Source organism: Elephas maximus, chromosome 25, assembly GCF_024166365.1.
Source record: "Elephas maximus indicus isolate mEleMax1 chromosome 25, mEleMax1 primary haplotype, whole genome shotgun sequence".
In the NCBI taxonomy this organism is placed as follows: Eukaryota; Metazoa; Chordata; class Mammalia; order Proboscidea; family Elephantidae; genus Elephas; species Elephas maximus.
In genome coordinates this window covers 20,056,500-20,121,290 of record NC_064843.1, presented here as the reverse complement: position 1 = coordinate 20,121,290, position 64,791 = coordinate 20,056,500, and the positions used below count along the sequence as shown (strand labels likewise).

General features: G+C 47.8%; 1 protein-coding gene across 1 annotated transcript; it reads right to left on the bottom strand.

Moving 5' to 3' along the window:
* Positions 1-4,187: 4,187 nt before the first annotated feature.
* PTGIS (prostaglandin I2 synthase) lies at positions 4,188-56,379 on the bottom strand. The gene is made up of 10 exons (XM_049868925.1): positions 56,225-56,379; positions 40,538-40,661; positions 38,723-38,901; positions 36,109-36,252; positions 30,561-30,712; positions 25,437-25,618; positions 17,944-18,112; positions 16,733-16,914; positions 14,736-14,887; positions 4,188-11,069 (listed from the first exon to the last, which is right to left on the bottom strand). The coding sequence occupies exons 1-10, from the start codon at positions 56,296-56,298 to the stop codon at positions 10,925-10,927; spliced, it is 1,503 nt and encodes a 500-aa protein (XP_049724882.1). The 5' UTR covers positions 56,299-56,379; the 3' UTR covers positions 4,188-10,924.
* Between the last annotated feature and the right edge of the window lie 8,412 nt (positions 56,380-64,791).

The following is a 64,791-nucleotide window of genomic DNA, read 5'->3' as shown; positions in this document are numbered from 1 at the left end:
TCTAAACTGTGCTGGCAAGAGATGCGACCATTTGAAGTCAGATTTTTTTTTTTTGGACTCCATAATACCAGCCATCATTTATTTATAATCTCACTGAATATCCTACTCAGGTTTCTCAGCAAATGTGGGCAGTGAGAAAGGCTAATTAATCCTCCCTTCCTCTCTCCCATGGACCCCTGGATAGGAGTAATTGCTTCATGAGGAGGGTTATCAGGGTACCCACAGGCTCAAGAGAAATCATTGACATCTCTGAGCAGATGTCACTCAGAGTTACAAATGCTCTTGGCTGTGGCCTTGCCCAAAGCTCCAGCAGCCCTGGGATTTCCCATCAGCTTGGACTCTAGTCTTCTCTCCCATCCCTCTTTTGTCATACCTAACAATATTAGTCACAATCATCAGCAAAATAGGGATAATGATAAAATCCACCCGACGGGGTTGCTGGAGGAATGGGAATAATGAGATAATGCATACAGAGAACTTAGCACCATTCCTAACGCTAGTAAAAAAAAAAAAAACGCTAGTAGATACTCATTAATGGAACAGTTATAGTAATGCTAACAGCCGTGGTAACAGCAGCTAACATTCACTGAGCACGTGGTAGGTACCAGGCACTGTCCGAAATTCTTCACATGTGCTGACCTCATTTAAGTTTCTTGCTCACCCCCTCATCCTTGGGCTGATTTTTCTAATATAAACAAGACTTGTGAGCTGTTGGATGATTTTTGAGCGACCGGGTGTCTGATTCTAGTTCTTGTTCTATTCTCTACTAGCTTGATTACCTTTATCAAGCACTGGGATTCCCAGCTCAAGCTCCTGGTAAACGGTTGAGTCTGGTTTTCTGACCATTCCAAACATTTATCCATCTCTCTTTCCATTTATCTTCCCATCACCTACCCATCAACTCAACCACCCAATTAACCTTCCATATACTTGGCCACCCAGCTGTTCAATTACAAACCCATCCATCCATCTGTCCACTCATCCATCTACCCATGCATTCACCCATTCATTCATCTATCATTTTCATTCATTCACACATTCCATCCTCTAGCCATCTTTCCATCCATCTATTCATCCATCCACCTATTCATATACCATCTGTCTTTCCACCCACCCATCTATCTATTCATCTACCCACCCATCCATCTACCCATCTACCCAATCACTTACCCATCTACTCACTCAATAACCCATGCATCGATCTACTTACATCCATCCAGTCAATTACTCATCCACCCCAACCATCCACTCATACATGTACCCACTAACCCAGCCATCCCCACCCATCCACCCATCTCCCACTTTTGGAGTGCCTACTGCATGTAAGGCTCTGTGCTGAGCTGTAGGATGGTCTCTTGGGCTCCCTCCCTGGGAGGAAATGTGGGTGCCCAAAAGGGTCCTCACAGAGGGAGATAGGTGAGTCTGAGTGCAGTTCAGTGAGTCCCTTTTGTGGCCTGGACTTTGCCAAAGCCATTGATTCTCAGGGTCTGTGGCCAAGCAATGATGAAATGCAGGGCGGGGATGGACTGAGGCATGGGCTTCCAGCAGAGCAATTAGAGGTAAACTAATATCTCTTCCCCCCAGAGGAGCCTGGGAACTCCAAGATGTGATGGAAAAGGAGCAAGTCAGCAAAAGGAGGAAATCAAAGCCACAGAGATCAAGAGCTAATTAACTGACTCTCCTAAGATAATATTTCATTAAAATCCAGCTCTTCTGCCCTTTGGAGGCTGATATCTCTCCTATCTCCTCTTCATTGCCCTTGTCCACTCCTTCTTGATCTCATTTGCCTCCTTTCTGACCTCATACCCTAGTTTTATCCCTTCTCTAATCCAACCTCCCCCCAGCTACCAGGGTAGACTTTTAAAGGGACAAATATGACCATGTCACATCCCTGCTTATAATCCTTCATGAATCCTCATTGCCCAGGATAAAGAACAAGCTCCCCAAATGAGGCAAAGGCTATTCGTTCCTTTAGCACACATGTATTTCCTGAGGACCTACTAGGTGCCAGGCCTGGGATCGCAGCAGTGGTAAGGCAGACGCACCCCTGTCCTCCTGAAGCTCACATGCAAATGGGAGATACAGACAAGGACATTTAAAAATTAGCTAATACTGATAATTGCTATGAAGGAAATAAGCAAAAGCATAAGAAGCGAGTATAACAGAGTGGGAGTATGGACTTCAGATCAAGATGTGAGAGAACTTGCTGAGGCGGTGATGATGCAGGTGAGGCATAAGCCAGAAGGAATCAGCAAACTATGGAAGAGTGTGTGGAAGGGCATTTTGAGCTGAAGGTAGAAAGGAAAGCAGATACAAAGGCCCTGGGCAAGAGTGAGGTAGAGGGTTGAAAGAGATGGAATATGGTAGGTGTGGCCAGGGTTCAGAAGAGATTTAAACCTAGGCAGAGCTCATGTTCTTAACTGCTATGCTATATGGCTTCTGAGTAGAGTATAAACAGTCAGGATAGTTATTATCTCATTTAACACAAAATCCAGAAGTAGGTCATAACAGGATTGATCAAGGCAGCAACTCAGAGGCCTCAGGATTTTTAGTCAATTTCTCTAAGATTGTGTCCTTATGATCACAAGATGGCTGCCATGGTTGTGTTCTCACATGACAACTCCACAAGAGGAAGAAAGGAGAAATATCCCCTCCCACATTTCTTTTCACCATGGAAAAAACTTTTGCCGGAAGCTCTCCACATACTTCTGCAATCACCTCATTGGCCAGTACTGGATCACATGACCACCATCAGCCCAAATGCTGACAAGGGGTGCCTGATACCCATGTTTAGTTTGGTTCCATCTTAATTTGCATTTGGAAGTTGGGCTCATCTTCTCTAAGCACATGGCTGCCTAACGGGAACAACATAGGGTTCTTTTCGAGAGGAGGTTAGGGGTTTGGTTCTTGGCCAGGCAACCAGCATGTTGGCCGCAATGGACAGCCCTCAAGAAACTTGAAGTACCGTCACAACCTCTCCATCCAGATGATGCAGGTGCTCCAAGCATCACTTTCCTATGTTTGCATACAGTGGGGGACACCTGCCTTGGCTTTCCCAGGCCACTCTGGTCCCAGCTTTCTCTGAGAGCCTAGGGAAGGTCCCAGGATAACAGCACACCGCCAGCTCTCCCCCATTCACCCTCTCCCCTCCTGCAGACCCACAGCACCGGATCACATCTCACATGGCCATGATTTCCAGGCTCCAGTCCACTAAAGGTGTTTTGAGTTCTCCCTGGCCCATCATACCAAAAAACCAAAGCCAAACCCACTGCTGTTGAGTCAATTCCAACTCATAGTGACCCCGTACTGAGAAAAATAAGGATGATGGAATGAGTGTTTAATGAAGTGAAAATGATTCCATTTAAAGGGAGGTTGTTGTTTACTTTCCTACTTAAACCCTCTAATTGGTTCCAGAGGCATTTAGAATAAAGACCAGATTCCCCACTGTGGCTGAAGAGGGGTGCTCCAGAAGTGTCTCCCACAGGCCTCTTACCTGGCCCAACCTCTCTGGTTTGCTCACTGTTTCTCAAACACGTCAAGCCCTTTGCCTCTTTCAAGTCTTTGTATTTGCTGTTTCCTGGCCCTGGAATGTTCTTGCTCCTAGATCTTTTCAAGGTTCATTTGTCACCTCCCTAGAGAAAGACCCTCCCTGACCATCGCCATTTCAACTAGTCTCCCCTTACCACCACATTATGTCTCCCTGTTTGTTTTGCTTTATAGCCCTTCTCGGTCCCTGACATGGTACTTATGGTGATTTGCCCCTGTTAGATTGTCTCTGCTGCTTGAATATAAAATCTGTGAGGGCAGAGGCCTCCCCTGGACTATTGTAGTCTCCGCCTTCCTGGTCTCCCTGCTCCCTGCGCCCCCAACACACAATCACAGTCCATTCTATACACACACACACAGAGCCAGAAGGATCCTGCTGGAATATCAGCCAGCTCATGTTCCTCCTCCGTCAGAAGCCTCCATGGCTCCTAGCCACACTGGCCTCCTTCCTGGTCCTGGAACATGCCAGGACCTCACTGCTTCAGGGCCTTTGCATTTGTCATTCCATCTCTCTGGAACATTTTTCCCTCAGGTACCCACACACTTTGCTCCTCTCACTTCCTTCAGGTCTCTGTTCAAAGGTCACCTTCTAGGGAGGCCTTCCCTGCCCACCGTCTTTTACATTGCATGTCCCCATCTCCCTTCCCTCCTTTATTCTTCTCTGTAGCACTTACCACCGTTCGATATGCTTTGTATGTTACTTCTTTATCTAGTTTATTGCTCTTTCCCCACTAGAATGTCAGCTTCACAAGAACTGGGTTTTTTTTTCATCTATTCTGTTCACTGCTGGATCTCCACGGCCTAGACAGGGCCTGGTGCATGAAAATTGCTCAATATTGAAAATTTTAATACACATAGTGGCTTTGACTCACATACTATACCATTTCCCCATTTAAAGTGCACAATTCATTGGTGTTTAGGGTATTCACAGAGTTGTGCCACCACCACCACAATCAATTTTAGAACATTTTCAACACCCCCAAAAGAAACCTCTTACCCATTATTAGTGACTCCCTAAGTCATCTCCCCCAGCCCCTGGAAAACACTAATTTACTTCCTGTCTCTATAGATTTGCTATTCTGGACATTTTATACCAATGGAATCACATAATATGCGGACTTTTGTGGTTGGCTTCTTCCACTTAGTGTAATGTTTGCAAGGTTCATCCATGTTGTAGCCTGCATCAGGACTTCATTCCTTTTTATTGCTGAATAGTACTCCACTGCGTGGATATACCACATTTTATTTATCTATTCATCACTTGATGGACATTTGGGATATTTCCACTTTAGGGCTATCGAATTTTGACTTTTATATGAGTGGTTGTTAATTCTGATATAGAACCTACCTTTCTATTTGGTTGTTGCTATTGTTGCGTGCTGTTGATTCCAACTCATAGCGACCCTATATGACAGAGAATTGCCTCATAGGGTTTCCTAGGCTGTAATCTTTACAGAAGTGAGCCCTGGTGGCGCAGTGGTTAAAGTGCTTGGCTGCTAACCAAAAGGTCTCCCCATTTCAGGGGAGGGAGATGTGGCAATCTGCTTCTGTAAAAGATGTATAGCTTTAGAGATCCTATGGGGGCAGTTCTACTCTGTCCTATAGTCATTGAGTTGGAATCGACTCAACGACATTGGGTTTGGTTTTGAAATCTTTACGGGAGCAGATCACTGAGTCCTTTCTCCCACAGAGCCAATGAGTGGGTTCAAACCACTGACCTTTTGGTTAGCAGCCCACTGACCTTTTGGTTAGCAGCAACCCCTTAACCATTGTGCCACCAGGGCTCTTTTTTTCTGCTTTAAGGGTATTAAAATATCCTTTCATGTACTGACAGTGAGAGCAAATGACAGATGGATTTCTTAATATCCTTACCTGGTGTCTTAGGCTGGGCTCTTTAGAGAAGCAAAACCAGTGAAGTGTGTGTGTATATATATACACATGGAGAGAGAGAGAGAGAGGTGTTTATCTCAAGGAGATGGCTCACAGCGTTATGGAGCTGGCGAATCCTAAAGTCCATGGGTCAGGTGTCAGCTGGAGGCTTCTCCTGACTCATGTGGTTGCAGGGGCTGATGAGCCCAAAATAGGCAGGTCAGACGCAGGCCGCTGGCTCAAGTCCCAAGGACCAGAGGTCAGATGATGGTGAGCTGGAAACAGGATCCAGAGGAAGCAAGAGAACTGTGCCAGAATATCCATTAATGGTCATTGTTGTTAGGTGCTGTCGAGTCTCTTCCGATTCATAGCGACCCTACGTACAACAGAACGAAAGACTGCCCGGTCCTGCGCCATCCTCACAATTATTGCTATGCTTGAGCCCATTGTTGCAGCCACTGTGTCAATCCATCTCATTAAGGGTCTTCCTCTTTTTTGCTGACCCTCCACTTTACCAAGCATGACGTCCTTCTCCAGGAACTGGTCCCTCCTGATAACGTCCAAGGTACGTGAGAAGAACTCTTTCCATCCTTGCTTCTAAGGAGCATTCTGGCTGTACTTCTTCCAAGATGGATTTGTTCATTCTTCTGGCAGTCCATGGTATGTATATTCAATATTCTTTGCCAACACCATAATTCAAAAATATCAATTCTTTTTCGGTTTTCCTTACTCATTGTCCAGCTTTGTTAATGGTACAAGGGTATGAAAGGCCAAAATCATGGGGCTGCGGACCTCTAATACCCAGGATATAAAGTCAATGGCTCAGGGAGGCCAAATGCTGTCCTCTGGCCCTGCCGTGTGGCTTAGACTATGACCAGTAAACTGAAGCATGTAATGCCTCACTTCTCAAGCTGAGGAACGCACCCTACAGCAGCACACACTTGTCTTCTTGGAGAAAGTACATTTCCCAGCCTCCTATGCAGCAAGGAGTGCCATGTAGCTAAGCTCTGACCAATGGGATGGAAGCAGAGTGAGCTGTTCCCTTCCTTGCCCCTTCTTCCTTCCTGCTGCCTGGAATGTGGACAAAATGGCTGGAATTCAAGCAACCCTACTGGACCCTGAGGTGGAAACTACAGGTTATGGGTGGTGGAGGAACCACAAGGAAGGGGCCTGATTATGAAGATGTCACATTGTCTCTGGTCTCCTATATCCGTATGAGAAAGAAACATCTGCTGTGCTTAAGTCACTGTTTGTTTGAGATGTCTGTCACTTCATGTCCAGTGTGTGCCTCTATGTCCCCCCTCACGGATGAGGAAACTGATATGAAGGACATTTGCCCCAGGGCATTATTTATACTCAAAGATTTGAGAAAAAAACCAATTCTCCCTATTTTATTTTTCCCAGTGTTAATTTAATCCATGGAATCCCTTCTTTTTTATTTTAAAATGGATTCACACATCATGATAAAGGATGGAGAATGTCTCAGAGATCTTTTCTGCTGGCCTTACTTTGGGTTCAGACCTCTCCTTCTCCAAAGTCCTCTATAGGCACCCAGTAACCCCTCTGCCATCAGGACAATCATTGACGGAAGGATCCAGAACACAGTCTCAAGAGGCAGAGAGGGCTGCACCTGAATCCCACCGTTACCACTGATCAGCCACGTGACCTTGGACAAGCCACTTTACCTCTCTGACCCTCGGTTTCTTCCTCTAAAAAAAAATGGGGATAATAATATATTCCTCAGAGAGTGGCTGGAAGGTAGCAGGTGCTCTGCTCTTCTCTGTCCCCCTCTCTTCCCATTCCGGACACAAGCAAGTCTCTCCATCTAAATCACACTCAGAGGCAGTTCCACAAACAAGGATGCTTTAATATATTTCAGCACATTGCCACTCAGCAATGTTACATAAAATAGAACTCTTTATTAAAACAGCAAGGTGTAGCAATCACTCAGGGAACACTGTGTTTGTGAAAAATAACATCAAAACCAATGACTTTGGGCAAGACATTCCACCGCTCTGAGCCTGTTTCTGAGTGCGGAGAGGGTGAGGCCAGACATCATGGGCTCCCCGTGGGCAGGGGACCCCCAATGGTAGGAGATGACCCTGGGTGGCTCACAGACCAAGTAGAGCGGGTGGCTGACTGACCTGTGAGCCACTTACTCCTTTTCTGGCCCATTCCACCCCTCTGATGGCTGAGGAGGAAAGTCTCTGAGTGGTGCTGGTATGGCTTCAGTGCAGTGCTTACACTTGCTGATCTCACTTGTAACAGAGCAGAGAGAGGCTGAGGCTCTGAGCCTTGGCTGCACCAGCATGGAGCCCCCTCCCCAGCACGTTTATTTCTCACAGTCACTTTCTATTTCTGGCGTGAGTGATACATGTTATCCCTTACCAGCAGTGGTGGAAAAAAAGTTCCCTTTTTAAAGAAATTTATTTTAAGTTTAAAAAGTGAGTCTGTTTAAAGGGAAATATTTGGTAAACAACAATACAAAACATAGCAAAAATAATGAGAATGGAAAGGAAATACTTCATAAGGTCAACCTCAGAGTATTTCTAGCAGATGTCCAGCAATTCTGGGCCTCTAAAGCAAGGTATGAAGGACAATGACGTCCAGGTACCTTCCTCACTAACCTGTCATCTCTGCCCCTTTTCTCCTTAGCTTATGATAAAAGCAAGAGAGCAGGAGAAGAGAGGCAGAGGGAGGGAGGGGAAGAAAGAGAGGGAAGGAAGAAGGGAGGCAGGGAGGGAGGAAGGAAAGAGAGAAAAAGAAAAGAAAAAGAAAGATTAAAACAAGGAGGGTTTAGATCCTTGTCTCCCAAACTGTACATCAATATCTTGGGTACCACGTCTTCCTAATGATACGGCTCTGAGGAGACTCACCTTTAAAGGGCACTGAGCCCTCTTTTGAATGCAGATGAAAATCTCATTTCAGTGAGAGCCCAGCCCTGATTTGAAAGGTGAAAGTTCACGAAGAGCTCTTCCCAGCTCGCCAGGGTTGCAGCCCTGCAGACACATCTTCCTGCAGTGATTTCCCCACCCTTCTTCCTTCCTTTCTGAGCCAGAGATGAGGCAGTGGAGGGTTGCCATGGAAATCGGCTCCAGCCTCCCACACAAGGCTGCCAGTCCTGATTTCCTGCAGAGTTAAGAAGCAGGCGGCGGCAGCGGGGGTCACCCAGGCGTGAAGATGGGTTTCCCTGGGGATATCCCGCCTCCTGCCAATCACAGTGTCAGTCTGGGAATCCTGAGGGTGCCTGGAGGCTGGGGCCAGGGAAGGCCCTAAGCCCTGGCGCTGCTCCCAGAAGAGACTAGCCTCTGGATCGTTTGGAGGTCTGTCCTTGCCTGTCAGCTAAAGCTAGAGGGACCTAGTTGTGCGTCTGTCTCATGCAATGCATGCATGCATGGGTGCCTCTGGCTGCATCAGCTCTCCAGGGCCAAACTGAACTGCCCAACTGCCACCCCCTTGAGCCCAAGGAACAAAGAGCTGTCCCTTTAGTATTTGCTTCTGGGGCAATAAGTCTGCCTACCGAGTTCTACCAGCTATGAGCTGCGTGACCCCAGGCAAGTCACTTCACCTGTTTCCTCATCTGGAAAGCAGGCCTCATCATCTTCTCTTAAGATGCTTAAGAAGTAGAGATACAAGGCCTACTGTGCCTGCCACAGGCATTTAGGTGGCACGCAATAAACAAAACCCATAGCCGTCGAGTCGATTCTGCCTCATAGTGACCCTGTAGGTCAGAGTAGAACACCCCTATAGAGTATCCAAGCAGCGCCTCGTGGATATGAACTGCCGACCTTTTGGTAAACAGCCGTAGCACTTAACCGCTATGTCACCAGGGTTTCCCACAATCAACAGGAACTAATATTAATAATGCTATTCACCATCATAATAAAGGTTTCCAGGCCATCTTTCTTCTTCCTTTGCTTTTTTCCCTAAAGCTGAAGCAAGGACAAGTTCTCATCTCTGGGCACACCCAGAATGGGATGGGCAATTGCTCTGAGGACCAGGTCGCTGGTTCTCACTCATTAACATCACTTCTCAGAACTAGAACCAGAGCCTCAAATCAAATGCCTCTAAGGGCAAGGAGGTACTTTAAATGGAGAAGCCAACCAAGTCCAAAGCCTGGTAAAGCAGAGGGCACAGGCCCGATCAAAGCAGACAGCTGCTACTCAGCTCTGGCCGAACAGTGCCATTGGGATGAGGGCCCAGTGTGGCTAGATCTCCCAAGTTTTCAAGAGAAGCTGGGCATTCTGAATCAACTCTCCTAGAGACTAAATGTATTTTTTTTTTAAGTGTAGGCCAAACAAGTCATCTGTGCAGGCTGATCTGGCCCAACAGGTAGAGCTGCTGAGGCAGAAGGCGAGAAACCAACACGTCCTCCTTCCTTGACTTGACCAGTCTCAGGACCCCTGCCTGGTTCCTTCCAAACATCCCTCAGGGTTGTGTCTTCCGCAGTTTCCCTATCTGAGATAAAGCACTGGAAAAGCCCATCCCATCTTGAACATGCAAGCGGTGCTGGTTCAGTGGTAGAATTCTCGCCTTCCATGCAGAAGACCCTGGTTCAATTCCCAGCTGATGCACCTCAAAGGCAGCCATTATCCATCTGTCAGTGGAGGCTTTCATATTGCTATGATCCTGAGTAGGTTTCAGACTAAGACAGACCAAGAAGAAAGGCCTGGCAATCTACTTCTGAAAGATCAGCCAAAGAGAACTCAATGGATCACAACAGTCCGGTCTTGTTATGCATTGGGTCACCATAAATCGGGCGCCAACTCGACAGCAGCTCACAACGACAACATCTTGAGCCCCTAACTCCAGAACAGAGAGTGCTACTCCTGGGACACCCTTGTCCCGAGGGTGTCCACGTTCTGCACCCAGGATGCAACAGCCCCTGGAAAATCCTCCTGCATTTTCTCAAGCATCAGTCTGAATGGAGAGGCAAGGGCAGTGCCCAGCGGATGCAGCCTCCAGGCAAGCAGATACTCTAAGGGGACTCCTTTGGCTTTAGCTCTTTTAATAATAATTTGGGAGTGGAAATGATTTCAAGGGACACACTGCTAGGTCCCAACTGGTGTTTTATGGACAGTATCTATTCTGATTGGCTGAGGTCTAGGCCACACCAGTTGTTAAGTACTTGGAAGGTCACCCTCTGGGAGCTGAGGGCACAGCAGGGAGGACTCCTAGCTCCACCTTGTCTGTAACTAGCTTTTGTGGCCATCCGAAGATGAGAGCAGCGAGGTTTGCTGGGAGCAGAAAGAGCCTGATGTTGGAACTAAAACTCAACAGCAGAAAATCCACAGAGCTTTCCATGTCTTCTCTTTCTTTGCCTTTTCTCAGTTCCCCTCTTTCCCCTCCCCTGGACATAGCCTAACAAAAAAAAGCAGGCCTGTGATAATGCTGGCACTGTCAGGTGTTCACAGCTCTGCACCCAGGCAAAATGCGGTCACAGAAAGTTGGCAGGGTGGGTGCAGGCTGGGTGGAAGCGAGCGCACAGAGGCCCTATCTATTCTGGACCTCATGGCCGAAAGCGGTACCGGATGGGCACGTCGTGTTCCGGCTGCATCAGACCGAAGCCATATCTGCTGAGGTCAAACTCAGGGATCTCCACATCTGGATTGGTCAGCTCCAGGTCAAAGTGCACCAACATCAGGAACACAAATCTGCAGAGAGATGGCATTGACGGTGTCAAAGGGAGGGACAGGTTGGGGGCTGACCAGGAATAAGGCAGGAAAGCTGTGCTTTCTTCTGGAGTCTGACTCCAACTTGCACTTTGGAGAAAGCAGGAGAGTGAGAAAGGACTCTCCCCAGATCCCAGGTCCCCTGTGGAGAGACAGGCCCTTGGACTATCAGGCTCCTGGGCTCTGAGCAGAAGTGACCCGTGTCAATTCCAGGCCAAAGCAATGAAGATCTAGTGTGTGACTCTCAGTGGTCCCTGGTTTGCACTCGACTATGCCAAGAAATTTAGAAGACAGCTACCTGGCCAACCGACTGGAAGAGATCCATATTTGTACCCATTCCAAAGAAAGGTGATCCAACAGAATGCGGCAATTATCAAACAATAACATCAATAACACACACAGACAAGTAAAATTTTGCTGACGATCATTCAAAAGTGGTTGCAGCAGTACATCGACAGGGAACTGTCAGAAATTGAAGCTGGATTCAGAAGAAGACATGGAACAAGGAATATCATTGATGATGTCAGATGGATCCTGGCTGAAAGTAGAGAATACCAGAAAGATGTTTACCTGTGTTTTATTGACTACGCAAAGGCATTCAACTGTGTGGATTTTAACAAATTACAGATAACATTGTGAAAAATGGCAATTCCAGAACACTTAATTGTGTTCATGCAGAACCTGTACATAGACCAAGAGGTAGTCGTTAGAACAGAACAAGGGGATATTGTGTGGTTTAAGGTCAGGAAAGGTGTGCGTCAGGGTTGTATCTTTTCACCATACTTATTCAATCTGTATGCTGAACGAATAATCCGAGAAGCTGGACTATGTGAAGAAGAACATGGCATCAGGCTTGGAGGAAGACTCATTAACAACCTGCGTTACACAGATGACACAACCTTGCTTGATGAAAGTGAAGAGGACTTGAAGCACTTACTGATGAAAATCAAAGACTACAGCCTTCAGTATGGACTGCACCTCAACATAAAGAAAACAGAAATCCTCACAACTGGACCAACAAGCAACATCATGATAAACAGAAAAAAGATTGAAGTTGTCAAGGCTTTAATTTTACTTGGATCCACAATCAACGCCCATGGAAGCAGTAGTCAAGGAATCAGACAATATATTGCCTTGGGCAAATCTGCTGCAAAAGACCTTTTTCAAGTGTTGAAAAACATAGATGTCACTTTGAGGACTAAGGTATGCCTGACCTAAGCTGTGGTATTTTCAATCGCCTCGTCTGCATGCAAAAGCTGGACAATGAATAAGGAAGACTGAAGAATTGATGCCTTTGAATGATGAAGCTGGTGAAGAATATTGGATATACCACAGACTGCCAGAAGACTGAACAGGCCTGTGTTGGAGGAAGTACAGCCAGGATGCTCCTCAGAAGCGAGAATGACGAGACTTCATCTCAGGTACTTTGGACATGTTATCAGGAGGGACCAGTTCCTGGAGAAGAGCACCATGCTTGGTAAAGTAGCGGGTCAGTGAAAAAGAGGAAGACCCTCAATGAGATGGATTGACACAGTGGCTGCAACAATGGGCTCAAGCACAGCAACGATTGTGAGGATGGCGCAGGACCAGGCAGTGTTTTGTTCTGTTGTACGTAGGGATGCTATGAGTCGGAACCGACTTAACGGCACCTAACAACATTAACTTAAAGGTTGGCAGTGTAAACCCACCCAGCGGTGCCGTGGAAGGAAGGCCTGGTGATCTGCTTTTGTAAAGATTACAGCCAAGAAAACTGTATGCAGCAGTTGTACTCTGTAACACACAAGGTTGCATGAGTCGGAATCAACTCAATGGCAACGAGTTCGGTTTTGTGATTTTGGAGGGACTCCATTTTTTTTTTTTTTTCCATAGCTTTCTCCTCTCACGCCATGGCAACTACGGAAGCCTCGTGTAGAGACAGAACCAAACGATGGAAACAGCTGGCCCTGATTCACTGCGTGGAAGAGAGTCCCCTAAACGCAGAGCCAACTCTGTGTGAGTAAGAAATAAGTCTCTGCTGTTCTAAGCCCCCGAGACATGGAAATTGTTTGTACAGCAGCCTAGCCTAGCTTATCCTGATTAATACAGCCACTCTTCCTGACTCCTCCTGCCCACACATGTCCCTCCTTTTCCCAAAACTCCTGGAGCCCTTCCTGTCTGTCTTGACCAGGGCTGCTGCTCACCCATAAAGTGCCTTTGTGAAATTAGAAACAGGCCCCTCTCCCTCAAGATGTTTCCCTGACATTTGAGGGAAAATTGTCATAATCTACCAATTTTGCAAGAAGACGCACTCTTTACTGCCATCTTCTGGGAAGTGGTCACAATAAGTATACAAGGCTACCTTGTCTATAGGGTGCCCTGGTGGCACACCAGTTAAGCGCTGGGCTGCTAACTGAAAGGTTGTCGGTTTGAACCTACCCAGAGGCTCCCCAGGAGAAAGATCTGGCGATCTACTTCCATAAAGACTACAGCCAAGAAAACCCTATGGGGCAGTTCTACCCTGTCACGGGGTCACTCAGAGTCAGAATAGACTCAGTGGCACCCAATAACAACAACAATTCTGACTATCATGTAACCAGTACCCCCTTAAATGTGGTGTCAGCCCTGCCTGGTGTTAACTGGTTCCTGGATACCTGCTTTATCTTACTACTGCCTGTGGTTAGTAAGGATCAGGACTGGATTTTTTTCCACTCTATGTCCCACTACTAGCCTCCCACCATCACCCAGGTGCCTAATACAAGTCTAAGAATACAGCAGGATTCATTAGTCTTACCAAATGAGCGAGGAAGAGGGAAGACGAGGTTAGGGGAGCAGGGCGGGGCGGTGCCACTAAGGAGTGAGTGTGTGACCCCTCGTCAAGTTCCTTTCTCTCTCTGGGTCTGGTCAAGGGAGAAAGGTTAGCATGGATCCCTAGAGATGAATTTATATGGGCGGGGAGGTTCTGACCCCACACCTGAGTTTGAATCCTGGCACCCTCACTTACGAGGTGCATGACCACAGCAAATGATATGACCTCGTGAGACACAGTTTAGACTGATACGGACCTAGCAGGGTCACCATGACAATGAAGTGAGATAAAAACAACACAATAAGCTAATTTATCCAAACACACACTATGCACCAGACACTGCGCTAAGCATTCAGCGTTGATTATTGCTCTCATCCTGTCCGAAAACCTTATGCGGTAGAAGCTACAGTCTATTCCACCGTGTAGCCCTTCAAATAGCCAGCGGGCACAATCCAGCTGGGGCAGCTCCCACAGAGGCTCTGAGCGCTCCGCAGCAGCTGCAGATATGGACAGCCACAGTCGGCTGGACAGAATGTCCAGTGTCGGGTATTCTGGGCTTTGGTATTTGGACACCAGGCTTGGAGAGAACTGGTTGCCAGATCTGGTTATTTCAGAAGAAGTCAGAACTCTGGCTTTTTACCTGATTCTTCTGATTTTGAAAAGTTAACATGCGTTTTTTTAACATCGTGTGGGTCAAGTTAAATAGATTTGTGGGCAGGAAATGGCTCGCAGGCTGTCTGTGGGGGCCTCCCCTCTAAGCCATTGCCCTGGCAGAGCCCCGAGTTCTCAGGAGAGGAAGCATGGGCCAAACAGATGGAGCAGCAGCTTCCCTCCCCTAGTCCCACCCTGCCACCCATGCTCACTGTTTGATGCTGTTGATGGCATAACTCCTCCCGAGGCACTGGTTGTGGCCCGCGCCCCACGGCATGTTGTAATTCTTCAGCCGTTTCCCATCCTTGTAGAAGTCTTTCTTCTCTGATCCGTCAGCGTTCAGGAATCGGTCGTACTTAAATTTCTGAAACGGAAAGAAGGTCTATTTCTGACATCTACCCCCATAATAAGCATGCACAAAGAAACATCTCTGAGGAGGTTCATTACGGTCTTGTTTGTAAGAGGGAAAAACTGGAAGTCATGTAAATGTCAATTGATAGAGGCTTGGTTAAAAAATTACAGCAGTCATTTAAAAGAGTGAGGTTGGTCTGAGGCTGGTTGTTGAGTGAAAAAGAGCAAGTTTCATAATAGTATGTATTATATGATCCTATACACACACCAGGAGCCTTGATGATACAGTGGTTAAGAGCTAGCCTGCTAATTAAAAAGTCAGCAGTTCAAATCCACCAGACGTTCCTCAGAACCTATGGGCAGCTCTACTCTATCCTGTAGGGTCGCTATGAATCGGAATTGACTCAATGACAACAGGTTTTGTTTGTTTGATTTTTGTTATACACACACCTAGAGGCCTGGTGGTGCAGTGGTTAAGAGCTCGGCTGCTAACCAAAAGGTCAGCAGTTGGAATCCAGCAGCTGCTCCTTGGAAACCCTATGGGGCAGTTCTACTCTGTCCTATAGGGTCACTATGAGTCAGAATTGACTCGACGGCAATGGGTATGCACAGTATGAATACACCTATCTACTTATGTGTGTGTGAGTGTGTTGTGCATACATTTGTAAAGGTATAAAAATAATTTAAAGGACATGTTACAAACTACTGTAAGAACTTTGGAACTGCAGAGCGAGGGAATAATTATTTTTTCACTTTTTAAATACATTGTTGTTGTTAAGTATTGTCGAGCTGCTTCTGACTCATAGTGGCCCCATGTACAACAGAACAAAACACTGCCAGTCTTTTGCCATCCTCACAATCATTGCTATGTTTGAGCCCACAGTTGCAGCCTCAACAATATACATTAATATATTTGTATATATTATACAAAAATATACATTTCTATTTTACGGCAAGTATATATTTTTATATATTACTTTTTTAATTTAAATTATTTTTGTAATTAATAAAAAAGAAATTAAAATTATTTTCAAAAAGAGAATGCCAATTTCCTTTGTTTACGCTGTACGGTAGACAGGGCTTGGCACAGAGTAGGTGCTGAATAAAAATTGGGTGGAAGGATAGGCAGATGGAGCAGTAGATAGATAATTGGATGGAAAAGTGAGTGGGTGGGTGGGTGGGTGGGTGGATGGGTGGGTGGATGGATGGGTGGGTGGATGGATGGGTGGATGGGTGGGTGGATGGATGGATGGACGGATGGGTGGATGGATAGATGGATGGGTAGACGGGTGGATGAATGGATGAGTGGATGGGTAGGTGGCTGAGTGGGCAGATGGATCGATAGATGGACGAATGGGTGGATAGATGGATGGGTGGGTAGATGGGTTGGTGGATGGATAAACAGATGAGCAGATGGATGGGTAAGTGGGTGGAGAGGTGGATGGGTGAGTGCATAGCACAGGGCCTGGCGGTAAGCACTCAAATATATTATCAATTGTGTAAGTGTGCCACATCTTAAAACCCAGGCAGAGGTAGTGTTGAGAAGCTCAGATGGTAACATTCTGGGAAAAAAAAGACAATCACTCAGTAATAACATTCACAGATCACTTACAGAGCACTCAGAGTGTGCCAGGCACTGGGAAGGCCTTTTTTTATATGATTTCATTGAATTGTCATGACAACAGAGGCATATGCTATTACGGCACCCATTTCACAGGTAAGGAAACAGAGGCACAGAGAGGTGAAGCAACTTGTGCAAGGTCACAGAGTGAACAAAAAGCAGAGGCCAGCTGCCACTCAGATCTGGCTGATCCGAATGCCACAGATTTTCCCAGGGAAAAGGTGCCCTGACATTTACCTCTGGGTCTGTGTAGATTTCTGAGTCCCTCTGGGGACTCAGGAAGGGGAAGAGGAGGAGGCGGTCACCACGTCGCAGGGAGAATTCCCGCCCATCTGCCATGGGTATGGCCATGTCCACCACGACCTCTCGTGTGATGAAGGGTGCGGCCGTGAGCCGGAGGCTCTCACTCAGCACACTGTCTGCATGGGTGCAGGTGCAAGGAAAGGTCAGTAGGCTACCCACTCATTCGTTCAAATGCCGTCCCCAACCCTCATCTTACAGAGGAAGGTGTAGAGGCTCTGAGATGGTGTGTGACTTGCCCGTGGTCACACAGCAAAGTTGAAAAAGTCCAAACGATGAGATGTGATCACTATGGCCCCTCAGAGACCTTGGATATAAGAGGATTCCAGTTCTGATCCCAAGAGACGTTGTGGGGGAAGGCAGGAGCCAGGGAGCTATCAGAGAGGGCTTAGAAGAGGATGGGGCTGTCAATATCGGCTGTTTCCATCTGCCCACCATTCAGTCCCCCTTCCTGGAAACGACCCTTTGGTTTTCCTCTGGGGACCACCCTGCCCCCCCCTCAGGGGTTTGGCCACTGTTAATTCAACTCCCAACTCCTGTAACTGGGCTGTGATTAGACAAGCATAGCATCCCGATCCTCTGGGCCCCATGGCTGGTTCAAGATGGGGATAGAATCCAAACAGAGTCAGTGAGGCACATTCCTGGGACTTTTGGTAGAAATGTTGCAAGAGCTGCAAGAAAGACAAATCCTCACAGAGCTGAAAGCATGTCAGCCTAGAGCTACTGGCAGCCATCCTGGCAGCCTAACACCTAGAGCCAACACAGTGGAAAATGAGACTGAGAGATGGAGAGAGACTGAGTCCTGATGACGTTGTTCAAGCACTTGGATCCGTCTGTGCCTGAAGTCAGATACCACTCGACTTTTGGTACGTGCCCCAAATAAACTCCCTTGTCTGCTTAAGCCAGTTGAAGTTAGGTTTTCTGTCACTTGCAACCAAAATGTCCCACTGAAACCATGAGTCTTGGCCAAGCAGCTGAGACTGGGGCATGGAGATGTCAGGTCTAAGAAGATAGGAGGCCCAGGAAGGCCCTAGGTCAGAGGGCACAGATAGACGCTGGAGGATGGGAGCCATGCTGGGGAGGGCTTTGGGGGCCAGGCCATGAGGACTCAGTCTCTGGGGCCACCTTGAAGGGTCTGGCCATCTCACCGAGCACAGACATGCTGTCTAAAACCTTCTGTGGAAGGGTGGTCATCTGTGAGACAGGCTCCTCCACCTGACAGAGGGCACGCTCGAGCTCTCCACGGACAGCAGTCAGGGCCTCGGGATGCTTGAGGAGGAAAAGCAGAAGCCAGAAGGCAGCGGGACCCATATTTCCCTGCAACGAGAAGGAACCCCTGTTACATTACCAAGACGTCAGCCCTGGATCGTGAGCCACCTGGGCTACGTCATGGCCAAGGCACAAGGGTCAGGAAGCCTGGGTTCCCATGCTGGTCAAACATCTAGTGATGATCAATATCTACTCTCAGCCTCAGGACATGGCCAAAATCTGCTCTGTGTCCTTGGCCTAGCCCAATGACCTTGAGTAATATCACTGATTCTGAGGTCACATAATTTTCATAATAAATCAACAAAAAAGAAAACGTCTGTAATAGGAATAAGGCATGACCAAACGAAAACCAAACCCATTACCATCAAGTCGATTTTGTCTCATAGCAACCCTGTAGGACAGAGCAGAATTGCCCCACAGGGTTTCCAAGGAGTGCCTGGTGGATTTGAACTGCCAACCTCTTGGTTAGCAACCGTAGCACTTAACCACTATGCCACCAGGTTTTCCAAATTCTATATCGTTATAAACAAAATAGAGGAGCCCTGGTGGCGTAGTGGTTAAGAGCTATGGCTGCTAACAAAAAGGTCAGCAGTTCAAATCCACCAGGAGCTCCTTGGAAACCCTGTGGGGCAGTTCTATTCTGTCCTGTAGGGTCACTATGGGTCGGAATCAATGGGTAACAGGCTTATTAATAAAAGTATAATTGGGGGAAAAATTATTGTTAATATCCCAGGATGGCTGTATCCTTGGCCCCAATTCTTCACCATTCTATGTATCCATGCCCCTTACCACGTGACTTTGCCGTTCCTCCCATTAAAGAGGCACAGTGTACTTCCCCCGCCCCTTGACAGTGGGCTCAGCCATGTGACTTGCTTTAGCCAACAGAATGAGATGGAGTTGATACAAGGGCAATTCTATGCTGAGGCCTTAAGAGCCCTTGTGTGTTTCCACTTGGGCACTTCTGCCATTAAAATGGGAAAGACATGCCCAGCCAGTCCACTGGCCCCAAGAGGAGGATGAGAGACACAGAAAGCAGAGCTGAGCAGCCCAGCTGAGCCCCGTCTAGATCAGCTGATTTCCAGCCAACCCACAAATGTGTGAGCTAAATAAATGCTAAGTCGTGTAGTATTGATTTTTTCTGTGGTTGTTACACAATAGTTAATTGTTACAATACCTAAATATTTGTTTTCAAATATAGTTAATCATTTTCAAGGTCATTTTAGATGCAAAATTCCCTTACATGCCTCATATGCTAAAATTCTATCAATCATTTGAAGAATAAGTTGTGTGTGTGAATATGTGTGTATGTACAAAGCAAAACATGGCAATAATCAAGGACGACTGTGAAGGCTGTTAATTCCTTGAACAAAAAATATTTAATACTTTTCAATAGGAAAATAATTAGGAGAAAATGGATGGAATTTCTTTCTCCAAGCCTTCAGCCTTAGCTGAACATTAACACTCAGCATCTGGCCAAAATGTGTACATGGTGCCCTTGAATGAGCTCCAGACATGGGTGGTGTCTTAGTGTCTTTGTTGTTAGCTGCCGACGGATCTGTGTCCTAGAGCTGCCATAACAAAATACCTCAAAATGGCTGACTTTAAAGAACTGAAATTTTCTCACAGTTCTGGAGACTGGAAGTCCAAATGTAGGACTATACTCTCTCTCTGTCAACTCTAGGAAACAATCCTTTCTGTCTCTTTCAGCTTCTGTAGCCCTGGGCATTTCTTGGCATTCCTTGGCCTACAGATGGATGGATGCTCACATGGTGTCTTTCACGTATGTGTTAACTCTCTCTCTCCAAGTCTGTTCTGCCCTTTCATAAGACACCACTCAGAAGGGATGAGGAGTAGGCCCCACCTACTCTGGTATGACTTAACTGATAACGTCTGCAAAGGAAGACCCTACCTCCCCAAACAAGGTCACACTCACAGGTACAGGTGTTAGGACTTCATATCTTTTGGGTGAGATGCAATTCAATCCATAACAGGTGGAATACCAATTAACCTCAGTTTGAGAGAAAATTTTTGTCTACCATAATAATGGAATACTAAACAGTCATTAAATGTCATGGTGACCCAGTAATTCCATTGCAGACATACTCTCATGTGGGTAAAGGAACATTCACACAAGGGCGTTTATTGCAGTGCTGGAGGAACAGCAAAGACTGGAAACAGCCTCAATGTCTACCAATAGGCTAATCAATAAAATCAATGATGATTCATCCACAAGCTAATGGATTCAGGCAGTCGTTAAAAAAAAAGCTGGCTATGGGAAAATTGGCATAACCAAGGATAATGTTACACAGCTTGACTGTTGTAACTGATATCACTAAGCTGTACAACAGTGGAAAAAAGGGGGGGGGGGCAAAATGACAATGTTATATTAATTTTACAACAAAAACAGCAAGAAAAAAAAGGCTGTAGCTGTTGATCACTACTTACGTACAAATAAACACTTCATGGGATTAGTTTTCTTGGTTTAAAGGTTTAACGTCATGGTTTCATGGGCCTGCCCAATAAATTGGCCTAATACTGCTTTAAGAGCTTCTGTTCTACCTCCTAGTTTAGCATGCAGTGCCTGGGGTCTTAAAAACCTGCAGCCATCCAAGATACAACAATTGGTCTCTATTCACCTGGAACAACAGAGGAAGAAGGAGACCAGGAATCTGCGAAGTAAAGGGTCTGCAGGTCTGACTGCTCCCGGGTTTTAGAACAAACGGAGGAGGGAACTCAGGTCCTCTCTGAGATTTTCTCTAGTACCTCAGGCCCAGCCAAGACAGCAAGGTCAATCGCTGTCCATCACGTAAACAGCCAAGGGGACATGGGCAATAAATGATTCATTGCTGGGTTAACTCAGCGCCGAGCCACTTTATTCTTGCCTGGAGGGTCAGATGGGGGTCACTACTCATTAATTACAAAGCTAGAGTGGAACCCGTGGGCGCCTGGTTAGCTCTGCTTTAGAGAAGAAGCTGTGGCCAGTTAAGGAGAGGACAAAGATCGCCTTCTGTGGTGTATGAGTGTACATATGTGTGCACACATATGTGTGTAAGATCACACAGCCATCTGAGATCCTGAATTAGCTGTCCTGGAAGTGAAGATTTTTCTCCTATGGGGCCTTGCCTCAGTTTACCGAGGACATTTCTGGTCTAACCTCATTCCCTTCTACTGCAGCCCAAATCCATCCTCCCTTCTACTTTAGTGATAGGAGCTGACCTCTGGGGGCAGTCGCTGGGTTAGACTCCATGAGTCCCTGGCATCACCTTGTTGCCTCCTCACTGCACTGAGGCTGCCCAGTCAGTCAGTAGGGATGGGGGAAGCCTGTAGCTTCACCTGCCCGCTATCCATGCCCTCTCCTTTGGGTAGCAGCATCCCTTTTTCCTTCAGAGAACTATTTCCACTTAGCTTGTAGTCAATGTGGATCGTATGGGGGTTGATCCACCCCCTCATGTGGACATGTGACTCAGCCTGGCCACTCAATCAGTGATCCACTCAGAGGGGACACATGACAGAAGACTGGCTAATCGGTCCCAGTTATCTACTCAGCAACTGGCAGGGCTGGTCACTCCCGGCTCCCCAAACGCTTTTGGAGCGGGCCTCTGAGGTGTCGTCCCACCCAGTTCTCCTCCCACCGCCCAGGCTGCCCGACTCAGTCTCCTCTCCCGGCTTCTCCTCATCTTCCTGACCCTAATAACTGGACATCTGAGGCCCAGGGCTTGGTCCCCTTCTCCATCCACACCGACCCCAGGGATCTCTTCCAGTTCAGTGACTTTAAATACCATCTCTACACTGACAACTCCCACAAACCTGTCCCCAGCTGGACCTCAACCCTGAACTCCAGATTTTTATCTCCAGGTGCTCTGCCCACCTCCACACCCCCTCTCAAACTCGGCACACCCAAACCAAACTCCCAACCGTCTCCCCCAAACTTGCTCCTTCTGCTGTTTTCCTCATCTCTACCAATGGCAACTTCATCCTTCCCCTGGCTCAAGTCAAACTCTTGGAGTCCTCCTTGATCAGACCCTCTCTGAACGTCCCATCCAACAGCAAATCCTGTTGGCTGTACCTTGAAATATGTTCAGAATCCAACCACCTCACCCCTTGTCCAGCTGGCATCCTCTCTCACCTGCTTGTTGCAGTGGTCTCTCTCTGGTCTACCTGCCGCCGCTCTCCCCCACTACTGTCTATTCTCAGCACTTAAGTACCCCTAAAGCAGAAGGCAGGCCATGTTTCTCCTCTGCTCAGAATAAAAGCCAAAGTCCTCACCACAGCCTACGGGGCCCATCACCCTCCTCCCCACCCCCGGGCCTTTGCAGTTGCCATTCCCTTTGCCTGGATGCCCTCATTCTATATAACTATGTGGCTCACTCCCTCACTTCCCTTCAAGTCTCTTCTTAGAAGTCACCTTCTCAGTGGGTCTTCCAGGACCACCCTATTTAAGGTGCTCCCTCCCCTCCACTGTTCCCTTTCCCTGCTTTTTTTCTTCAGAGAACTTATTGCCACTGATACATTTTATATGCTTGCTTATTGCCACTGTCTGTCTTCTCCCACCAGAATGTCAGCTCCATAAGGACAGCGGTTTGTGTCTGTTCTGTTCCCTGCTCTGTCATAGCCTCTAGAACGTGCCTGGCACACAGCAGGTTGTTGAACCTGTTTACTGAGAACAGGGACAGGCATTTTACATGTATCATTTCCTTTCATCCTCACAACAACCCTTGAGGAAAGTGCTACCATCTCCATTTTACAGATGAAGACACCAAGGCCCAGAGAGCCTAAGTGATTTGCCAGGAAGTGGCAGTCCGGATAGAAAACCAGGGAGGCTGGTCACACAGCCTGTGCCCAAAACCACTGAGCTATACAGCCTATTGGCCCTGCTCTCAAGACGTAGGCTCTTGAAGGGTCTTTCCACCTGCCTGAATTTGGATGTTGCCAATGACTCAAGCTCAGAGGACGCCCTGTGCCCGACTTCTGCCCAGTTCTCCTGGCCCCGCCAAAGGCTGTTCTGTGGATTTTCTGCCACTCCAGCCTCCAGGCCAGCATCCAGTTCTGCTGATGGAGGACATTTCCACAAGGGGTTCTGGGGACACTTCGAAGTTCCAAGTCATCTCTGCCTGTAAATATGCTATAGGCACTAATGGGGGGCCAGCTGCTGATTAAACACAGCCCCCACCCCTCACCAACCTCTACTGCAGGGACAGTTAATGGCTCTAAGAGAAAACTAAAAATAAGTCATGAGTTGCTGGAAGAGGAGTTATTCAGAAAGTCAGCCTGTGCAACTGTCACTGCTGAGGTGGGGCTAAGAGAAGGAGGGGACTCGGGGGTCAGGGGCGAGGGCAGGACCAGGCCTGCAGACTGGAAGCATCCTCAGCATCTCCTTCCTCACACCCCAGTATCTGGTCCGTTACCAAGCCACTGGCTCTGCCTTCCCCATGCATCCCGAATCTGTCCACGTCTCACAGCTCCCCCGGCCGCTGCCTGTCCTGTCACCATCGTCATCACCTGGACCACTGCAGGGGCCTCCCCACTGGTGTCCCTACTTCTGCCCTCGCTCCCCTGTAGCAGCCAGGGGGATCCTGTTAGAATCAGAGTCTGTCCTTCTGCTCCCGACACTCAGGGCTGCCACCTCCCCAGAGAAAAAGCCCAAGTCCTTACTTGAACCCACAAAACCGCCCATGGTCTCCTCCCTCAGTCATACTTCCCCTCAGTCACTCTGCTGCAGCCACACTTGACTCCTGTTTCCTAAACACCTGGCGTGACCGAACCCCAGGACCTTGGCATGTGCTGCTCCCCCTGCCTGGAATGCTCTATCCCCAACTCTTGCTCAAATCCCCACATCTAGCTCTATCATCCAGGGCTCAGCTCAAATGTCCCCTCCTCAGTGAGGCCTCCCTCACCATCCTGGCCAGAGTGGACCCCAGGGTCTCCCTACCCATGCCCCCATCTCATGTCTTGCATAATTGCACCTAAAATCACTGTGTATGTTTCCTTGACCATCTGCCCCATTCCCCACTAAAATGTAAACAACACCGGAGCAGGGTCTCTGTGCTCTATGGAAAGTACTCGATGGAACTTTTAAAGATTCTGCAAAATAACCAGTCCGTCCACTTTAAAAATGCCAAGGTCGTGAAAAACAAAGAGCGGCACAGAGAATTCCAGATGAAAGAAAATTAAGGATGCAAGATGACTAAAGGCAACGTGTGAGCCTGGACTGGATCCTGGACCAAGATGAGCCAGAAAGGACATGATTGGGACAACTGGAAAAAGTGGAATGTGGACTGGATATTAGAAAACGAGCCCGTATCTGGGTGAAATGTCCTGAACTTGATCATCATGGTGTGGTCATGTAAGAGAATGGTCTAGCTCCTAGGGGGTTCATGCTGCGGAAATTAGGGCTAAAAAGTCATAATGTCTATAACATATTCCACATGGTTCAACAAAATAATACAGTAAGAGACAGATACAGCAAACATGGTAAAATGTTAACAAAAGCAGTAAAAAGGGCAAGGGTATAGGAGTTCCTGAGACTACACCTACTCCTCACTTACCCACTATCTCATCACCAATATTGTGCATTTATAACAATTGTAAAAAACCTACTATCCGACTATTTTGTGCATTAACAACGTACGTCTGGCAGTAACAAACGCCGAGGCGTAAGGCAAGAGTAACATTGGCTGTGAAGGTTAAGGTTATGTGTCCAGTTGGCTGGGCCATGATTCTCAGTGGTTTGGGCATTATGTAATGATGTAATTTGGCAGTTGGATAATGATGTAGTCACCCGCCATTTTATGATCTGATGTGGTCACCCTCCATTTTCAAATAACGTCAATTTTTGCATAACAACCTGGTTTTGGAACTTAACGATGTCAGTAAGTGTGGAGGCGGTGTATTCACATGAATTTTCTGTAACTTTGACATTTTTCCAAATTAAATTTGTTTTTCATTTTATTAAAGGAATGATCCTGTCTATGATGCTGTTTGACAGTTAAGAAGTCAGGGAGCCAGGTGTGTACACACATACCCACACTTGCACACACTTACAGATGCATACCTGCATGCATGCACACATGCAAATGCACACACACGCACACATCCATGTGCACTCACGACACAAACCTGCATGTGTACACATACATGCTTACAAATGTATATCCACGTGCACGTACACACTTAAACGCACACATAACATTCACATGCATACCTGCATATACGTGCATACACACATCCATGTGCACTCATAATGCAGACCTGCATGCACACACACATGCACACCCACACACCTGCCCAATCACACACAGATATACTTGCACACATACCCACGTGCTCTTCCACATCCACACCTGCACACACCCACTCACATGCCCATACCCACCTGTGTGGCCCAGAGCTGCAGCACCAGGGCCCGTGCCTGCATCTCCTCTGACACACCCATCTCCTCCAGGTGTAGCAGGTAACTTTCCAGCCAGGTGCTCCGGTGGGCCCGGGTAGCAAGTCTGGCAGGGGACAGCAGCTTCCACAGGCGACCTTTGGCCTTGCTCACATGGTCCTTATCCCCTGCAGGGATAGAGCACAGAGAGCGGGGGGTGCCGATCCGCCCACAGCCCAGGGCCACCCTGCCCTGGCCCCCCATGAAGCCAAGTCTTCTGGGTACCACTCCATGGGGAGTACTCCCTTGGGCATGAAGCTGCAGGGACAGACCCCACCTGCTGGGTGGCCCCAGTGGGGGGCACTTTCAACAGACTTGCTTATTGTCTGTCTCATCCCCACCGGGAAGGGGCAAGTGGCCTTGTCTCCTGGGAGCCAGGAGCCTTGTCTGTGTTATTCACCTCTGTGTGCCCAGCACCTGGTCCATAGTGGGTGCTCAATAAATATTTGTTACATAAATGATGTTTCTTTACATAGCAGGAGAAAGAACACTAAACATCGAGCAGCATCCCTCCTTGCTAGTATCTGATCCCAGAGCAACACCAGCCCACATGCACGCGGAGACCCGCAGGGCGGGGCTCAGCACAGCATTGCTGGACATCAGAAACAACCTACTCAGCCATCGCAGGGACAGGGTGATCTGGGGTCTGAAACTCAAATACCTCCAGGGAAGATAGGTGAAGTCAAGGAGAGAGGAGGGCCAGGAAGAGGCTACTCAGCTCCACTGAGAGGACCCCCTCCCCAGGCACAACAGAGAAACCCGGCCCAGCACAGCTCAAGGGCCTGAGCTTTGAAAAAGATCTTCTGAAGTTTTTTAATGTTTGCATCTAATTAAGAAATTTTTAAACACTCTGTAGGCCACAAAAACATCTCTGCAGATCAACGTTGGCCACGCACGGATCACCAGTTCACAATCACCACTGAATGAATTATGGTTTCCATACGCTCTGGAAATCCAGGCGGCAGTGAGAAAAATAAGAAGGCTCTTTATGGGCAGACGTAGACAGCCCACAGGGGCAGACTGCCGAGAGAATAAAGCAAAAGAGAATAAAAAAAGGCTGTGTGCAGAAGGATACCATTTAACATTATTTCAAAGCTACAAGACAATGGTATACGTATGGATGGATGTGTGTGCTCAAGTCCACCCAGTGGTGCCTCAAAAGAAAGGCCTGGCAATTTACTGCCAGAAAGGAAAAAAAAAATCAGCCATCGAAAACCCTACGGAGCACAGTTCTACGCTAACACACATGGGGTTGCCGTGAGTCCAAGCTGACTCAGTGGCAACTGGTTTTATCGCATATTGTTAGGAAAAAGCAAAGTGCCCATAACAGTGTTTGGAATCCATTTGCGGGAAAAAAGAAAAATAAGAGTATAGTCACATTCACTTTCATTTGTATAAAGAAACTCTGGAAGGATCCACATGAAACTAATAAATTGTGGGGGGTGGGAATCAGGTAGGTGGGAGTGACAAGAAAGGGAGGGAGGCTTTTCACTGTCACCGTTTTGTATTTTTAATGTTTTAACCAGTCCCAGAGTATTGACTCAACACCACGAATCAGCACTGACAACCTGTGTGCCTGGTGATGCAGCTAGGGAGAAGCAGGTTCAAATCCCAGAACTTTCTTACTCTAGGACTTTGGCCAAGGCCCTGTCTGTCTCTGAGTCTCCCCACCCGTAAAATGAGGGTGCCAAGCTTGAGTTCCTCTCAAGTTTTTCCTTTGAGACCCCTCCAGCCCCCTGGAGAGAGGTCTCCAGTGGGGACATGTCTTTAAAGTCTTGTGTTTTATCTTTAAAGCCACTAGGCTTTTGCATTAAGAATCTGATTCTTTAACAGTCAAATTCAAGTAAAATAAAAAAATAAAATAGCTCCCTCCCAAAAAACCAGTAAAATAAGTTTTCCAGAAGGAAGCACGATGATGAGCTTGGGGCTCTACTTACCTGGCTAACACCCCAACCTCAATGGTCTGAGGGTCCCCAAACGGTCAACTTTGTTTTAAAATATGTTTATATCTGAAAGCGTGGAGGAGGAGTAACAGATGCACACGGTAAAACATTATAATAATAAAAAAAGAGAACTAGCTCTATGGGATCGAGCTGACAACAGCAACTTGAAAGATTCGCAGTGTTCAGGGGGAAATGAGTTTATGTGAACGGGGGAGGAATGATTCAGAAAAGGAGGTGAGAACAGTGGTGTAACTTGAAGAATGTCATCTATGTCACTGAATTGTACACGTAGAAACTGTTGAACAGGTATACGTTCTGCTGCGTATGTTTTCAACAACAATAATACACTATTTTTTTAAAAAAAAGAAACTTCAAGAGTTCAAATGGGTATACAGTCATGCGTCGCTTAACGTCCATGATACATTCTGTGAAATAGGATGTTATGTGATTTGGATATTGTGTGAATACCATATTATAGTATATACTTAGCAAAGCTATGTGGGACCACAGGTGTATCATATTGCAGTGAGACGTTGCCCAAAAGGATATTATGCGGAGCACAACCGCACTGCAAAAAGTGAGTCTCCCTCCATCCCATCTCAGCCTTCCTACAGGCAAAAATACGTATCTCACATTTTTTAAAAACACCAGTAGGTTGCATACTATACCCGCTGGACTGCACACTGCTTTTTTTACTAGTGCGTTTTATCTTATGGCAGTATATCCCATTTTATTTTATGGTTGCATTGGTTTCCTTTATATGAATGTATATAAAGCCCTTAACAGTGGACGTTTAAGTTGTTTCTGGCTCTGTTATTACAAGCAATGTGACCATTAATATCTTCATGTATCTGTGGACATTTCTGTAGGATAAAGTCCTAGAAATGAAAGTTTATGATCAAAGGGATATGCATTTGATGTTTTGAAAGTCTGTGCCAAATTGCTCTTCAAAAGAGGCTGCACCACTCACACACCCCACAACAAGGTCTGCCAGCCACTTTGTCCACACTCCTCCAGGACCAACTTTCTAAGATGAGAAATCTTCCCCAACACCGCCACCTTCTGTCCACACTGGGAAATGCAGCCTTCCTATACCCAGCCCAGGACTGCTCCCAGAAGGGCGAGGGTCCTCTCTGCATCTACCCAGACTCCCCTGGGGTGTCGATATGAGGGAATGGACAATGGAGAAACCCACTCTTTCTTGCAGAAGCAATCCAGTGCTGGGATGTTTATTGAGAGCCAACTATGTGTCAGGTGTTTCACACAGAGGATTTTGCAATCAGACAGACCAAGTTTCCATTTTGCTGGCTCTGCCACCTGTCAGCTATGTGTCTATGATAAGTGACTTCAACTTTCTGAGCCTCAGTCTCCTCATCTGCAAAATGGGGATAATAATAGCAAACTTCCAGCATTGATGGCAGGATTCAGTAAGATAATGAGTCGCCTCTAAAAAGACAGTTTGTTGTTGTTGTTGTTAGCTGCCGTTTTGTCAGCCCCCAACAAGTAGTGACCCCATGCCCAACAGAACAAAATGCTGCTCTGTCCTGTGCCATCCCCGTGACCCACTGCAGATCAGACCGCTGTGATTCACAGGTTTTTCACTGAATGATTTTCAAAAGGTCTTTCTTCCTAGTCCATCTTAGTCTGGAAGCTCCATAGAAACCTATTCAGCATCCTAGCAACAGGCAAGCCTCCACTGACAGATGGTGGCTGCGCATGAATGGCTGGAATCGAACCCAGGTCTCCCACGTGGAAGGTGAGAATTCTACCACTGAACCACCAAGGTCCCCGAAAGATGATACCAAAAAAAAACCCAAACTCATTGCCATCGAGTCAATTCCAACCCATAGCAACTCTATAGGACAGAGAATAACTGTCCCATAGGGTTTCCAAGGAGCGGTTAGTTGATTCAAACTGCTGACCTTTTTGGGTAGCAGCTAAGCTCTTAACCACGGCGCCACCAGGGCTCCAAAAAGAAAAGGAACTTGAATAGGCAATTTACAGGGAGGAAATGAAAATGCCTGGTGAAACAAAAGACGTCCCATCACAGTAGTCAGGGAACTGCCACATACAGCCAGAGGCCTTCTTCTCTGCCTATCAGACTGGCCAAGATTTGAAAGCCTGATAGCTCCAGGTTGACGAGATTGTGGGGAAATGCAAATTAAACAATGAGTTCCGGCCCTTTGCCCATCAGACTGGCAAACAAGTGAGAAGACTGATAACATCTGGTGGAAATGAGCAGACTCATTCCCTTTCCTTCACTGGTCAGGAGTTGAACCCAGGTCTCCTGCATGGAAAACAAGAACTCTACCACTGAACCACTGCTGCCCCCATGTAAATTATACCTTTCTTGTTCCCTCAGTGGAAAAAAAAAAAAGGAAAGGAAAAACCTGAAAAGTAAAACCAAAATACTAAACCCGTTGCCATTGATTCCGACCCATAGTGACCCTAGAGGACAGAGGAGAACTGCCTCATGGGGTTTCCAAGAGCAGCTGGTGGATTTCAACGCTGACCTTTTGGTTAGCAGCTCTATCACTTCACCACTGCACCACCAGGGCTCCCTTAAAAATAGAAAAAAATTAAAATGACACATGCATGTGTGCGTGTGTGTGTGTGTGTGTGCATGTGTGTCTGTGTAGGTGTCTGTTGAGAGAAAACTCTGTCAGAAGCTATGAACTGTGGTTACCTCTGTGGAGAGGAGTGGTGAATTCCTCTGTGAATTGCCTCTTCATGATCCTTATCTTCTTGGGGATAGAGTAGGGAAGAAGAATTTTATTATTCTCTCTATTTAATATGGCTATTTTACATGGCTTAATTTTTAATAATGAGCATGAACTACTTGTAAAAACTTTTGAAAACACCTAAAATATTAAAACAAGAAAAGGAACACACACACACACACAGATTCCCAGACTCCATGGCAGGTGTTCTGAATCAGAATTTCCAAGCCCTCCCTCTCTCTAGCACTTGCCCTTGCATGCCTCCAGTGACAGGAATCTTACTGTCTCCCAGGGCATTAGGCTGTCCTTCCTTCTATGTTACCTCTGATCCTTTACCTTGAGCTTGCACTCCCCGTTCCAGGTCTTTCCATCACCGTGCCACCCACCAGGGCCCTCATGATGCTCACCCACTGACAGGGAGCCGCGTGCCAGTTTGGGGAGCAGCAGGTCGAGTTGGCGGAAAGTGTGGAAGACGTCGGCCGAGTGGGCGCGATCCTGGGTCTGGCTCTGATGGGTGCGTGGCAGTGCCTCGACTCCGTACAGGGTCAAGTAGCCGGCTCTGGGGGTAGCAAGCAGGTGGGTGGGTGGGTGTACAGTTCCAGCCAAGCCCTTCCCCCACAGCCTACAAGCTTTTCTTCATTCCTGCACCTCACCTTTAATGAGCACCTATTGTATGCCAAAGAAGCCCCAGTGGTGCAGTGGTTAAACCGAAAGGCCGGCAGTTCAAACCCCCAGCTGCTCTGCAGGAGAAAGATGTGGCAATCTGCTTCCGTAAAGATTCACAGCCTTGGAAACTCTATGGGGCAGTTCTGCTCTGTCTTACAGGGTCACTAAGTCGAAACTGACTCAGCAGCAACAGGTTTACTGTATGCCGGGCACTGTTCTGGGCACGGGGGGGACAGCAGTGAATGAAATGGACAAAACTCCTGCCCTCATGAAGCTGACACACCAGTGCTGGGAGACAGACAGTAGACTAGAGAAGCCAGTCCAGCGTGTGTTATGTTAGATGATGCTCAGAGGTGTGGACAGACCTAACACTAGGACGCAGGTGGGAGGGTGGGAGTGCAACGTTAGATACGCAGCTGGCCGGGGAAGGGCTCACGTTGAAGTGGAAACCTGAAGAATGCGGAGCAAGCCTGGGTAGAGAAGAGGGAGGGGGCGGGGCAAAAGGAAGAGACAGTGCAAACACCCTGAGGCAGGAGGAGGCTGACGTGAAAAGAGAGGCAGAGGGCACAGCCTGTGCAAAGGCCTGGAGCCTGTCAGAGAGCTGCCAGGGGTCGTCCACCAGGGGGCAGAGCTGGCCTGTGCGGGGAGAGGAGCAGGAGGGTCTGGGAGTTGTCAGGGCTGGTCAGGCAGGCCAGGGCAGGGAGGGTGCCTGCCACAGTGAGAAGGCTGGGCTTGACCCGAGGGAGGTGGGGGCCCTGGGAGGTCTGAGCAGGAGGGACAGGCCTGAGCAGGTGTGAAGGGAGAAAACACAGGGAGTTTGTGTGCGCCTTGATCATACACACATGCTCATACACAGGGACGGAGGATCCAATAGGCAAGGTAAGCATGGTGCTTACCTTGCTTACCAGATCATCAGTAGCGAACAATTTCACTTCTTTTTTTTTTACCACATCAAATACTCTGCTTCTAGGTACAGCTGGCATCTCTCTCCCAACCCCACAGCACCTACCTATAGAATCAAAGGCCCTTTTCAAATTCACAGTCCCTGACAGGGGTGGATAATTCAGTAAACAAGGTAAGCACGGGCTTACTTTTGCTCACTTACTAATTGGTAGTGCAAATTTCACATGGATTTCACCACATCTTTGATCAACCATTCGCTACAGATGATCTGGTAAGCGTGTTTACCTTGCCTATTGGATAATCCGCCCCTGCTCACATACACACTCACGCTCAGACACACACTCACACTGCCCCCTCCCCCAGGAAAGCTCTCAGTGGAAATGTTCCCACCAGCAGCCTCTTTCTCAGGCTCCAGGAATCCAGCCCCTGCCTGGCCCCACTGGTCTCAGTTCCAGGAGGGAAAACACAGGTCTTTACTTTTTCCGAGTGGAGGGAGGGTTTGGGGCCTCTGCAGAGAGGTCATTGAAGTCCCCACAATACCCCTCCCCCCCACCCCCCACCCCCCCCCGACCTGAGCTCCTCCCAGCCCCTGGATCTCCCAGGAGAGGGATGTTCCCAGAACACGAGAGGATGGGAGCAGCAATGAGGAGGGCAGGGGCCCGAGAGGCCTGTCTGGTTCCTGTCTTGTCCCCAATCTCTCTCTGCACCTGTACAGTGCAGGTACATAGTAGGTCCTCAATGGATGGATGGGTGAATAGTTAGAACTTGGTCCTGAGAATGCTGATCTTGGGGGGAAATTACAGGGTCAGAATGATTCTGGCCTCAGAGTCATCCAAGCCACCATCCTTCCTTCCCCCTGAATCCCATTTACCTCTCTATCAACCAGCCTTGGCTTCCATACTCCCAGGGACGGAGAGTTCACCACCTGCCCATTGCACTATGAGGAGGCAATCCTTCCTTAGAATAGCCAAACACCTTCCGGAGTCTAACCCACTGGCCCTACGTGAGCCTCCTCATCAGCCCAGAAGGAATTCCCTCTCTTTCTTCCAAGGCTCTCGCTTTCCTTATGGCAGAAGTTGTAGAGGGGCAGCCTGCAAACTGGGTTCAGTCCCTGAACGTGTTTTGTTTGGCCAGTAGAGTTTTCCTAAAAACAAGCTGAAACGACATTTAAAAACTTGGGAAAATTCACACGAAGATCTGGATCTCCTGCTCATCTTATCTTGAGGAAGGAGAGACTCTGCTCTGCGTCACCGCCCTTCTCCCTTTTAGATGGACAGGAACTGGCCATGCCCCAGGGTCGCTATCTATCACAGCACTTCTGTTGCTGTTTCTCCTAAAGCGGAGAAAGTTCGTCCTGTACAAATATTTCTACCAAAAATAGGCAATGAAAACAAACCAGGAAGGCCACAAGGTTTCAAGCTGTGTAACTGGAGACCCTTCCTACAGCACGTTCATATCAAAATAACATGGCCGAAAACAGCCAATCGATAACTGTTGTTGGCGCCACGGGGTGGTGGTGGTGGTTGTGTGCCGTCCAGCTGATTCCTATTCATAGCGACCCTATAGGACAGTGTAAAACTGCTCATAGAGTTTCCAAGGCTGACAATTTTTATGGGAGCATATCTCCAGGTCTTTCTCTCACAGAGCTGCTGGTGGGTTTGAACCACCAGCCTTTCAGTTAGCAGCCAAGCTCTTAACCATTGCGCCACTGGGACTCCTCGATAAATAGCTACATGTGTGAATACATATGCAACCTCTAGGTGGCGCTAAGTGCTATAAAGAAAAAAGCTGGGGCGGGGTGGATAACGGGAGAGAGCGGTCTATTGAATGGGGTGTCAGGAAGGGCTTCTCTGAGGAGCGACACTTGAGATGAAACTTAGATGGAGTGAGGCAGGAGCCAAGCCGACATCTGGGGAAACAGCCTCTCAGGAGGAGGGGCAGTAACTGCAAAGTTGGGAGGCTGCTGGTGGGTTCTGGCAGCAGCAGAAGGTTGGTGTGATGGGAGGGGAGAGAGCGGGGACCTCAAGAGAGAATGGGGCAGAGGTGTCGGCAGATCCTGCAGGGTCCCGCGGGCCAGGGCTAGAGCTCTGGATGTGACTCTGAGTGAGGTGAGAGCAATATAGAACAGGTTGGAGGCTGTAAGCAGGGGTACCTCATGGTTTGGGGCCACATGAACCTGCACCTCCATGTCTGCGTCCCTGCAGCCACCGTGCCACCCTAAGCCCATTCCCTTCCTTTTTTAGGGGCTGCAGATGGTGACGAAAAGACCCAAAGCTGCCAAGCCAGGAAGCAAGAGCTCCAGCCCAGTCCTCAGGCCCTGAGGACACAGGTGCCAATTTACAGGTGCTGATTTGCATCGGACTTCTTGCCACTGTGTCAGCTATTACCATGGGGCCTAAACAGACCCACTCACCACTGCCTCTCCCCACCCACCAAGTCCCACTCCTCTTTCTGTGACTTCTTTGCCCCCACAAAGACTTGGGGTGGCGGGAGCCAGGAGCCCGCACTAAGTGGCTTTAACTGGCCCTCTCTGGACCTCAGTTTCCCCATCTATATAACGACAGGGCAGGCCAGCTCAGCATTCCAGACCAAATGCAGCCCTGATGGTGTCTGCACCACTCCGTGTAGAAGAATGTGGCCACTTACATGAAGAGGGTCATGGTTGAGAGCCCAGGCCCTGGAGCCAGCCTGGCCATGACCCAAGTGTGGAACTCTGGGGAAATGACAGAGGCTCTCCAGGCCTCAGTTTTCTCATCTGTCAAACAGGGCTTGTACAGTACCAGCCTCACAGAGCTGTTGTGAGGATTAAATGAGTGAGCCCACGTGGAGGCTACATGTATGCACACACATGTCATATATGAGCCCACACGCCTGTATGTATCCATGAATGGCTATGCTTTATTCTGAAAGTATATTGCTCTCAGTTTTTGGAGGAGTTGAAAGGTCCTTTCTGTTTTGAAATGATGGTCAGTTAAAGGCACCAACAAAACCCAAGGAACTGTCCTCAACACGACTCACTGACCACTCTTTCCCTCACTGCCCACCCCCTTGACCCCCAATCACATCTTTCAGCTGGTCCTCTCAGCTCTGTAAATTACCCAAATTCTCGCCATCTTTCCTGCCACCTTCCAGGTCCAGGCCGTTCTTTACTTTTACTTGGACGCCAACAGCCTCCCTCTCATCCCCACATCCTCCACCTCCAGCCTATTCTCCACCCAGCAGCCAGGGGGAGCTTTAAATCTCTAAGTTGGATCATGTCAGGTCTCTGCTTAAACCCCCAATAATGGCCCATCTTGTTGGTGGGTGCCGTTGAGTCGGCTCCAACTCATAGCGACCTCATGTAAAACAAAACAATTGCCTTCCAACCTGAGGGGTTCATCTTCCAGCACTATATCAGACAATGTTCTGTTGTGATCCATAAGGTTTTCATTGGCTAATTTTCAGAAGCAGATCACCAGGCCTTTCTTCCCAGTCTGTCTTTGTCTGGAAGCTCCACTAAAACCTGTCCACCATGGGTGACTCTGCTGGTGTTTGAAATACTGGTGGCATAGCTTCCAGCATTATAGCAACATGCAAGCCACCACGGTACAACAAACTGACAGACACTTCCATGGCTTTGAGGCTCTGCAAGATTGGTTGCCATCAACTATGACCTCATCTCCACCGCCCACCCTCCACCCTCAGCTCCCTCACCTCTGGGCCTTTGCACTTGCTGTTCCCTCTGCCCAGAATCTTGGTGTGGTGGGCAGCTTGTAGACAGGTCTCAGATCTGAGGTCAGACCCTCAGGGTGGCCCTCCCTGGTCAGCCTGGCTCACGGAGCCCCCACACTATCACCCACCTGTTGATCTCCGTCATCACATTTACTACTCTCTGACAAATTGTCTTTATTTATTGGTTTATCGTCTGTTTCCCCCACTACAGTGCCAACTCTGTGAGTTTCGTGACTTCATCTGTCATGTTCCCTGTTCTGTCCTCAGTGCCTGGAATAGTGCCTGGCATTGCTGAAGAACGTCCAGTTGCATAGCTTTTAATATACGTTTACAAGGTCTGATAAAAGGTTAAAGTGCTCAGCTGGTCTCCAAACATTTTGTTTTTCTGGTCTGCAATATCCCAAAGTCTGGAAGCCACAGGACAAAATGGTCTTTGAAGACTCGTCCTGATAACCCCTTCCTGGGTGACCAGTGAGGCCCGACCCCTTTTGGGGTTCAGGCGAGCACTTGGGGTCCCAGATGTACAGTGTCTTTCTTGCAGCCTTTGCCTTAAGTGTTCCAAAGTGCTTCCCTACCCACAAAGTGCTTGTGGTTTACCTAGCCACCCCTCACGACTGATGCAGGCCCAGATGCTGGGCTCCACCCAGAAGGAAAAGTGGGGGACCCCAGGCCCACCTGAGCAGGGAGCTGTAGGAGAAATCGAGGAGCCCCGTCTCGTGCCAGCCACCACCTGCCTCTGTAGCATCATCCAGCAGGACCGTGCGAAGGTTGGTATACATGGCTTCCGTGAGTGCCTGGAGGTCTCTGTGGAGGAGAGTCCTGGGGTGGGAAGTAGAGGTGTGAGAGTCTGCCTCCCAAAGACACACAAGTACTTGCCTCTGCAAATTCCAGGGTCCCAAAGTCCAAGGTCCTCATTGGTAATGGGAGCCTTTGGAAGACTGGCTTGTACAGATGAAACAATATTACTATTATCATCAACAACAATAGTCACCATTTACTGTGCTAAGCAAAATTATGTCATTTGATCATCTGACAACCCTAGGAATAATAGTTACTATTATGACACCCATTTTACAGATGAAGAAACTCAGGAACAGAGAAGAAAGTAACTTATCCAAGGTCACACAGCCAGTAAGTGGTACAGCTGGGATTGAAACACTGCTCTACCCAATTCTGGACTCTGAGCACTTAACCATGAGAGTCCGTCCCTCCCCTGGCACATAAAGCTTGCAAGAGGAACCCACAGCCTTCTGGAAGAGAAATAACTAAGAGACCAACCCTTTCTCCCTGCGATCCAAAGTTAGAGACCAGTTTGGATGGTTAAGGTGCACCCCTGACAAATGACTACCAGTAAGACAGGACTCTGAGTGAACTCAACGCGAGGAAGAAAGGAATCTGACCTGGTCTCATCATGTATGCTTAAGAGTCTGAGGAACAAACCAATTCTGGAACGTTTTGGAAGGTTCTGGAAGGATGAAGACCGTATTGAGCCTCACTGATACAGATCAACATTGAAAGCCATGACTGCGCGTATGAGTAGATGCCAAGGACATGAACAAGAGTGTCTGGGGGGCAATGCAAAGCCAATGTTCAACAGCAACACCTTGTGGAAGCAACAAGAACAGTGCTAGTATAGAGATCGGGTGGTCTAGTTCCGTCTCCACCTGCTGTTTGGACAGGATGGATCCCTTTAGACTGAGTAAGTCTCTGCATTCTTGGTTAATTCATGAGGGGAAAGCCTTCAGAGGGAGTCCATAAGCTCCCAGGTAGTAACACCTTTTCAGTGTTCAAGTTAGAACACTGTCGGAAAAATAAGAGACATGATCCATGTGAGATAAGGCACGTAAAGGGCTTAGCATGACACCTGGCACATTGTAAGTGCTCAATAAATGGGTGCTGACACAGTGATTGACCCTGACCCAGTGGCCCACAACCCCACTCCAACCACAAGTCCTCAATGCAGACAGTGGCCCTCAACAGGTGTGGTAGCCCTGCCCAGAGGACATCATGCCAGCTTGTGAGAAATTCCCAGAAACTCTTGGAGCAGACACTGGAGGAAACTAGGATTCTCTCTGGGCAGGTGGGGGTAGGATGCAGTGAACTGTGGATTGTTGTTGTCAATGGGACCCCATGGGAACCCCTGGAGTGTCAGGACCCAGGACACCTGGACTCAGAAATACTCTTAGCAGCTGTCCCACAAGGCCAAGGTCAGAACTGGGCATCTCCTCCCATCAATGTTCACCCATAATGCTGGCCTTTCCTCAGCTTTAGCAATCCTGCAAAACACAGGTTTCTGGGTGCTTTTCCTAACTCCTAGCTCTAGGAGATTCCCACCACATTGTGTGAGCTCTTCAGGGGCAGACACAGGGTCTTATTTGCCTTACATCTCAGGCGGAGGAGGATGAACTGAAGAGTCAACAGACCTGGATTCAAATCCAGCCTCTGCCACTTACTAGTGGTGGACCTTAATCCACTTCACTTATATGAGCCTCGGTTTCCTCGTCTGTAAAATAAGGATGAAAATACCTACCTCTTAGGACTAATGTACTCATACAAAGGTGTGCCTATAAAACACCTGGCATATGGCAGGTATCTTCAAATGGTGGCTGACATCATTCTACACCACCTACATCTAGAACAGTGACCAGCACACAGGAGGCCCTCAGATGTTTGCTAAATGAATGTAGAGGAAATAGGTTGTCTTGTTGATCTAATTATTCCTGGTATTTCAGGAGCTGCACCACTTCCTAGCTGAGGGACCTGGAGCAAGTCACTTCTCCTCTCTGAGCCCCAACATCCTCATCTATAAAATGGGGTTATAAGTCAATTACCTGCCAGCATGTTGTGAAGACTGATGAGATAATGCGTGGTGCCTGACACAGAGTATGGATTCAAAAATATTAATTGACCCACTGATTCCCCTTCATTTTACAGATAAGGAAACAGAGGCTCAGAGAGGAGAAGTGATTTGTTCAAGGTCACAAAGCAGGAAAGTGCAGACCTGGGATTTGAATCTAGGTCTGGCTGACCCAAACCCTGATCTCCTACTAAAACTGGGCTGCCTCCTAAAAGAGATAGGGATAGGAGGTAAAGTATTTTTCAGCTCAGTTCTTTTGGGTTGTTTTGTTTTTTCTCACCTGTCTTCTGTCTCCTGGCTCAAGCGAAACAAAATATCTTTAGTAGACATCTGCTTTGGAGCCAAGCACAACCCACACAGGACTTGGGGTTCACAGGTGGAAGCACGTCACCCACCCTAGCCCAACAGCAGGTGCCATCTTTAGCCACTCACGGTTTCATCCTGGCCTTTTCATCACTGGGGTTGTAATGCGGAAGCTGCACATCAAAAATCCTTTCCATAAGGAAGACGGCATAGGCGTGGAAGTCCAGCTTGGTGCGAGACTCCCACACCACTGTGTCATAGCAGTGTGGGTCCAGGAGGACAGTGACATACCTGCCCCCCACCAGCACCTGTGGGAGGTCAGCAGGAATGGAGTGAGGAGTATTACTATGGACAACAGCATCTCTCAGCAGTCAAGGGCTTACTAGGTGCCAGTCACTGCCCCCAATGAACACATAACAGACGATGTCCCCTCATGAAAACCCTGAGACGTAGGGACCACCATTCACCCAATGACAGCTGAAAAAGTGAGGCTTAGAGAAGGAATGCAATGTGCCCAAGATCACATAGTTGAGAATGGGCAGAGCTAGGATATGAATTCAGGGCTTTTTTGAACCAAAAGCTATGCTCTTAACCATCTCACTCTTAAGCACCCTCCGTGGTAAACTTGGTTGTTGCTGTATCTCCAGCAATCAAGAAAGAGTGTGCCTAGAGAAGGCAGCAGATGAATACTCTGTGCATCACAGATGGATGGCTGGATGGATAGATGGATGGATGCATGCATGCATGCATGGATGGGTGGAGTTGAGCAAATGTTAATGGTGATTGTTGGATGTGTATACGGACAGGTAGATAGAAGAATAAATGGATGGATTGAAGGATGGGTGAATGGATGGATGGATGCTGTCAGATAAATTCTAGTGGATGGATTGTAGATGGGTGGATGGATAAATATACGGATAAATGGATGTATGAATGGATGGATGGATGGATGCTGTTGAGTAAATACTAGTGGATGGATTGCTAGATGAGTGGATAAATGGATGGATAGATCAATGAATGGATATTAGAGGAAAAGATGGATGGATGGGTCTCTGGAGGTTAGCTGGAAAATAAATGTATGAATAAATATTGGGTACAAGGATGGCAGGATGCTAAGTGGATACTGGGCAAACAGATTGAATGATAGATGTTACATGGATGGATGGAAGTTGGAAGGATAGATGGAAGATGGATAGATGGGTAGCAGTTGCTTGAACGGATGTTGGAAGGTTGAACAGATAGATGGAGGTATAAATAGATATATAATGAGTTGACAGATGAAATGGATGAACAGACACTGGACACTGAATAGCTGGATAGCTGATTGTTGGGTGGATAATGGATAGATTGGAAGATAAATGGAAGAATGGAAATTGGTAGAATTGTATATGTGGATGAAATTTAGATGGATGTCAAATACATGAATGAAAGAATATTTGGGAAATTTTGGGTAGAAGAATGGAGAGATGGATAATGGGTGACTGGATGGAGAGATACATATTGGGTAAGTATATGGCAAGATGGATGGATGAGTGCAATGAAATATATGGATGAATGCTGGGAGAATGCTGGGCAGACATTGGTTATATGGGTGGAAGGATAGACATTGGATGGAGAGAAGGATGGAAGGAAGGAAGGAAGGAAGGAAGGATAGATGCATGCATGGATGGATGGATGGCGATCAGTTGGATGGATGTACAAGCACTGAATAGATATTGAATGACTGCATAGCTTGATGTTGGAAAGATGCTACAGGGATACTGAAGAGATGGATGTCAGATAAGCAGTGGATTACAGTTGGAGAGACAGATAGAAAGTTGAATGAACCATTGAATGGATGTTGTACAAGTAGGTTAGTGTATGGATGGATGCTGAGGAAATCACTATGCAACCAGATATGACAGACCCAGCTGCTCATCCCTTTCTCTCCCAAGAGGCACTTACCGTAAAGATATCACCATGCTTCTCCTTCATCCTAGTGAGGAAGCTGGCAGCATCTTTTCCAAACTCCAAGGCATGGCCCAACCAGGGGATACTGCCCAGGTCCAAGGGAGGCTCTCCAGGTCGCCTGTAGAAACCACAGCACTTATCACCATTTGATAATGCAGGGAGGGAGATAAAGAGTACAGGGCATGGGCTGTAATTTTAAGTGGAGTCACAGGTATGTGCTAGCTCAGCCCAGGGAGTGCGAAGGCTGTGTGTGTGACATTCAAGGCCGGAATCATTTGTGAGAGCAGAGAAACTCCTCTGGGAATATAACTATTTATAGCTCACTGCGGGAGGCTTCAGGTGGGAGGCAGAATTTAAAAACAACCACAACTTCCTAGTGGGAAATATATGGTGCTGTTTACTTTAAAAAACAATGATTACACCAAAGACTGTGGCCCTAAGACACCCTTCTGATCTAGAACTGAAGTCATTCCCAGAGGCCACTTTTCAGTCAAACAACAGACAAGCCCGTAAAACAGACAATAACACCCAAGAGGAACATGCTCCTTAGAACAATCAAATTACACGAGATCAAAAGGGCAATATTTGTCCAAAAGCAAAGATGAGAAGGCACGAAGGGGTAGAAAATCAGGACGAAAGGAAACAGGGAACCCAGGGCAGAAATGGGGAGAGTCCTGACAAACTGTGGGGAATGAAACCAAAGCCATGGAACGCTTTATATACAAATTATTGAATGGGAGTCTAATTTGCTCTGTAAAGTTTAACCTAATGCACAATTAAATAATAAAGCTCAGAAACAAAAAGCTAAAAAAGAAAGAATGATTATCCTCAGTGGGCCTGACCTACTCAGGACCTAAGTGATGGGGCTTAAAAGGGACAGGGCTTTTCCTGGCGAAAGAGATTCAAAGCATGAGAGGGATTTGACCCAAGGGAGATTCTCTACTGCTGGCTCTGAAGATGGAGGGGCCACGTGGCAAGGAATGCAGGCAGCCTCTCGGAGATGAAAGCAGACCTCAGCTGACAGCAAGCAAGGAAACAGGGACCTCAACCCTCCAATCCAAGGAACTAAATTCATCCAGATGCTTCCCAGAGCCTCCCAATAGGAAGGCAGCCTGGCTAACACCTTGGTTTCAGCCTTATAAGACTCTGAACAGACTAGGAAGAAAGGCCTATGGATCACAGCAGTCCAATCCTGTTGTGCATGGGGTCACCATGAGTAGAGGGTTGACTCAATGGCAGCTGTCTTAGTTATCTAGTGTTGCTATAACAGAAGTACCACAAGTGGGTGGGTTTAACAAACAGAAATTTATTCTCTCACAGTCAGGCCAGCATATCCCAGGGAAGGCTTTTTCTCTCAGTTGGTTCTAGGGGTAGGTCTTTGTCATCAATCTTCCCCTGGTCTAAGAGCGTCTCACCCCAGGGACCCCTGGGTCCAAAGGACATCCTAAGCTCCCAGCCCTTCTTTCTTGGTGGTATGAGGTCCTTCTCCTCTGTGCTTGATTCTCTCTTTTATATCTCAAAAGAGATTGACTCAAGATACAGCCTAATCCTGTAGGGTGAGTCCTTTCTCATTAACACAAATGCTTCTAATCCTGGCTCACTAACATCATAGAGGTTAGAATTTACAATCACATCAGATCACAAAATGGTAGACAACCACACAATACTGGGAATCATGGGCTAGCCACGTTGACACACATTTTGGGGGGACACAATTCAATCCATAACATTCCAGCCTTTGCTCCTCAAAATTCATGTCCTTGCCACATGTGAAACATATTCACCCCATCGTATCATAGCAAAAGTCAAAATTCAACTCCAAGTCCAAAATCTCCTGGGGCAAAATTCCTCTTCATCTATGAAACCCAGAATACAAGTTATCTGTTTCCAAAGTACAATGGCGGAACAGACACAAGCTAAACATTTCCATTACAAATGGGAAAAACTGGAGGGAAAGAGGAGATAATAGGCACCAAGCAAATCAGCAGAACACATTACATCAGCTCTCAAGGCTTGAAAATGTTCTGAGACCATTTAGGCAATGGCCCTGCCCTCCAGCCTCTGGGTGTTGGCCATTCTCTGCAGATTCTGGGTGGAGGTCCTTTGGCCCTGGGCGTCAGCTCTGCCTTCCAGGCCCACTAGAATAGCAACTATGCTCCCTCACATTTGGGCGGTCCCATTCTCCTAGTCCATCTGAGTTGTGACTCCACCCTGTTGGCCCCGACAGGCCCTGTTCTACTTTAGGCAGCGGATCTGGCCCCATCCCACTGGCACTCGTAAAAGGCAGCCTCACACTCCAGAACAGAGTTGGTGAAGATCTGACTCTTTGAAATCTTGAGGCTGTGGCCCCATCCTTTGAAAGCCCAGAGGTCATGGCTCCACCCTTTGAGACTCCAGAGGTCTGGGCCCTACCCTTTGAGATGGAGGCAGCTCTGCCTCCTGTGTTCCTTGTCTTTTCAGCTTCTGCCTCCTGGTTCCCTGGCCTCTCGGTCCCTCGGGTCCTTGGGTTGGCCAGGTATCTGCCCTGCTTAAGCAGGTGCTGCAAAGCTCTTTAGCTCTACTGATAAGTCCCTGGAGGTACCCCATTCTGACAGTAAACCTGGCCAGAAGACACTCAGCCCTTTTGCTCCATGGGTCAGCAAGCCTAGCTCCAGCAATAAATGCCCAGAGGCACCCCACTCCATTAGGAAGCCTCCTGTCCAAAAGCACTCAGCTCTGTGGTTCCGTGGGTCAGCTCCCGTGCCATCTGATTCCTTTCTCCTGGTTCTGCTGCTGCCATTTCTCTGCTCCTGCTTCCCTCCATCTATGCCATCTCTGGTGTTACAGTTTTCCTCACTTCCTTCTGAGACCTTGCCAGAATTTAATTCCACCAGCGGTCTCTTCAAGGCAATCTAGGCTTCCACCATTAGACATGTTAAAACTCTTCCAGCTTCTACTCATTCACAGTTTCAAAGCCACTTCCACATTTTAGGCATCTGTTAGAGCAGCACCCCACTCTTGGTACCAAATTCTATCTTGGATATCTAGTGTCGCCATAACAGAAATACCACAAATGGGGGGATTTAACAAACAAATTTATTCTGTCACAGTCTAGGAGGCTAGAAGTCTAAATTCAGGGCACCGGCTCCTGGGAAGGCTTTTTCTCTCTGTGGTTCTGGGGGAAAGTCCTTGTCATCAATCTTCCCCTGGTCTAACAGCTTCTCAACCTAGGGACCCCTGAGTCCAAAGGATGCACTCAGCTCCTGGCCCTTCTTTCTTGGTGGTATGAGGTCCTTCTCCTCTGTGCTTGATTCTCTCTTTTATATCTCAAAAGAGATTGACTCAAGATACAGCCTAATCCTGTAGGGTAAGTCCTTTCTCATTAACACAAATGCTTCTAATCCTTCCTCACTAACATCATAGAGGTTAGAATTTACAACACATAGGATAATCACATCAGATCGCAAAATGGTTGACGACCACACAATACTGCAAATCATGGCCTAGCCAAGTTAACACACATTTTTGGGGACCACAATTCAATACTCTTCACCAATACCGTAATTCAAAGGCATCAATTCTTCGGTCTTCCTTATTCATTATCCAGCTTTCACATGCATATGAGGTGACTGAAAATACCATGGCTTGGGTCAGGCACACTGTCTTAATCATCTAGTGCTGCTATAACAGAAATACCACAAGTGGATGGCTTTAACAAAGAGAAATTAATTTTCTCACAGTCTAGTAGGATAGAAGCCCAAATTCAGGGTGTCAGCTCCAGGTGAAGGTTTTCTCTGTTCGTTCTGGAAGAAGGTCCTTGTCATCAATCTTCCCCTGGACTAGGAGTTTCTCCTCGCAGGAGCCCCAGATCCAAAGAATGCACTCCGCTCCAGTCACTGCTTTCATGGTGGTATGAGGTCTCCCTGTTTCTTTGCTCACTTCTTTCTTTTATGTCTCACAAAAGATGGGCTCAAGACACAATCCAATCTGGTAGATCAATATAACCGCCACTAATCCATCTCATTAACATCATAGCGATAGGGTTTACAACACATAGGAAAATCACATCAGATGACAAAATGGTGGACAATCACACAACACTGGGAATCATGGCTCAGGCAAATTGATACACATATTTTTGGGGGACAGAATTCAATTCATGACACACACCTTGCCCTCAAAGTGACATCTTTGCTTTTCAACACTTTAAAGAGGTCTTTCGCAGATTTGCCCAATGCAATATATTGTTCGATTCCTTGGCTGCTGCTTCCATGGGCTTTGATTATGGATCCAAGTAAAACAAAATCCTTGACAACTTCCATAAACCCACTACTCCCGAGTTGATTCTGACTCATAGCGACCCTACAGGACAGAGTAGAACTGCCCGGTAGAGTTTCCAAGGAGCGCCTGGTGGATTCGAACTGCCAACCTCTTGGTTAGCAGCCATAGCACTTAACCATTACGCCACCAGGGTTTCCAACAACTTCAATATTATCTGTTTATCATGATGTTGCTTATTGGTCCAGTAGTGAGGGTTTTTGTTTTATGTTGAGTTGTAATCTCGTATTCTGTTTGAACTACTTCCTCTTGTTCTAAGTACAGGTTCTCCATGAGCACAATTAAGTGTCCTAGAATTCCCATTCTCCTAAATGTTATCCATAATCTGTTATGATCCACACAGTTGAATGCCTTTGCATAGTCAATAAAACACAGGTAAACATCTTTCTGGTATTTTCTGCTTTCAGCCAAGATCTGTCTGACATCAGCAATGATATTCCTCGTTCCACACCCACTTCTGAACCTAGCTTGAATTTCTGGAAGTTCCCTGTCGATGCACTGCTGCAGCCATTTTAGAATTATCTTCAGCATAATTTTACTTGTATGCAATATTAATGATATTGTTTGATAATTTCCACATTCTTTTGGATCACCTTTCTTTGGAATGGACACAAATACGGATCCCTTCCAGTTAGTTTCCAGTTGGTTGGTCAGGTAGCTGTCTTCCAAACTTCCTGACAAAGACAAGTGAGTGCTTCCAGTGTTGCAGCCATTTCATGAAATATCTCTGTTGGTATCCTGTCAACTCCTGGAGCCTTGTTTTTCACCAATGCCTTTAGTGCAGCTTGGACTTCTTCCTCCAATACCATCGGCTTGATAATATGCTACTTCCTGAAATGGATGATCATCCATCAGTTCTTTTAGGTACAGTGACTCTGTGTATTCCTTCCATCTTCTTTTGATGCTTCCTGCATTTTCAACATTTTGCCCATAGAATTCTTCAATATTGCAACTCGAGGCTTGAATTTTTTCCTCAGTTCTTTTAGCTTGAGAAATGCAAAGACTGTTCTTCCTCTTGGTTTTCTAACTCCAGGTTTTTGTACATTTCATTATACTTCTTTACTTTGTCTTCTCAAGCCACCCTTTGAAATCTTTTGCTCTGCTCTTTTACTTCATCATTTCTTCCGTTCGCTTTAGCCGCTCTAAATTCAAAAGCAAGTTTCAGAGTCTCTTCCGATATCCATTTTGGTCTTTTCTTTCTTCCTTGTCTTTTTAATGATCTTTTGCTTTCTTCATGTATGATGTCCTTGACGTCATTACACAACTGTTCTGGTCTTCAGTCATTAGTGTTCAATGTGTCAGATCTATTCTTGAGACTTTCTACAAATTCAGGTGTGATATAGTCAAGGTTATATGTTGGTTCTTGTAGACTTGTTTTAATTTTCTTCAGCTTCAACTTGAATTTGCATATGAGCAATTGATAGTCTGTTCTGCAGCCAGCCCCTGGCCTTGTTCTGACTGATGATATTGAGCTTCTCCATTGTCTCTTTCCACAAATGTATATGATTTGATTCCTGTGTATTCCATCTGGTGAGGTCCATGTGTATAGTCACCATTTATGTTGTTGAAAAAGGTATTTCCAATGAATAAGTCATTGGTTTTCAAAATTCTGCCATTCGATCTCCGGGGTCACGAACATCACTAAGGCCATATTTTCCACGTACTGACTCTTCTTTGTTTCCAACTTTTGCATTCCAATCACCACTAATTATCAATACATCTTGATTGTATGTTTGATCAATTTCAGACTGCAGAAGTTGGCAAAAACCGACAATTTCTTCACCTTTGCCATTAAAAATATAAATTTGAATGATAGTGATATTTACTGGTCTTCCTTGTAGATGTATGAATGTTATCCTGTCATTGATAGCATCATACCTAAGGATAGCTCTTGCAATGTTCTTTTTGACAATGAATCTGATGCCATTCCTCTTCAATTTGTCATTCCCAGGATAGTAGACCATATGATTATCTGATTCAAAATGGCCAATACCAGTCCATTTCAGCTCAGTAATGCCTAGGATATTGATCTTCAAGGGATCCATCTCATGTCTGACTTCCAATTTTCCTTGATTCATATTTCATACATTCCACGTTCCCATTATTAATGGATGTTTGCAGCTGTTCTTCTCATTTTGAGTCATGCCACATCAGCGAATGAAGGTTCCAAAAGCTTTACTCCATCCACGTCATTAAAGTCAACTCTACTTTGAGGAGGCAGCTCTTCCCCAGTTGTCTTTTGAGTGCCTTCCAACCTGAGGACTGCATCTTCCAGCACTATATCAGACAACGTTCTACCGCTATCCATAAGGCTTTCACTGGCCAATGTGTTTTAGAAGTAGATCATCAGGTCTTTCCTCTTAGTCTGTCTTAGCCTGGAAGCTTCACTGAAACTCGTCCACCATGGGTGCCCCTGCTGCTATTTGAAATACTGATGGCATGGCTTTCAGCATCACAGCAACATGCAAGCCTCCACAGTACAACAAATTGACAGATGAGTGGTAGAGTTCAACAATAAAAAGACATAACCCAATTAAAAAATTGACAGAAAATTTGACTAGTCATTTCTCCACAGAAGATATACAGTCAATAAGCACATTTAAAAGATGCTTAACATCATTAAAACCAAACCAAACCCCTTGCCATCGAGTTGATTCCGACTCGTTGCGACCCTATAGGACGGAGTAGAACTTCCCTGTAGGGTTTCCAAGGAGCTGCTGGTGGATTAGAACTGCTGACCTCTGGTTAGAAGCTGAGCTCTTAAAACTGTGTCACGAGGGTCCAGGGCTCCATTAGGGAAAAACAAATCAAAACTGCAATGAGACACCACTTCACACCCACTAAGATGGCTGTAACCAAAAAGACAGAAAATAACAAGTGTTGTCAAGGATGTGGAGAAATTGGATGGTGGGAATGTAAAATGGTGCAACAGCTTTTGAAAGCAGTCTGGCGGTCCCTCAAAAGGTTAAACATAGAGTTACCATATGACCCAGCAATATACCCAGAAGAATTGAAAATGTGTTCCTACAACGACTTGTACACAAATGTTCATGGCAACGTTATTCATAATAGCCAAAAAGTGGAAACAACCCTAATGTCCATCACCTCATGACTAGACAAACAAAACCTGTTCTATCCATGCAGTGGAATATTACTTAGCCATAAAGAGGAATGAAGTACCGACACATACGGCAATATGGAAACATTATGCTAAGGAAAAGAAGCCAGGCACAAAAGACCACATATATTATGATTCCATTTATACAAAATGTCCGGAATAGGCAAATCCATAAACACAGAAAGTAGATTCATGGTTGCCAGGGGCTGGAGGGAGAGGAGAATGGGGAGTGATCACTAATAGGGTTGGGTTTCTCTTTGTTCTGGAATTAAACAGTGATGATGGCTACGTAATCTTATAAATATGCTAAAAAAAAAAAATCCTACTGAATTGAACACTTTTGGGGGGTGAATTTTGTGGTATGTGAATTATATCTCACTTTAAAAAAAGATGAGAAAGTAAAGGAGGGTGCTGTGAGACACTGAAGGGGGTTACTTCCGAGAGGATGGTGGGGGGGCCTCCCCAAGGAGGTGCCATGTGAGCAAGGCCTGGAAGAATGAGAAGAGACCACTGTGGAAGAGCTGAGAGATGAGCGTTTCAGGCAGAGGGAACAGCAAAGGGCTGCAGGGGGCAGCACATCTGGGCGGGCAGGTGTGGCTGGAGCGGAGAATGTGGGGTGAGAGGTAGGAGATGACCTCGCAGACCACAGAGGCCTGAAGGCAAGATGAGGAGTTGGCTTTTATGCCAAGTGCAGTGGGGATCCATTGGAGGGCTTGAAGCAGAAGTTGGGACGCAATGCGATCATGCACTTAAAAGGTCACAACAGAGAGAGGAACAAGGAAGAAGGGACACAGGAGGCTACTGTGACCATCCAGGACAGCAATGATGGCAGAGGCAGAGGCCACGGTCCCAGTAAGCAAGGCCTAGCATCCAACTCCCACGCTTCCAGGAGAGGGGAATTTGGTGCCACAGCCAGCAGTCCAGGGGAGCACCAGCTTCTCTTCACTCTTCCCCTCTCCCCACCTATTTCCACCCTTGCCTCCTGCCCTCTTGACCTGGCTGTCCCCCAACATAACCTAAAGGGCAGACAGGGGTAGACCTGGAAAGAATGGAACCAGAGATGAGGTCTGAAGGCATCAGGAGGTGTCTTCCTCCACCTTCCTCCTCTCCCCCAAGCTCTGCACTCTGTCTGTGGCCTCATCATTCAATCTCCATCCAGCGTCTCTGGAGCAGACACTTGCAAAGTTGGAGCTCTGGGCTTCTACAGAGATGCCACGGAAGGTGCTGGGGTTCTTCCTGTCCCCTCTTCTCTTTGTGAGCACCTTCTCCTAAAGGTTCCATTTAAAGGAAATGTGTCATACAGGCAGTGTGTTAGCTGCGGTAACTTGTTTGGGAACACCAGCCCTCTCCCAGCTCAGGAAGACAGGATGGGAGCCGTGAGTTGAGGCAGTAGTGCATGGTGAGCCAAACTCGAGCACCACACTCTCTGGCTTCAAATCCCAGCCATGCTTCTGGCTGGCTGTGCGACATAGGCAAGTGACTTAGCTTCTCTGGGCCTCACTTTCCCCATCTGTAAAATGGGAGTAACAACAGTACTGACTGCATTGGGCTGAAGTGAGGATGAAGGGGGTGTAGGACAGTAACTGGGGAGCAGCTGGGTGGGTCTGAGAAGTAGGACCAGTAAAGACTCTCAGGTACCATTTATTGAGCACCAGCTGCACACCAGGCCCTATGCTTGGCGTTTTCCAAGTGCTAGCGCTTAATGAGCCCTGACTGCGGGAGGCTCTGTGTGAAGCACCTTACCTGACTAACACAGTGAATCCTCCCCTAACCCTAAACAGAAGGAGCTGAGCCCCAATTTACAGAGGAGGAAACTGAGGCACAGAGAGCTAAGTCACCGGCCTGAGGGCTCACGGGAAGGAGCTCGATTCTGCTCAGGCTGGCCTGGCTGCAGAGAACACACGCTTGACGCTACAGTGCCCCCCCCCAAGTGGCCATCTGCATCCCCACTTTGCAGATGAGGTAATTGAGACCCAGACCGATTTCAGCGACCTAACCCAGTTCAGAGCCGGAGGTTTTCCCCTAGAACAGCTTTGGTGGAGGGAGGAGGAGTGTCCTTTCCCCGCCCTTCATCCCACTGCTGCCGGAGTTCCTTGGTGAGCCTGGTATTATTTCTGGCAGCTCTCTTTTCCCAGAAAATTTCTAAGGAGGCCCAGACAAAGACAGGAAGCCAGGAGCCCAAACGCCTGATGTGGCCAGCCTGGCAGAGTCCTCAGGCCCCAGCCACATTCCAGGGTGACTCAACCGCTGGCCAGTGGGGGCGAAGGGGACTCTATTTCGGGACCTGCGGTCTCCAGCCTCGCCCACTGCCACTCTCACTGTTTTGAAGCACTGCCAGCTCCTGCCCGCACAGCCAACCACTGCCTGCCCATCCTGGTTCAGATGCCTCTTCTGATTCTCCCTTGAGCTTAGGTTCCCATGGGTTCCCTCCAACAATCCCATTCCTCAGTCACAGACCCCACCCGCTAGCGCCTGCCTCGTGCCCTGCCTCTGTGGTGCTCCAGGAGTAGGGTTGCGCCCCTTGATGGAAGTTCCATGAGAGCAGGGACTCCTGTTCACCAACACTTAGGATGGTGCTTGGCATAGAAAAACACCAAACCCGTTGCGATCGAGTCAATCCCGACCCACGGCAAGCCCATGTATTACAGAGCAGAACTGCTCCGTAGGGTTTTCTTGGCTGCCATCTTAATGGAAGTACATCACCAGACTTTCTTTTGCAGAGCCACTGGGTGGGTTTGAACCACCAACCTTTAGATTAGTGGTCGATTGCAAACCAATTACACCACCCAGGCTCCCCTAACCAAAAAGACCAAACCCATTGCCTTCGAGTTGATTCCGACTCATAGCAACCCTATAGGACAGAGTAGAACTGCCCTATAGGGTTTCCAAGGAGGGGCTGGTGGATTTGAACTGCCAATCTTTTTGGTCAGCAGCCTTAGCTCTTAACCACTATGCTACCAGGGCTTCCAGGCTCCCATAGCAGGTGCTTAATAAATATTTGTCAGAAGAATGAATCATGTACACAGCTGGTACTCAGTAAACACCTGCCTCTCAGGGCTGCTAGGAGGGTTAAGGGCGCTAACAAAGATTAAGTGCCTGACACATAGCCCACGTTCTACATTGCCCATGGAAGAGGCTGGCATCACTTAGCCATGCAATGTTGGTGCCCAACCTCTTTGTTCAGCAGTTTCCACTCAATACAAGGAACGGGGTTGAGCCTGTGCAAAGGCAGGCCCTCATGCTAGCGGAAGGTTTAATGGGGAATAGAAAAGGGCTGGTTTCTGCCCAGCTGAGCTGGACCAACCTGAGCTTCTGTTTAACCTGCTTAACGCATTCATCCACCAGGGCTCTGTCAACTCTCAGGCTGTCTGTCATTAACTGACCCTCTTCCAACCCCCCACCCCACTGCCTCCCATAAAAAATAAAGTACGTGGCCTTCCCGCTGTAGTTTTTTGTTTTCCTGTTTTGGAAATAGACAGAGTCTGAGAATTATTTCTCAACATGAGAAAAAGCAGCAGAGCAGGTACAGTGATAAATAGAAACTCTCCCTCAGCAGCATCTTGGGAAGGCAATAGGGAGTGGTGGGGACTGTGGCAAGGTCTAGAGAGGGCTCCACTACTGAGTGTCACACAAGTGTGGCTAGACCTTCCAATTTTTCATGAGAAGCTGGAAATATGGATTTTCGTATGTGGAATTCCCCAATTTTCTCCCCTTGCACAGTGAGGCACAAACAGACCACCTGGGACTGAATCCAGTCATGGATCACCAGTTTGTGACCTCTGGCCACGGCATGTTGGAATGAGACAGATTTATTTGTACCTAGAATTTGCATATCCTACAGGAGCATTTACAGGGCCCCAGACCAGCTCCCTAGCCACCAGGAAACCTCACCCGATTCCACTGTAGCTTCTGGTGGCCTCCCACCTAGGAGGCCTCCCCCAGTGCTCCCTGCAGCAGCTATACAAGCCCAAAGAGGAAAGAGATGTACTCAGCCTAGCCAAGGGACTGGGGCCTGAGAGGCCAACTACATGAGCCACCTCAGAATACAGATGGGGAAACTGTGGCTTGCAAAGCAAGAAGGGTGTTTCCAATACCCGCATGGTAGATCATCAGTCCCAATGAGCCCAGAAGCCAGACACCTAACTCCCAGCCCAGGGCCTTGACCTTACCACTCTGCTGCAGGAGAAAACACTCACCCACACCCCAAACCCTCGGTGTTCAGCAATTACTGAGCTGGGCTTAAAAATTCTTGCCCCAATTGCAAAATTTTGAATTTGGACTAACCTAAACCCACTGCCTTTGAGTTGATTCTGACTCATAGTGACCCTATGGGACAGAGCAGAACTGCCCCACAGGGTTTCCAAGGAGCTGCTGGTGGATTCGAACTACTGACCTTTTGGTTAGCAGCTGAGCTCTCAGCCACTGAGCCACCAGGGCTCCGAATTTGGACTAAAGGCCAAATAATATTAAGAATTATTTTTCATTTTCTCAAGTGCGATAATGGAATTGTGATTGGCATTGTTTCTTGATGTACATTCTGAAATATTCAGTTGGTAACATACCATGGTCTGTAATTTTTTAAAAAAACATTAATAACTGTCAAGCCAAGGTGATGGGTATGTGGGGTTCAATATAGGACTTTTTAATTTTTCTGAATAGTTAAACTTTTTCGTAATTAAAAAGTAAAAAAAAACGATGCTGGAGGTAAAGACAGCATCGCTGACCAACTGAAGTGCTGTTTTTGTACTGGGGAAAAGCATGAATTTGGAACCAGCTAGATACAGGACGTAATTTGTTTTTGGTGACGTCACTGAACATTTCTAAGCCTCGGCTGTAAAACAGGGACAAGGATAATGATCTCCAGCGTTGGTCAGGAGAAAGCAGTGAGACAAGATGGGTGGCGCAGTGCCTTCTTGTTTCAACCCAGACTCCAGATCACTGCCTACACAGCATCAGGTCATCCACCTTTTCTTCCAACACTCGAGTATCTGCTCTTCTTTAAGAATCCTCTGGTCAAAGTCGCAACTCTTACTGCTTAAAGGGCACATGGCCCTCAGCCTTTTGAGGGTTCAGACCACCAATATAACGTAGGGGAAGAGCGAGAATTCATTCTTCCTGGAGTTAAAAATTCTGGCAGCCCAGATTTTAACACAAGTCGACCTTGGGTGCATTGCTTGGCCTCTCTGCCTCAGTTTCCTCCTCTGTAAAGTGGAGGCAACCAAACTAGCCCCTCACCAAGTGGGGGGAGGAAATGAGATTGTGCATCTGGACTCCATTCTAAATTGGGGTTCCTGTAGGGTCTCCCCAGGGTTCATGCAACTGCCTCCAAGCTGCCAGTGACCCCCATACCCACACTCCTCCCCAACGCCTGTTTGCTGAACCTCCCAAGCCACCTACAGGTATAAAAATCAAAGACTCACCCCAAAGATAAAAGAGTTTTCTGGATCGATATTGGCAAGAATTAGCTAGCATAACGTTAAATGTGTATTCCTTCTAACCCAGCAAATCCACTTTCACCCATTATTATCATTATCCCCATTTAAAGATTGGGAAATGGAGACAGAAAGATGCCATACAATGTGTCCATAGTCCCACAGGCTAGGAATTCCCATATAGTGACAATGCCAGGCATCCCAATACCCAGCCTCCCAGAATCCATATACTTTATGGCTGCCTCCAGCTAGTCACTTAGAGTCCAGGACGCCCTCACTGGAGGATCACAGCACACTGTCTCAAACAGCAAAAACACTGGAAACAGCCTAAAACTCCATCAGTAGGGACGTGGGGAAAAAAAACTCTGTAATTTATTTCTGGAATACTTTTAAGGAGATGGGGACATTGGTCATTCCGTGGTAGAATTCTTGCCTTCCACGTGAAGCCCCAGGTTTGGTTCCCAGCCAATGTACCCCATGTACAACCGTCTGTCAGGGGTGGCGTTAGTGTTGCTATGATGTTAAATGGGTTTCAACAGAGTTTCCAGGCTAAGACTAGGAAGAAAGGCCTGGCAACCTATACCGAAAATCAGCTAATGAAAACCCTATGGATCAGAGGGGTCCAGTCTGCACCTGATCATGGGGATGGCATAGAACTGGGCAGTGTTTCATTCCATGGTGCGTGGGGTTGCCAGGAGTCGGGGGCCAACACAACCACAGCTAACAACAACAATACACAGAAGATGAAAAGAATGAAGCAGATCTCCATGTAGCAATATGGATGGGTGTGAAAACTAAAATCTGGAGTGGAAAACGCAAATATACAGTCTGGAAACATCTCTAAACAGAGTGCCCAAGAAGCCTGCCGACTTAGGAAAAATAATTCTTTTCTTCATTAAAAAAAAAAAAAACCCAAACCCGTTGCCGTGGAGTCGATTCCGACTCATAGCGACCCTGTAGGACAGAGTAGAACTGCCCCATAGAGTTTCCAAGGACTGCCTGGCGGATTCGAACTGTTGATCTTTCACTTAGCAGCCGTAGCACTTAACCACTACGCCACCAGGGTTTCCCTTTTCTTCATAGAAAAACTTACTGTCTTTTCTTTTTTCATTCAAGTGATTGAATACATGGTTTTAAATTTCACCGGAAAAAACGTCTGGAAGTTGAAGAAAAATATAGTGAGCTTATTGTTTGAAAATTCAACTAACCTTGTTTAAAAATAAAAAAGTTCCCTATGTTCTGGAACTTTCAGACACTCTGATTTAAACACACACACACACACTCACACTGACATACGGAGCCCTGGTGGTGCAGTGGTTAAGAACTCGGCTGCTAATCAAAAGGTTCAAATTCACCATCTGCTGCTTGGAAATCCTACTCTGTCCTGTAGGGTTGATGTGAGTCGGAATCGACTCGACAGCAACAGGTTCGTTTTGTTTTATACTGACATGCACACACGTACACACACATATACACCGCACATATACGTGCACACACAAATATATATATACACATACACACACAGCACCTTGTATTATCTACAGGCTCACGTCTATGTAAGTAAGAGTAATTTTTAAAATATCTGGGAATCTGAGGAGATGGAACTAAAGGCAAGGTGGCAGCCTGGATGGAGTCATGGAACAGAAGGACGACATTAACGGAGAAACTGGTGAAATCCAAACCCAGTTTGGAGTTTATTTCCTAGTAGTGCACCAGTGTTGGTGTCTAAATGGTGACAAACGTGCCGTGGTGTCGTCAGATGATAACAATGAGGGAAACTGGGTGAGTTTCTGTACTATCCTTGTAATTTTTCTGTAACTCTAAAACTATATTCTAAAAGGAAAAGTTTATTCTTTAAGAATCTGGAGAGTTTCCCCCATACTGATAAACATGAGAAGTTTGGGGAGCGGACTAGAAACCAGGGGGACATGGTTAGGGGGGCCGCGGTCTTATCTGTAACCTAGTTAATGATTTTTTTAAGTCAAATGTATTCAGCTATTCTTTGTGCAATTAAAAAATATATTTTTTTCTAAAAGGAGAAACACTGACTGACAGCTCCCTGATGTGAGGTGCATGAGTTTTACTTTTCCTTCTAAATCACAGGTTCTCCGTGGAAAGGGAAAACCTTTGGGGGCCAGGAGGCAGGAGTTTAGCCCTGGTTCCACCCTCTCCAGGCTGTGGGATCTCAGGGGAGGGGAGATCCCTTTCTGGGACTCAGTTTCTCCTCTGGCAGATGGAAATACTGAGCCTACCCACCGTCACCCACCCGACTCGAAGATCCCTCGGCAGGTGGCTCGGTAGGAAGGGCATCCCCCAGCGCCTCCAACTTCCCTGGCCTCAACTCTCCCATATGTGTAACGGGGGTGAGAAGCAAAGCCACCCTACAGGGCTGCCGAGAGCAAGACGGCACCGAGTAAGTGCTGAAGAGCAGGAGAAAGCTTCTTCCACGGGGCGTCACACGCACCCACTTCCCACTCACAGGCTCCCTCGCAGGCCCCAGCCGGCGCGCTGCGCGCCGGTTGAGCCTTCTTTGCAGGTGCGGCTCGGCCTGGGCACTCTTGGGTCAGTGGTGTCAGCCAGGGCGTCCCTTCTGCGGAGGCCTGAGACGCCCATCTCCGAGGGTCCGGCCCGTGGGGGTGGCGGGTGGGAATGTGCCCCTTCTGCCCGGGAGTCTGAAGCCGGGGCTCCGGGCCTGCCGCTGGCCCCGCGACTCCTTGCCCGGGCGAGGCAAGCCCAGAGCGGCCCCCGTTTTCGGCCCCGGGGCGCAGGCCGGCCAGGTAGGGGGAGACGGGGCCCGCAGGCCGGGGGACTCACCGCGTGCGCCGGCGGCTCAGCAGCAGCAGCAGCAGCACCGCGGCCAGGAGGCCGAGGAGCGCAGCCCAGGGCATGGTCGTCGGCGGGCGCAGGGCGCGGGGCTCCGCACGGCCGGCGGGTCGGGAGCTCTCACCGCCCCGGGTCCCTCGCGCGCCTCCCCCGACGCCCTCCCCGCCCCCCGGGCCCCTCCCCCCCGCCCCCGAGCTCTCCCCCCCACCCCCTCCTTCCCCCGCCTGCCTCTCTCCCCCGCCCGACCTCTCCACGCCTGGGCCTTTCTCCCCTGCCTACCCCCCGAGAATTCCTCTTTCCCCTGCCCCTCCCCCAGCCCCGTAAACAGACTCCAGCACCCCAGCCCCCCTCCTCATCCCATCTCCAGCCCCGATGCCTAAGAGAGGCAGTTTTCTGTTCTGCTGGGCTGGGCCGGGCCGGGTAGGGCTTCGTATCTTCAGTAACTGTAGCGCAGGGCTTATGAGAGCAGCTCGGCAGCTGGGGCTGCCTGGGTTCACATCCCAGCTCTGTCACTTGCTGGCTGTGTAAACTTGGGTGCTTCCTTAACTTCTCTGTGCCTCAGTTTCCCTGTCTATAAACTAAAAACCCTTTCCTGTTGAGTCCATTCTGACTCATAGCCACCCTGCAGTAGTCCCTTCTGTTGTAAGGAATCGGTGAGGTAATACCTGCAGAGAACAGGGGCTCAAAAAATATTAGTTGTATCTATTTTTATATTCTAGGATGCAGGAAGTGTATTTATGAGCAAGGGCCCCTTCCCTTAAGGGACAGCCTTCTGTGTCTTCCACTCACCAGGTGTGTGGCTCAAGGCAGGTCACTTAATCTTCTTCAAAGTGGAAGTCTTTATTAGTCAGCTATACATAGCTTTATTCTTGGCTTCATTATTGACATAATAGTTCTGAAACATCAGAGACTGAGGGTCCTAAAGGCCTAAGCCCCTTAGTGCACAGATGAGGGGGCTGAAGACCAGAGAGGGGTGACTTCCCCAAGGTCACACAGCTCACCCACAGTTTGCAAAAGGAAGCGCACCACATGGCTGCACAGGAAGGGCCAGGCTTTGGGTGCGTCCTAGCTCAGCCTCTCAATGGCTGGGCCCTGTCTCCTCTCTGAGTGCCTCCCCCCCTTTGCCCCCCAATCTCAACTGCTTTAAGGGACAGCAGGAATAAGAGTCAAGCACCCAGTCTATATGTGGTGCATAGGAGGGGTTTGGGATGTGGTGGCCATTGTCACCATTACCTGGTGCTTGGATGCCGGCCCCCTGTGCTGGCAGTTCTGCAAGAGACCAGCCCTGGGTGCTGATGAGAACCCAGGCTCACGGTTGGGAGGTGTGGACCTTACCTAGGTGTGCTCCTTGCCCTACCCCCTACCCCCATGTACTCCCTTTGAGACCAGCAGGTTAGTTAACCTCCTTACCTGGGAACTGGCAGGTCAGAGCTGTACTTAGCTCAGGGTGCTGGGGTGAGGCATTGGTGAGAATTTACCAGTAAAAGGGAATTGCATACTGTTGAGTGCTTGATGACACAATGGGTGGAGCATGATGCTGAGTCCCAGGAGGCCTGGTTCCAGCACTATGTCTACACTCACTGCTGGGTAGGCTCAGGCAGGTTTCACTCCATCCTCCCAGCAGAGCCCTGGAGTGGCTGTTACTCTTCCCTGGTGCCCTGGGTTCTGCCTTCTCCCTCTACAGTCCATTCTTCCCACCACAGGTGGAAGGATCCCATTAGAACCTAGGTCAGATCCTGTCACTAAATCCTGCTCGGAACCCTCCATGGCTCCCACCTCACTCAGAGCAGAAGCAAGTTGTCAAAGGTCCTACAAGGGCCATCCTGATCAACGCGCCTCTCCTTACCCCCGTCCTTGTCTCCGCTCATTTTCTCTGTCCTCCACTCTGCTGCCGCCACCCTGCCGCCCCCCCCCCCCCCGCGCAATCCTTCCCCAAACATAACAACCTCAGCCCCACCTCAGGGCCTTCGCACTTGCTGTTCCCTCTGCCTGGAACGCTCTTCCTTCAGAGGCTTGTACACCTCGCTCACCGCTTCACATCCTGGGCCCTCTGTCTCTGCTTAACAGTCACCCACCTCTTCAGAGAAGCCCTCCCTGACCACCTCACTCTATAGTGGTTACCCCATCACTCTCCATTGCCTTATGCTGTTTTATTTAATTTTTTTCCCGACAGTACTTAACATTCTCTGCTATCATGTTAGAGTTTCGTTTCTCTGTCTGTTTAGCGTTGGCTGTCAGGGCAGCTGGATGACCCTCATGTGGCCTTAGCAGATTCAGAACAGCCAGAAGCAAATTTCCTGAATCCCTTGCCTACTTAACCAGCTTATCTGCTGGCAGACCCAACTATCCCAAAAAGGCTGCTGAAGGAGCCTGAAGGATTTTCTCTAAATTTGGGGCACTCGACGGCAGTGGGTTGTGGGTGGGTATGGCGTGGCCAGGGCCCTGGTGGCTCAGTGGTTAAACATTTGGCTACTAACCAAAAGGTCAGCACTTTGAAACTACCAGGTGCTCCTTAGAAACCCTGTGGGGCAGTTCTACTGTGTCCTGTAGGGTCACTACAAGTCAGAATCCACTCAGCAGCATCAGGTTTGGTTTGGTCTTTAGATGGGGTGGCCATCTGACAGTGGTGTTCCCACCTTGGCTCTGCTGTGTGACTTGGGGAAGTCTGCTTCACCTCTCTGAGCCCTGGTTCCTCATCAATAGAATGGGGAAAAGACAGCCTCATGGGGTTGGGACTGAGGTGACACCTAATCTAGGTGACAGACTTGCCCCCGTGCCTGACACACAGTGAGTGTCAGTGAAATCAACTCTGATTCCAGTTCTGCCCTGCACTCTATGTGTGATCAGAGCTTGGTCTCAGTTTTCTCATCTGAAGAAATGGAAATAGCCCTTCCACAGGGCTGTTGTGAGGTCTGAATTACACGTGATGAGAGGACCTGGTACACAGTAGATGCTCAATAATGTTACTTCTCCTCCTCACCCCTAGCTTCAGTGACCAGTGTCACCTCAGTCTGAATCCCTTCCAAGTAGTTATCTTTCTTCCCACCTCATGCCAGGGCATAGTCTCCCCAGGGAAGGAGACTCAGCAGCTCACGCCAAAGAGAGAAGAATGTAACAGGGGCCCTAGTTTCTCTCCCTTGCTAACAGAACCCAATTTTGTTCAGGAGAAATGCCTGTGTTTAGGGAAGGTGGCCCCCACCCTCCTTGTAGAAAGTGAACCACCACTGGTCTGAGCCAGTCAGAGAAATCCCTCTTTGCTAGTGGCTGGTCCAGGGGTGGTCATGTGGCTACCTCCCAGTAACTGGTGGGGGCTTCTGGGGAATTTTTTTCCTCCCTATTGGGGCCATTGTGTGAGGATGTGTTGGTGGGGGGCTGTGATGAGGGAAAGGCCAGGAGAATTGCAGAGCCCCAAAACGGAGTCACCAGAATTAGCCAGGCCTGGAACTGCCTCCCTCTAAACTTCTTGTTTTATGAGATAATCAAATGTCTGTGTTATTTAAGAGAACATGAGTCAGATTTTCTTACTTGCAGCCAAAAACATTCCTAACTAAGACAACCTTCCAGTTATGGCTGTGATGAGGACTAAATGTCACTTCCTCTTATTACTTTTACTTTTATTACAACTTTAAGCTTTCTACATTTTTCAGGCTAAAAGGGCATCCAACTCTCTGGTTATGGTGTCCTGCAGGAAAAGATAGGCTCTGAAAAGTAGCAGAAATTCCAAACTCTCCCCAGCCCTTGAGGACTGAAAGGACTCTACTGAGGGCAGAGTGAAGAAGAGGCCAGACTACCCCAGAGGTGACTGCTCGAGCCCGTGGTGAAAGGGCTGGAATATATGAGGACTGACAGCTAAGTACAAATTCCAATGTTGACACTTGCTGCATGACTTTAAACAAGTCACTTCACCTCTCTGAGCCTCAACTACTGGATAATGATGTCCACATGTGAGACAGGCACTCAGGCTCTCCCACGGGCGGCACCCTGTAAAGACATCCAGAAGTTCTCCTGTAGCAGTCTCAGTGTGTCCAGATGTCCACTGTCCAGTAGAGATAAGACATCTGGGCCACCCTCTGATTCTGTCCCAACCTTCGCTCCCTGATCTGGCTGCTAGAGGGTCATGCGGATGATCTGAAGAATGTCAGAAAATGGGGCATTTTGCCTGGGAAAGGGCAGCTCTCTCCAATCCCGCCTGGACCCCCCCGCCCCCAACTTAGCCCTGCTTTCTTCAGAAGGCTTTCTCTCTTCCAGGGACCAGGTCTGGTTCATGTCTGGGTCCTAAAAGCCACAAACAAATTGTGTCAGGAAAGGAAAATACTGTGTTGCCTTCTTCAAAGGTCAGAATGGCCCACACTTGGTTTAACGCTGTGCTGTCAACTTTGGAAAGTCTTAATTTTTTTTTTTAACAAAGGGCCTCATATTTTCATTTTGCAGTGGGCCCACAAATTATGTAGCTGATCCTGATACCAGTAGTATCTCCATTTTCCACGTGGGGAAACTGAGGCTCAAAGAGGGAAAGCAAGTAGCCCAAGGTCACACAGCGAGAAAGGGGTGGATCCAGGTATCAAATTCTGATTCCAACATCCAAGTTCATGACATCTATGTGCCAGTGCCTAGACAATTCCTTGTGTTGACAAAGACCCACCTCACACTCTATTGCATATAATTTGACCCTAACGCCAACTTTAGAAGCAAAGTTGTCACCCTCGTATCAGGCAGGGTACTTGGGTAGCAAACAGTGGAAGCCAACCCTGGCTGGGAAAAAAAAAAAAAAAAAACAAGCTGCAGGGGGGTGGAGGTTGAAAGGAAAAGTTGACCAGCCAGGATTAGAAAGGCAGGGACAAGGTAGAGTCGGGGAAGTGAGGAGCAGGACCCAGGGACAGAGGGAGCAGGAACAAAAGGCCAGGTCTTCAGGGAACCAACTGTTTCCCATCTCGGTGTTACTTCCTCTCAAGGGTCTAATTCTTCCAAGAGAGTCTGATGGGCCAAGTTTGGGTGTTGTGCCCACCCCTTGACTTTGATGGACAGCCAAACAGAGGGGGCCAAGGATGTATCCCCAAAGGACTATCAGTGAGGGGGTGGGAGGCTTGGAAGCTGGGCAGAGACCTCCACATGCCCATTTTGCAGATGAGCAAAGGGAAGCCCAGAGAGAGGCAGGGATCACCAAGGCCACAGAGCCCGGGGAAAGTGGAATCTGGGCTCCAACCAGACGCCCCAGTGGCTTCTCCCCTCCCAGGGCGCCAGGTTGGCAGGGATCAGAGAGAGCTTTGTGCAGGAATGAGAGACTAGTTCCTGGGCTGCCCCCAACCTAGATGGGCCTCTCTGGGGCAGGGAAACCACCTCAGACTGAGCCTCATTCAGGGGCTGAAGCCTCCTCCTCTTCCTTCCCCTGCAGTGAACAGACCCCTTCAAATCCAGCTCCAGCCCTACTTTTTAAAAGAGAAGCCAGGGGGCAGAGAGTCTATTTTTCCAATATGTAAAACATGGTGTAGACCAAATAAAACATGTCTAGACCTGGAGACAGCCCGAGGACGGCTAGTTTGTAAGTCCTGGAATGCTCCTTTCTGCATGCAAAAATTAAGGCCTTGTTTCCCTGGATGTGCTGGTGTGTTGGGGTTGCAAGTTTCCTCACTCTGAATCTGGATATGCAAAGAAAAATGAACCTTTTGTATTTCCCATGAAGGTCACTTTCCATGAAGGTCCATGATTAGAAGTGAAGGTTATTCTGGAACCAGAGGGCCTAAGCTCAAATCCCACCTTTGCTACTTACTAGCTGTGTGACCTCAGCAAGTCACTTCACCTTTTCGGGCCTCAGTTTTCTCATCTGTACATTGGGAGGACCCACAGATACCAGTGCTTGGCATGTAGTAAAATACCACAAAATGCTCTGCTGCTGTTCTCTGTCCCTGGTCTGCCCTTGGTCTTAAGCCCTCACATGGGAGGAATACAAACTCCTAAGCCTGGCTAATCATTTAAGCTGTCTGTTTAGCTAAGGGAAGAGCCCTGGTGGTGCAGTGGTTAAGTGCTTGGCTGCTGACCAAAAGGTCAGCAGTTCAAACTCACCAGCCACTCTGCGGGAGAAAGATGTGGTGGTCTGCTTTTGCCAAGATTACGGCCTTAGAAACCCTATGAGGCAGTTCTACTCTGTCCTCTAGGGTCACTATAAGTTGGAATCGAATCGAGGGCAATGAATTTGGTTTATTTAGGTAAGGCCAGCTTCGCTTGGGTGTTTCAGGTAAAAGCTTGGTTGTTCGGTTTCCCTCCCTCCCCTGCTCCTCTCCAGGATGGCGCCATCTTGATCACAGGGAAGATGCACTCCAGGAAGAAAGGGCAAGTTTAGGAAATGCCATTTCGTGAGCTCTCGCTCTGCACAAAGCATTATCGAGGTGTGAGCTCCTTGAATCCTCATGACCACCCTGGGCAGGAGGAATCGTGACTCCTTTTAACAAAGTTGAGGAACTTGTAATCAGTGAAGCCAGCATCAGACCCCCAGGATCCCAGATTCCGAAGCCTGGCTTTTCTCTACTCCTGTCAACCGTGTGTCCCTATTCCTATCGATGGGACAAGATTCAGCGGCTCCTACACTCCAGTTGACCTGTGGCATTTGATCCCTGTTATGGATTGAATTGTGTCCCCTGAAAATATGTGTTGGGATCCTAACTCCTATACCTGTGGATACATGATTCTGTTTGGAAACAAGGTTTTCTTTGTTAGGTTAATGAGGCCCTATTGGTGTAGAATGTGTTCTAAACCTAATCACTTCTGAGTTATAAAAAGAACAGATTGGGCACAGATGCATGAATATACTGGGGAAGCAGATGTCAGGTGAGATTCAACCAAGAAAGGCTCAAGGCTACCATCAAGACCCTGATTTGGACTTTTAGCCTCCAGAACGTGAGTAAATAAATGTCTGTTCTTTAAAGCCATCCACTTGTGTTGTTTTTGTTACAGCAGCACAAGGAGACTAAGACAATCCCCAAAAGAAAACTCTTCTCTACCTCTTCAATAAAGCATTCATATGAAAGTTATTAGCTTACAAATAATGCTTTTGGTTGCAAGTAATAGAAACTTAACTCAAATTGGCTTCAGCCCCTCACAAAGGGAATTTTTTAGGTCAAGCAGAGGTGGATTCCTGGTTTCAGGGAGCGAGGGGCATAAGGTGGCAGGGAGGACAGAAACCCAGCTTCGGGTATACTGGATCCAGGGGCTCCAATGATGTTGTCAGGTCTCATGTCTCTCCATCTCTCAGCTCTGCTTTCCTCTGTGTTGGCTTCGCCCTCAGGCAACCTCTCCCCATGTGGGGTCAAGATGACCCTCAGTAGCTCTTACATCCTACCAGCTCAGCAACCCTGGCAGAAGGAGAGTCTCTTAATAAAGCCAGTTACTGTCAAGTTACTTCTGATTCATGGCGAGCCCATGTGTGTCAAAGTGAGAGATGAATTTGAACCTTGGTCGATTGTACCAAGTTCTCCGGGACAACTGGAAATATTAAGTGATCAACCTGAATTCAATGGCGCATACTACAGATGTTACCAGGCGTCTGAGATGAACCAAGCAACTTCAGCTGAGCTTCTTGGCAGCTAAGGTGAAGAGGGAAATGTGTTGAGTTGCATCAGCCTATTCACTGGATATTTAAAAAAGAAAAGAAAGAGGATATAATATACACAGGTTTGTCTGGAGACACAAATATTTTCCTGACCTTGACTCCAAGGAGGATGGCAATGAGGGCTTCTTACATAAAGAATCTAACAAAAATGTGGTTGTTGAACAGATGCTTCTCATTTCACTCCCCATAAAATTTGAAGGTAATCTATGAACTCTTAACTCATTGTCAGCACAGGTATTTCTGGGGGGAACACAGATAATGAGGTCTTTTTCCTTTTTTAAAAAAAAAAATTTTGGAAGTATATTTCTGACACTCACACAACAATTTAAAGGTCACTGGTCCAGGGCTGGTGAGGCAGCTCAGCCATTCACGACACGCAGCCTCAATCTCTGGGTGTAAGGTGGCTGCTCCAGCTCCTGCCTTCACGTCTGCCTCCCACCCAGCAGAAAAAAGGAAAAAGTAAGAGTTTGTTTTGAGTAATCTTACCTACCTTCTTGTAGGGTTAGGACTTACACAGGCCAAAGGAGCAAAGTAAAACATATCCGTAAGGCTGAAAATGATAAGGCTGCCAGGGTTGGCCATTTACTAGCTGTAATAGTTTCCTGTGGCTGCCTTAACAAATTACCTCAAATTTGGTGCCTTAAAACAAGGAAAACTTACCCTCTCAGTCCAGAAGTTAAAACCTCAGTTTCACTGGGCCAAAATCAAGGTGTTAGCAGGGCCATGTTCCCCTGAGAGGCTCCAGGGAAGAATCCCTTCCTTGCCCCTTCCAGCTTTTGGTGGCTGGGGCATTCCCTTGCGGCTATATCTCTAGAATTTCTGCCTCAGTCTTCACATTGCCTTCGTCTTTTCTGTGTGTCTGTCTAATACCCCTTTGCTTTCCTCTTATAAGGACAGATGTGATGGCACTTAGGGCCCACCTGGAGCCCTGGTGGTGCAGTGGTTTACCATTCAG

Coding starts and splice junctions, on each gene's coding strand:
- PTGIS (XM_049868925.1), bottom strand. CDS start 56,298: ATGCCCTGGGCTGCGCTCCTCGGCCTCCTGGCCGCGGTGCTGCTGCTG. Junction 40,662..56,224: donor CTGAGCCGCCGGCGCACGCG/GTGAGTCCCCCG, acceptor TGGTTTCTACAG/GCGACCTGGAGAGCCTCCCT. Junction 38,902..40,537: donor AGCATGGTGATATCTTTACG/GTAAGTGCCTCT, acceptor GACCTCCCACAG/GTGCTGGTGGGGGGCAGGTA.